A 72,089-nucleotide genomic window follows, 5' to 3' on the forward strand; every position below is an offset into this window, starting at 1 on the left:
CTGGTAATTTCCTGGGATAAATGAAGGGAAGAAATATAACCGAAATTTTAATAAAGATCTTACCAAAAGAGAAGGGGAAGAAAATGAAGCGCGTATAAAATCGACAGAGAGGAAAACTTATTCATTAATAGAAAACCTCTCCTCCGGTATGTGTGTGGGAGGAAAAGCAAACGCTGTTTACACGCACGCAGACTCCCCCAGCGTTTCATTTTCTCGGGTATAAGTAACCATCGTGATCGTTACCTACACTCGTAGCCCGCTATTAACGGTTTAATTAGCATAAGTTTTCATTTGTAGGATTACAGCCCAACGAAGATCTGGTAGCTGGCTGCGAGTGGCGAGTGGTGGGGGAAATCGCTGGCTAAGGAGAGAAAGAACGAACTATCGTTTTTCACCGCGAAACGTGACTTATTTTTGCATTTTCGTGGATTACGCCCGAGCCCCTAGCAATTTGCGGCCGCTATCGCGAGGAATTGGAAAGGTGTTGCACCTTTATCCGTGGTTTGAAGATTGTGTAAAATTGCTTCATGGAAACGTAATTTGGAGAACTGCTGGAATTTCGATATCGTTGACAACAGTTACGTCGGAAACGGAAAATATCGGCGAAAGAAGTCACGTTCGAGACGAGAATATCGGTGAAGGAATTTTCACATTTTTATTATGAAATTTTAACTACTTTCGTGTAAAACGAATTCTATTACGGTGTAACGTTTTTGAATTATTTTCGGTATATACGATTCACAAATACAGAAAGGTGTTTCAGTAGTTCTTAAAGAATTAACGAAAATATAAAAATTGGGATACACATAAATTGGAAATGTTCATCTGTGAAGGAAATTGTTTAGTTGCGAATCGAGAGTAAGAAGTTGACATACTAACATCAATTGATGTCAAAGATTTAAATATCGTTATACACTAGTTGGAGTGTAACTAGATAATCTTGAGAAGAATTGCAGAGAAATTGTAGCGTCGATCAAAGAAACATTAGAAAAATAGAAGATTATAGAAAAGAGTGAAAAGAAATTTCAGACGTGAATGTGGTGCTCGATGAAATAATTTAAAAGACCATGGAGGTCTAAATACGGTACAGTGAATTAACTTTCAGCATAATAAAAGAAACGTATATAACCAACATGAAACGAATGCAGGAAGAATAAAAATATGACCTCTGTCAGAAATAATGAAATAGAAGTCGGAATTATAATACTGTACAATATTAAATCCTTTCTCAATTACACTAACGAGACACAATAATACAATAATTCTGTGCTTCGAAAGTTAACACATGGCGTACAACATACAACAAACGCAAGAGACATCTGCACCAAAAACTCTATTTCTCTAGAAATAGAGTCTATATTACATCTAACCAAAAAAAGTTGAACCGAGCGATTGAATCACTATACGAACATTCTAACCTTTCAATACCAGTCACCAAATTCAAATGTAATTTACCCTGTACCCTCTCGCGAGGGTAATTAAGGGCAAATAAACTCCGTTCGCGTAATTAACAACCAGAGAACTATTAGCCGTAATTTTGTAAATATTTTTCCATCGAAGAATCGTTCGTAACTTTCAACCAGTCTCGCCAAAAGAGAAAGAAAAATAAAAAGAAAAAGAAAAAGAAAAAAGAAAAACCCACGACGCTTCGTTCCCATTTCTTTTAATTACCGGCTAATCTGCAACGTTCCCGGATTTGCATCAGCGAGAAGAACGAACGAAATGGACCGTGCCCTTTTTAATCTAGACTCTTGTTATTCGAGCGACGACAACAAAATGGAACAGCCCGGCAATTTACCGGAAGTAACGAGTCTGTTATTTCGTTAGGTTGTCACTCGTTGCGCCATCGTACCTACGTAAAACTTCTTCCGGTAAGGCTGTCACGTTCAGTAGGTCTAACAGACGTGCCCGTGACACCAAACTCGAATGGATTGGTCCGTGGGTCAGACACCGAAGAGAAACGAGGTGTAGCGAGAGGAGAGGGTGCCTTGTGTGCTCCCCCACTCAAACTATTTATTCCGGCACAAATCGCATTACCAACTTCAACTGCAAAATTGACTTCGCCCAACTTTTACGACGCCTTCGCTCTTACGCCACTTCGACGCCACCCGCACGGTCAGAACTTCAACTTGTACGAGGGTTTACCAAACTCAGTTTAAGAAGAAGAAGAAGAAGAAGAAGAAGAAGAAGAAGAAGAAGAACTGTTTCAACCAGAGAGAGACGCATCTTGCGGGACTTTCTCTCTTACCCTGTCGATATAAAATCGTGCGACGCGGGCTTCCGACGGAATGGCAGTTCGGAAGTTCGAGCCGCTGGGAATAACGAACAGTATCGCCCGTAAATTGCTTTATTTTTTCCCCACTCCTTTTCCATTAACCCTAACGGAGAAAGTGTGGAGAGCGTGTATCTTCCAAGGGCCGAAGTTACGATCCGATCGGCCGAGAATTACGTTAAAGAAATAAAAATCTACTGCGACTACTGGACCCCTGTTGAGACGAGGAAACGACGAGGGAAGGGTATTTTTCGTTAATTTTTTTCTCGTCCTGGAACGAATCAATTTTCAACTATTTTCTCGAGTCTTGTCAAACCGTGAAATCGAGCGGGGCTTGTGCTCGAAACGTGACAACAGTTTGAAATTAGCAGTTTCGAAATTTTTTAGGGAATCGAGACGAGTAGGTTTGAAACGACGAAAGAAAGTCTGGTGTTACGATTGTTGATTGAACTTAGGTACGTTGATCGTCAAACTTCAAAGTTTATGTTTAGTTGTACGAGTTATTTATATTTGTTACGAATTTTTGTTCACATTCCATTTGGATTGTAGGACACCACTTTTCTTCTAGAGTTTCCCCCACTACTTTTGGGAAACAATGGCCTACAGTATCATTAGACAATTTACACTCTTGAGTAGAAAGATTGCACTTAAAATAGAAAAAAGGTAGCTTTTTGTTAAATTTGTGCACATGTTTCGTGTGTAGAATGTTTAAGTTTGTTTATACGCTGAGTATAGTAAGTAATAATACTCGTCACCGGTTATATGAAAATGAATCGAGTTTGCTCAATTGCATAAACCTCGAGGAGAATAGCATTTCTGTTTCGTGGATCTGCCCTCGTGTCAGTCGATGAGAAAAGTGAATGGAATTCACTGGGAGTGAGCGAGATAGAGTAACAGCGAGTGAGTGTCGCATTACCTGCGCAAGGGTCATTTTGGTACTAAGGAAAATTAAAACTTTTATATCTAATATGTGTTCGTAAAAATAATAATTTATTGACTCCTCAATTTTTACGATTGGACAAAGATTTGTATTTTATTTTTTTTATGAAAGTTTACTCCATTCTTTGTCAATAATGTTTTAGTTCCATCATAGTACCAGATTACTCTGTGGAATCATAGTATCGTCGATTATTATTGTGAACAGTTCAGGAAAATTCTCTTTAATAATTTTCTCTTTAATAATTCAGTACAGCTACCTTTCTGAAACTTGAGCTCACAGTTTATGATGACGAAAGGTGAATGTTATTTAATTGTCGAGCATTGTACAGTTTTCATAGAAACCAAGTGTGTTGTAACGTGTGTTCACTGAAATTTGAAAATTTCTCGACAATTAAACAACGTTCACCTTTCGTCATCGTTTCGTTATTTAATATTTCGTTGGGAAGAATAAATTCTGAATGTAAAATATTCTACATTGACACAACAAGTGTCCGTTTTCGAAATTCAATGAAATTTTGAAAAAGATTGTACAACAACTGAACGAGAGGTAGCCTCGCAAACAAACGTTAGTCGTTCTATGGTCATTCGTCACATGGTGAACATTGGCAAAATAGAACCAGTAGAGAAATGGTTTCCGCATTCGTTGAGTGACGTTCAAAGTTTTAAGTTAATGGAGATAATTCTTCGTTACTACCCAGGAACGAACAAAATCGCCTCTTGTGAAAAATGGTTTGTTTACGACACCCGTAAGCGATCAGGAGAAAGTCTCGATAAAGAAAAACGAGCAAAACACATACCAAAACCATCGCTTCGTCCAAAAGGAATAATCGTAACTATAGAATGGACAAATACAGGATTGTACACATCGTTTGAAAATCCTAAATTACTCTTTTTGCATTGAACAATGTATCGAAACATACAGCTTCCATTCAAAAAAAGGTGCAACTACACATTGCAACTGCATGGATGCACATCAATGGATAACAGTGGCACAGAAATTTAGAGCATCGAAAACCATTCAATTTTGCTTTATACATTTATTTTATGCCTCGAACCGTTTCGACGATACAATCCGTTTCATTTCCGTAGAACATTATATATGTATATATACAATATGAATCGTGTAACCTTTTAAAAGTTAACATCTTAGTTACCAACGAAAGTACTGCAGAAACTTTTCATGACAGTTTATTGACGACAAGGAGTGTCTCATTTATAGTTTACAATTTCTTTGTAAGTTTTGAAAATTCTTTTAGTTTTAAACTTTAAGGTTACCTTGAATTGATCCGCTTTCGATCGTTATAAATAAAGGTTAACTTTCCTGTACAATGTCAATTATACTTTTTGAGCGACCCTGAGGCATACTTGACCTTAAAAATTAATTTCGAATACAAAAAAATAACTTCTGACGGTAACGACAGATTTAGATAATAGATCTTTTTCATACATTTGTATGGTCATGATATTTATCCCAAATGATATTTGTAAATAGATATTTTTCTTCTGAAACTATATTAAAGAATGCGTAATTGCAACGACACCAATAACGTCTGAAACTGTGGAAAACAAAGTCTGTAGAGTTCAAACTGAAATTATGTCAGAAACTTTAATTGCAGTTCGCGGAAACATAAGACGAAGGATAGAAAAATGTTTTCAAGTACGAGGAAATCTTTTTGAACATTTGAAGAGGGCTCGTAATTTAGGCCAAAACGTTGAATCTAATTAAGAAGTTCTTTAGAACATTTGTTTGCTCTTAGAACCAACAAGAAAAAAAACTTTTCATCTACTTTTCCATCATTTCGTGCAAAAGGAGAAGAAAGAACACAATCGAGCTTATATTTAACCGCTATGTATATTTTTTGCAATAAAAACAAGCCTGAACTGTCGTTACCGTCATTAATAGCTGTTTATCATATGCGAAACGAAGTTTAAGGTTAAATGCAGCCTAATTATACGAGACATGACCTTCAGAATTAAAAACACATGTCGTTGAATAAAAATAAAATAAGGACTTTATTTTTTTTTTTTTTATATTAAACGATCAGTAAGAGTTTTTACGATACCTTCACTAGTTATCGACTTGGAACAGGTTACGTGACTCGCCTTGCATTTCAAGCACCTTGAAAGACTGAATCTATAATTAACAAGAATGATGTAAAATTGTATTTTATTATTATTTCAAAGTCAAACTTTAATCCATTGTACACCAGAATTCTATTTATGCAACAGTAAGTAAAAAAATGTTGCTCTGACGTTAAAATTTATTTAAATCTCACGTGATTTTTATAGACAAGGAACGTTCATTTAAAATAGAAATTAATATATTAATCGGTAAATTAAGGAAATTGCATCGAAGATAGTGCAACGAGAAATACATTAAACAGGACCAATAGTTTTCTTAAAATAGTATTTCAGTCTTTGCTGCAGGGAATTTTCCTCGTCGAGCGAAAATCTAATAAAGCGGAGAATTTTTATTGTTATGTGTGCGATCTAATGACGAAGAATTTTTATTGGCAGCTTGGACGATTGGAAGTGGACAGTAGGCCGCCCGATCGTTGACATTTATGGCTCCTTGGCATTTATTGTGCCCCTTTTTCTCCGATAGTAAATTATATCGAGTAAATTTCTAAAACTGTCAAACAACTTTGCACGTTATTGGATTGGTTTAATTCACCTTAGAAGTTAACATAAAGTATCGCACGATAAAGTGCCTCTTAAATGGTAATTGGTGGTAATTAATTCAATGTGATGTACAAAGTGAGCTGAAAGTTCTGTTACAAAATTTACTATCGTTTTTATATCAACCTCTTACTCACAGATATATGTAGATGGTTATTTTATTAAAATATATACTTTAGAATAATTGAGAATTATGGAAACAGAATATCATCACCTCTTTAGCAGCTTAACATCGCTTTAAAATTTTTAATTATTCTCAACAAATTCTACATATACTTAAAATCTCATTTATTTGAACTCTGTCTAAGAATCGTACTAGCCAGGATTTCAATAACTTATGTAATCATTTATTACGTTCTATCATAAATGCTTCCATGTTTCCATCGATGTTAAATAAAGTTCTCGATTAATAATTACTACTAATATCGTTTAAAAGTATCGTTGCTTTATTATTCAGATTCTTTTCCAATCCTCACAATGTGTCTCAAATGAAATAGATTGGTTCGCTATTAAATAATATGAACTAATTGGGCTCACATTGAATTTCACCTGCACGAATTTTTCCATTACTTGTCAACTTAAGCCGGAAAGTGCACTGAATGCACTTTCACTTTTAACGAGTAAACGTGTGCGTTCGTAGAAACGTTTCAGGTGTAATACGCTTTGTGAAAGAAGTAATTCATCGATACTTGATTAAATTAAAAACGTGTGTTGTAAGCGCGAATTTTAAACGTGAAAGTTTTATTTTTTTTTTTCTTGAATGATCTACGTTCAGAGTGCGCTGCATATTCATTCGATTTCGCTTAGTTTTAGTCGAAAGAGATGGTGAATATGATAGCACCGTTTGTGACGGGGAACGAGTCTGAATTTACGAAACCGATTAATGGAAGCAAGTTCCATTGAGCGTGTAATACACGCCATGACTTGGATACTCGAAGTTTCGCGCCAAGGGATTGATACGGATAAATCAGGCGCAACCGTGGATGGGGACGTGCACGAAAGGGAAGCAGATAATCTTTAAAATAGGTTACCAATTCAAGGATTAAAGCGTCGTTTGAAATCATTTGAAATTTCCAATTATTCGAATAATTTTGTTCGCTTGTTCACTCGAGACGACTTTCCATTTTCGACAAGTCCTAATAAGCAAGAAATACCAACGATTAATTTTATCGAACCACAAGGCAAATGTATAATGATTTCTTCTTAAATCAATAAACGTGAAAGCATATCGTTATTTGCTTCTTCGTTACTTTTATTTTCAGTCAACTTTCACGAAATTTCACCATCGATGAAATAAATGAAATTATACGATCAAACAAGCTATAATTGTACGATACGTAAATCAATGAGTATTTTCTTCAAATTTCTGACTTTTACTGCTCTGTATCACTTTCTTCAGCTGTTAAACTTTCGGATTATTCAAAAATTAATTAAAGGAATATCTTAAACATTTTCGTACAAAGTGACCAGTGAATTTAGGTCGTGTTATCGAAGATGCCCAAAAAGAAGGACACTTATGGCCGAATATATGTTTTATATGGTCTCTGACGTTGGTGAAGAAAATGAGGTTAAGGTTATCGCGTAAGAACCATATTCGCAGCCTCTCACCGGGAAGTATTATTTTCGATGACAACAGTAAACGACTGACATCAGCCAACCGATCGTTTTTTACCCGATTGAAGTCGCATTGCTGACACAAAGGAACTAATCATTCTTGACTCATTGTAGCAAACACGACACGTCACTGAACTCTTAATCGCAATTTTTTATTTTAATATCGCGCAATAAATTGCACAAGAAAGTACAGAAGGATTATTCTGAGTAACACGATTGAGTTTCGAAGAATTTACGTGATCGAGAACAAATTTCTTTTAAAATAGCTAACAAATTCTATATATACTTAAAAATCTCATTTATTTGAACTCTTTCTAAGAATCGTACTAGCCAGGATTTCAATAACTTATGTAATCATTTGTTACGTAGTCACCTTTACAATATACCAGATCGACATTACTATCGACGTTACTATCGACGTATACTCAAAAAAGTATCACTTCTGAAAATTGATTCGTTACGATAAAAGCGTTAGAAGCTTCCAAAGGTACAATTTTACATTTTTCTAATTTCGAAATGCCGATATTGCTGTACCGACACCCTCGATCCGGACAATTATCGTGCAGTAATTGAAGATCGGTAAATTCGAGAGCACAGGTTACACACAGATACACACACAGTCCACTGATACGATTGAAACTTTTATCTTTTTGCTAATGTATAATAGAACGAAGGCCCAGCTGAAAACGTTTGCCTGTAACTCACGATAAAGCTGGTTAACCATACGTTTGTCTTCTCGTTCGGCTTAATCGTGACTGGCCAGGTGATTTATGATTTCCATTTCTCCTCAGCAAATACAGTTTCGCTGGCCAGACGCGGCAAGGCGTGTAAAGCAATTACGAGTCGAAATCGCGAGGGGCCGGAAAAAAGAGAAAAAAAAAAAATTAGACGCCGCCCGCAATGAGATGTGTAGAGATTATGAGAGTATTGCGTGATCCGACCGTAACGGTCGGAAAACAGTTTCGACGCGCGAATCTTTTCATTACCCGCAACACGTGACACCATCCAACATGGCGTCATTCTGACAGAATACTAAACGACGTGTCGCAAGTGTACTCGTGTCGTATTTTCGACAAGTGTATGACAGTAATTTTTGTCTAATAATACATACTCTGTCTAAAGAGTTTTGGTAAAGAAGAATCTGTTTAGAAAATCAATTTTTTCATCATTTTGAATCGATTTAATCGATTTTCTATTAAATATCTTATCAATTTCTGAAACCAAACTGGTGTTAGAAAAAGTTGAAAATTTAAAGAAAAAATGTGCACATCATTATAAAAGATAATGATGTATTGTAAAAGACAAAAAATCGTTTATTACTCATTTATTGTGAAACACATGAGCATTTACATGGGTTAACATTACTTTTTCTTAAATTATGGAATCATATTCATTCCACGTTGACGTCGTTTTCGAAAATACGACACGAGTATTCGATTTCTCGTTAATCGATTCTGATGTGATTTTAAAGTCGTGCATATATTTGTATGTATGTGTATATTAAAAATGTGATTTCATCTTTTTAGCACAGTGCGTCATTGTGCTTTTACATCAATCTGTTTACGAGAGAGGTTGCAATGTGTTGCACCAAGGTGGATCACACTTGAAAGATTACTTTTGTTGAAATTCATTCGTGAAACATTAATGTTGCCAGCGTCTTGTTATACAGGATGACGAATATGTTTACGGACTTTCAGGATCTGTGATACCAAATCGAGTAAAAAGTGTTTGGTCAAGGTAGGCATAAAAATCAATATTCTCGAAGTTAGGAGCGAGTTTTTGTTCTTTATTCACAAGGGAAGTATGGCGACTAGAAAAGTCGATAAAATTTGAAACTTCGAAACGATGAAAGGATCCCAGGAGTGGAAAAACCCCCGGAAAGAAATTTTCTTTCGTATTATCGTTGATATTTACAAACCGTAAAGGATGCCGGGGAAAAATTCAATTCAAAGTTGTATAGTTTTTGGTATCTCGTGGTACGATAAAAAAGAATTTTCAAAGTTTCAAATTTCTTTCAATTTTCGAGTTATCGAACTTTCCTCGTCGGTTTAACCGGTACTGTACACAGCCTCAAAGTTTACAAACACAAATTCTAAACAGCCAGTATAATTCTTTCAGAAATCAAAGAACAATTTCAGTTGTACATTGTTCCTGGTGTAATTGCAAGATGGATGCTAAAACCACGTTCGCATGGTGTATTGTAACATTTTTGTATCTCGATTGCACTTGGAATATTGTGAATTTAGATCCGATATTTCCGTGCGCAATTAAGCCAGTGATTAAGAGATTGGAACTTAAGACAGGAGAACGAAGACATGAAAAACGTAATTGACTAAGCGGTGTTTCCGCAACCTGCAGATTTTCAACCGGAAAGTTTTAATTTGCGCGCGAAAGACGCCATAATCGAAGGCAAACGTACGTAATAACTTTCGTTGTGTTCGAGAATTTGCACGAAAATAGTTACCGGCTCTGTTTCAGGTGGGCGTGTACTGTTTCCAAATAGCTGATCCAGTTTCTGATCACGCAGTGGCTAATGCGTTCATGACCACATTCCGTGAGCATTCGTTATTGACGTCCCGACGCGCGCACTGCTTACACTTCTGACAATTGGCGTACGTGTTCGTTACAAAGCGAAGAAAAATGCGTAAACAATTTAATACTACGCAGATCGAAAATCACTCGGAGATAATCTTACTAGACGTTTAATTGCTTCCGATATTACCAAAGAGGAGTGCACAATAGAGTAAATAATCCTTGAATAGTGCTGTATAAGCCATGTATAGTTACAATAGGTGGCTAACGATTGGAATCCTTGAATTCTTATTACTTCCTGGTCGAACGAAAGAAGTAGGTTTGTTCTGCTTAGAAGGGATATTCAACAAGTTGAAAATAAATAAATTCGAAACTTTGCAGAATGTAGTTCAAGCGATGCTAATAATGCAACTTTCTTTTATTTCGCCAACGAAACGGTTCCGAGGATAAAAACACTTTCTCAAGGAAATGTGTTATTGTATTATCTTAACTTGTATATTTACAAGTATATTTACTTTGTATTTTCTTTTCCACCTGGTAAAAAAGAATTTTTTTAGAAAATCAATTTTTTCATAATTTTGAATCGATTTAATCGATTTTCTATTAAATATCTTATCAATTTCTGAAACCAAACTGGTGTTAGGAAAAGTTGAAAATTTAAAAAAAAATGTGTACTCTTCTACCAGATTTTCTAAAAGTCATCTTTTTCAAAGTAATCAATTTCTGTTGATTATAATGTTTAGAGTAATTTTTGTCTAATAGTACATACTCTGTCTAAACGGACAAAAAATCATTTATTACTCATTTATTGTGAAACACATGAGCATTTACATGGGTTACCATTATTTTCTTTAAAAGAATCGTATGCGTTGTTACATTTGAGACGACAGAGACTGTGACTGAAATTGGGTGTGGGCATTGAAGGTCATTTCGCCAATTACTGTTGCACTTTTGCTTGGAGGACACGCGTGTCTGTAATTATCGTCTGACAACGAGACTAAGAAGTATTTACATGGGAATATCGTAACGCGTTCACAAATATAATTATACTTTTTCGTGGAATTATTTAATTCAGTGACATTGACAACCGTTTGAAAAAACTCTTAGTTTAGATCACGATATTAACAATTGTTCTTTCATTGTTAATAAATGAGAATCTTACAGTTCAATGAAGGGAAAACAAGGACGAAAATTTTCAATACAGAAGAATGTAGGTAATTAAAAGATTTATTTCTATTAATGAATTAATCATCGAAGTTCAACGACCGCAATAGTACATTTTAAACAATTTATGTCAGGCGTAGAATTTTCTTTTATAGATAGGAGAGAAATATCTTTCAAAAGGTACGAAAATCACTACTTTAACACTAGAACTACCAACGGAGTCAATTTGATTTGTTTCAAACTTCTTTTTGAAGTAACTCAATTATTAACGGTGTATTTGCCTACAATATTCGTGGACAATCATCAAAATGGACAACTAATGTTACTCGTAAATTAATTTCCCCTTTCCCCGTCTAACATCGAAGAAACATATGTAATCTTATAACAAAATGGTGATACGTTCACCATAGATAGTTCTAGTGTCAAACGTAAAGGAAAATTTGCATCTGTTGGGTCGTTAAATATGGATACCATACGTTTGCAAGAATTTAAATAATCGACAAATCTCACCTAATTATCTTCATGAAGACACTTTAGTCGGTTCGTTCCAATACTAATCGGTACACAATAATTTAACGCACATAAAGACACGTTTCCACATACCACCAGACTTTCGTATCGTTCCAGTTTCGCATACCTGCGCACCATATGCGTTAGGTTCTCGCCGACCATATACAGAAATCAGGAAACCGCCCAAAAAAAAATGTCCATTCTCTCGTGGCCCCCACTTAGACCCACACCCTCGAAGAGGATCTTGGAGGGAGAGAGCTCCCTTCACGATGTTTGGACTTTCACTACCGAGACATGCGTTTCGTTTCGTATAGAAAATACTCTCGTATATAAATAATCAATCTGCACCTTACATAATCACCATCGTCGCTCTTATCGGTCGAATGGAAATATTTATCCGAACGATACCAGTTTCGAAAGATACTCTTACGTATAAATAATATATTTCCTTCTTGCGTAATCACAATCATCGTTCTTATTGAATGGAAATATTTATCCGAGCGATACCAGTTTCCAAAGATACCCTTGCATATAAACAACGTACCCGCTTCTTGCATAATCACCATCGTCGGTCTTATCGGTCGAATGGAAATATTTCTCCGAACGATACCAGTTCCACGACACATGGAACGCGATTGCAAGAGCAATACCTGTTCCGTAATTACATCATTCCGGTGTTTAATATATTCATTTCGGTCAGCTGCAGTACGCAAGGTGACGTCCTTGCGTTTGCCTATTATTCAGTGGTGGTAACCATTCGCCACTTGCCGCCAACAAGCCGCGATCTGAACGTTTCCCGATGATCCCAGCTGAATTGTAAAACACATTCGGCCGTTCCGTTAATATCCAGTTCAAGGTGAACCGCACTTTCGAGCCGTATCAACAGGGAAAGTGGGCAGTCTGGGTGGTAGTAATTCTACTGTCAAGAACGTTTCTGCGCTGCTCTGTGAAGCAGTGTTCTTTGAATCGCGAACTCGACCGAAGCCACGTTCCCACGAGTCGCGCGTAGTTCCCGCTCGGATAGACCGTGTGTGGATTCGCATCGTTCACGGGGTTCCTAATCGTTTACATGGTGCTCATCCTAAGTTACGTCCTCGTTCTTGGGTCCCTGCACTGTGCTAGCGCAGGTGGACTCCAAGTCGCTTTTCAATGGAAATACTTGGATTGGGTCTGGCCGAATATTCCACTGACAGGGAAGAACTTCACGTTGGGCAACTCCTTCACGCAGGATGTAGACATCGACAGGACCGGTCGTATCTTCGTGACGAGTCCCCAATGGTTGGACGGGGTACCGATCACGTTGTCACTGGTGACAACTGCCTCGGGGAACGGTGGTCCATTGTTGGTTCCGTACCCCGATTGGACCTGGTTCACACCGTTCAATTGCGACAGCTTGATATCTGTTTATAGGTTGGCGGTAAATATCGCGACGATAAGTGTCATTTTGTGGGAATGTATTCTCGTGTACATTTAGCGATCTGGATTCTTAATGAATTTTAAAGTTTGCAGGATATTCAGTGTTGTAGTTGTTCGTTCAGGTGGTAGATGTTTGGGTAAATGCTTAACACATTGACTGGACGTAAATTTTGAAATTTTTTAGTCAACTGTCGAAGATTTTCTTCTGCATAGAATGAGTGTAATTTTTTTCTTTTCACCGTATGGGTTCTTAAAGAATTTTGAAATTGGTTTGAAATTATGTAGCAGTAAATATTGTATCATTGGTCAACCGAGTGGACAATCTTGAAATTCTTGGTTTAAATTGAAGTAGTTTCTTTTGGGTCATTTTTGTGTGCACATTTCTTCAAATTTTCTAGCTGTTGGTACATTTATTGTTGTATTCCAGTTAGATCGTTGGAAGGAATTTTGTATAATTTTCGTATAGAAGTAAAATTATACGTTTCTTGTATAAAAATTAGTAAACTTTCAAAATGTGAAGGATTAACGTCTTCATTACGAAGTATAATGGAATAGACGAGGTATAACCCGAATGCTGTTGTAGCCTAACCTCAAATTTAATTAACAAGCTTTTAGACCATGATTCATAATAGAGAGATCTATTTTCAGATTTAAAAAACTAATTCTTCACACTTTCTTGGTTAACCAGTTGTTTTTCTTCGAAAAGGTTGATTAGATCTTTACATAATTGTTCATAGTCGTTACTTGAAACATGTAGTTGAAAGTTCTGCTGAAGCAATGGACAACTTTTAATCTCTTCAAGGATATTTACACACACGTTTACTTTTAGATTTTTAATTCTTTAAAATTTTGTAATACGTGAATGGTCCCTAGAATTGTGAATAAATATCTGTAATTAAGTTTTTCAATAGTATAATATGACATTGACACAAAATTGATATACAATATATTCATTTGCATTTTCATACATTTCAAAGAAAGTAATTCCTTCTTGAACAGATTATATCGTAATTAATATAATTGTTTAGACATATATATAACCACATGTCATTTTAGTTTATTACGCAACAAAATTTTCGTAATTTCAAATGATAAAAAATAAAATTTTATAATAGACTGTTCAATTTTTAAGAAAAAGTAACGGTTAATTATTTTTAAAAATAATCAAATAGTCAACATTCAAACTCGCACAATGATCAAGAAAGAACACCCTTAGAAACTATTTTAACTTAAAAATACTACACGATACGAGTAAAACAGAAGTCGAGCTCGAGTCTGTTTCACAAAATTCAAGAAAAACTGAAGCAATTGGTCGTATCGATGAAACGTCGTCTGGAAAAATGATCGAGAACCCTTCGTGTGATTCAGCGCTAAACCAGTCAACGTGTTAAGAACGATGTAAAATCACATTAAGCGTACCAACAAAATCGACTGTCCAGATAGACGAGTGCAATCGTTTGTGGGTCGTGGATACTGGCCGCATCAGCTCGAACGCCGTTTGTCCGACAAAAATATTGATCTTCGATCTTGCGACCGATCGGATGATCCATAAATATGTAATACCGCATGATCAAGTGTTGTACGGGAAGGCAGCATTAGTTACGCCGATCGTCGATGTCGGAAAAACGTGTCTCGATACTTATCTCTACGTGGCGGACGTGGATCAAAATGGGCTACTGATTTACGACTTATATCACGATCACTCGTGGCGGGTAAACAATACACGTGGCAATGCTTTCGGTCCGGACGACGATGCCATGTTCATCACAATCGCCGGCGAAACATTTGATTTAACTGACGGCACCCTCGGAATGTCATTGTCACCGCACGGATTTTTCAACGAAAGGTACTGACATTTATTACACATTTATTTATGCAACTCCTCGAATCGACCGCACAGACATCCGTATATTATTCACGGGAAACAAACCGTTTCCCTGAGCGTCGACTCGACGCTTTTCCATTCGGTACAACCACGTCGAGATAACAAATTCGGAATATTAGTTTCCATTCAGTTACTATTTTCAGTAAATAGTTTTACGAAATCATTTTCAGTAAATAGTTTCAGGGAATTATTTTCAGTAAATAGTTTCAGAAAATCACTTTTAAGTAAATAGTTTCAGGAAATTATTTTCAGTAAGTAGTTTCAGGAAATTATTTTCAGTAAATAGTTTCAGGAAATTATTTTCAGTAAATATTTTCAGGAAATTATTTTCAGTAAATAGTTTCAGGAAATTATTTTCAGTAAATAGTTTCAGGAAATTATTTTCAGTAAATAGTTTCAGGGAATTATTTTCAGTAAATAGTTTCAGGGAATTATTTTCAGTAAATAGTTTCAGAAAATCACTTTTAAGTAAATAGTTTCAGGAAATTATTTTCAGTAAGTAGTTTCAGGAAATTATTTTCAGTAAATAGTTTCAGGAAATTATTTTCAGTAAATATTTTCAGGAAATTATTTTCAGTAAATAGTTTCAGGAAATTATTTTCAGTAAATAGTTTCAGGGAATTATTTTCAGTAAATAGTTTCAGGGAATTATTTTCAGTAAATAGTTTCAGAAAATCACTTTTAAGTAAATAGTTTCAGGAAATTATTTTCAGTAAGTAGTTTCAGGAAATTATTTTCAGTAAATAGTTTCAGGAAATTATTTTCAGTAAATAGTTTCAGGGAATTATTTTCAGTAAATAGTTTCAGAAAATCACTTTTAAGTGAATAGTTTTGGGAAATCATTTTAGTAAATTCATTCGGTAAATATTTCCAAGTGGTTGTGTATCATAGTTTTTTTTTTTTCACAAAAATAGTTTTTCTTTCGTGTTCTGAACAGGTTTCTATTCGTTAGGGGAGAATAATTTAGCGCGGCGATGCGTAATTTTCAGGTACCTTTACTTCAACTCTTTGGCTAGCTATTACCAAAAGTTTACGGACACGATGTCGTTGAAGCGAAGTAAATGCAATGAACCGATTGTGTACCAATCGAATCATAAACGAGCAAGCCAGGCAGGAGTCCAAGCAACTTCTCGGAGGGGCGTGATATTTTTCCAGTTAGTCCAATTAACGGCGGTCGCTTGTTGGAACATCGAGAAGCCATTTACACCGGAGAACGTGGTAATAATTGCTCAGGATGAGTTGACACTACAGTACGTGAGTGGTATCAAAGTAATCACAAATATTCGGGGCGAGGAGGAATTGTGGTTCAACACGAACAGACTCCAAAAGACGATAAACATGACCCTAAAACCTAGCGAGGTAAACTTTCGTTTGATCAGAGGAAAGGTGGACGATATTATTAGGGGTACAAATTGCGAACCTTCGGGAATCAGACAGGCAGCCCCGGATACTTGTTCATGGCACAAGATATAAATCAGGTAAATCGTATCGTCGAAATCAATGTTACCTCAAGAGTTCCTCTACAAACACCTGTACGTAAAACAAAAGGTTTCAACAGGGTTAAACGCATGTTTGATACAATTTATTGAGTGAGCTATCTGTTGATCAGAGATAAGTAAAACTCTACTTTAAATAATAATCACGATGTCTTTATTGCGCACGTATACAGATATGAAAAAGCGTGTGAATTGCATAAAAGACGAGGTGCAGTTAGCACTGTTTTGATACCCAAGCTCGAAAAATAATCTATGAAAATAGTAAGAATAATTTATTTCCAGAATTTGCACACATTATTATCATCGAAATATTTGTAAAACTTTTTATACAATGTACGATAAATTAACACGTATAGTGAAAGATTTTTGTAAATATCGTTTCTTCTCGGTACCTACTATAGAGTGTTTAATTCAAAGTCCTGTGACATTGTCAATTGTTTACATTTCACTGTAATCTTTTCAGTTGAAAACAAAGAAAATCGATAATTGTTTACCTTCAAATTACAGTACACCCCCTAAAGAGGTAGTCTGGTTTATAGATTTCAGATTTAGGCCTCCTTTGCATATTAATTTAAAACAAAAATATTAGACTTACCAATTTTAAAGTTTGTACATATATCTGTATGTACTTCACGCGTTTGTATACATTTCTTCAAGCATTAATGTTCACACTCGAGTTGTGCACTATTGCATCGAAGAACATAAAATTTATTCGATAGTGCCCATGATTTAAACAGTTGTGATTATCCGAATCAAAAAACTAAACAGATTCTTTTTCTGCACGATTGTGGTCATAGTTCGGTTCAGAATTTCGCCCAATAATGATCCAATTTGTGAAACTGTAACTTCGAAGAGAAGTTTAGTTTTTATCAGAAAGTATCCTCTTTATTATACATCAACTATAAAAGTTCCCGTAAAGACAATCCTGATCCACGCGATAGAGGATCGTGTACTTTATACACGTGCAAAGTTTCAAGTCAATCCATTAACTACGTCTTGACCACCAGTTTGAAAAACTAGTTTCGAGAAAAACGTCTTCGAAAGTTTCAACGTATAGTGTTACATCGCACAGAGAGTTCCCTTCAAAGTCCCATAACTCGGTCCATTTCACGAATTCCGACGATCCGGTTATCACCGCGCGTTCTCCGGACCTAGAATTCCCGAAAGGCTCCAAAAAAAAAAAGAAAAAAACGAAATTTTTCCAAATTTCAACCCAGAATATCCCACTCGGAGCTCACCGTTCCCACACAATTCCCGACAACCACCGAGCACTTTCTATAGTCGGAACGAATAACCGCGTTAACGATTCCGATTACCATTGTTTCGTTTTCACTTTTCCCTTTTTTTTCTGTCGAAGACCGTACGGTAACTAAACGTCGAGGACCGGTTCAGTTATCCCCGAGAGGATAAGCCGCAAGAGCAGTTGGGGGGAGAGTTTCTGCGAGCGACAGCCAGCGTGTAGCAATTTAGTTAACCGTTTCATTGCTACCTTTTGAGATGTAACGACGAGGTCTGGCCGTGACAGGGGCGTCACTGGAAGCCCCCAATGTTTCGATGGGGTAGAGTTAGCTCACTGCTGCGGGAACAACGGGGACAGAGAGAGGTGTCGCGAGTCCTGGCAAACTTTTCTGAACAACGAGATCGGTAGAGGCAGGGGCAGGGCCTCGAGATCCGCGGAGACGATATCCTCAAGTTTTATCAGCGTTTTCGGTACCGCAAGGTCGTACCGGAGGTCGAAGGTGGGCGGTTGGGTGGGTGTGGGCCGGTCGAGATAAATGCGCATTCACGAGGAATTGTTCGTGTTACGGCCGCGGCACTCTCGGGATACCAATAGAGCGCGCAATGCCGGGAAATTCGTGTCACCTACTTCTCTTTCTACGGCGCAGTTCGGCGTGTGACTAATGGCGGCATATTCATGGCACAGCTTCGCCTCTCTACGCTCCCCCTCAACACTACCCCCGGTCCCACACCCTTCGCGAAGCTCTGGCAGTTAACCTCAGACAACCCCTTCGTCGTGATAATATACGGCCGCCCTTAAATTTTCGTTCCCCTTCGGTGTCTCCTGCCCCACCCACGCGTCCCCGGCGTCAGCCTATCCAGCCACGTATGGCAGAAAACCTTCCGCGTTGGTCGGTTCACCGTTTGATAACCGATCTAACCCAGTACTCGCAATGCTCGAACGAAGAACGCTGAAAAGTTGACCGCGACTCTTTTTTCTCTTCCGTTCGTGGTTAATTACGTCGACTGTGAAACGATCAAGGGGAGAGAGATCACTCGGAATATGGTAACCCTTGTATCGTAGTTAGGTGTACTCTTATACCTTGTATTTGGTATATCAATGGAATAGATAGAAAAATGAGCTGAATCCTATGTGTAGATAATGGAAATAGAATGAACAGAGTTGGAAAAGTAACTAATTGTAGTTGTATCGTAGTTAGGTGTGATTCGATTCGATACTTACGAATCGAAACTTAGCAAATATTTACGCATCCAATACTTGGAAAACCCTACTAGTAGACTTTTGATTTCATCCACTTTTGATTTTCATTTCTCTTCCGTTTCGATTTTCGGTGGATATTGGTACTCGCGTTTTTTTTTATCTTTTTATTTTCGCCTCTTCTAGATATTATAATTCTCAGCTCCGCTTTCCGAGTACAGGAAGAGAGATTTCACGACCAATTTTTATTTCGTTAATTTTGTCGCGCGAACAATAGTTTAACCACCCTAAGTAGGTGCGAGGGGTTTTAACGAAGTCTTAACCGTTGATCGATTTAATCGAAACAAATAAATTAGGTATACGAACGAAAGATAAGGAAGAATTTACCCTTAATCGTAAAAGAAAGACAAATTAGGTGTTTGGTAGACGGTTGCGTGTTTACTTACGAATCAAGACATAAGAAACACTTGTGGTTTCGTATTTCCAAAGAAACATCAAATATGATCGTGTTCGCCTAAATTCAACGCCCGTGCCCTGCAAAAGTGAGTCTCGGGGACCACCGTCTGGCCCCTCCCAAGTCCCCTACCTGTGATGGAGCTCCCAACGCTGATGACGCGTGAAAAACTTAAAGTCCGTACGAGATAAGGTTATCGAGGGGTTAATAAGTAAGGATATAAAGAGGCAACGATAACAGGCACCCGTAAAAACGCGACACCGCCGTTCAATATTCTTTTTACGCGATTTCGTAAAGTGGGGCTGACTGAGTTACGGCACCCGTTCAATATACCATCGTCATATCGCGGTATTATAAAATATTGCGATCCGAGCGGCGAGACCGCGCAAGAAAGAGAAGAAAAAAGGTGGGGGCGGGGGAGGAGGGGCGGCGGTGGGGGGGCTGATATACCCAGTTGACCGCAAACGATCCACGCGGGAGCACATTTTCACGATCGAACTCGTTACCTTAAGAGCACGACGTAGAATTACTTAAGAGGTGATAGGCGTCAGCGGTAAAGTCCCCGCGCGGTCGATGCGTCCGCGAGCTGCGCGAAGAAAAGGTTCCCCGAATCGTTTTACGAGGGTACTTTTAAAACAGCTTTACGAGAACACCGGCCGGAATTTCGAAATAAATTTGCATCACTTTTACCGCCCCTAATATACATAACTACCACTGTTCGGCACTGATACTCGCGTCCACGCGCCGAGTGCCCGCAATATGATACACACAAACGCCCCTCCGACAGAGAATGGAAAAGGATGCGCTCTTTGGGCCGCGCTCAGAACCAGCGTAACCGGGAAAATAAACTGAATCTCGTGTACGAGGGTGGGGGAAGGTTGAACGAGCACAGTGGGAAAAGTAACGAGTTGTAGTTGTATCGTAGTTAGGTGTGACGTTATATTTGGTATATGACCTTGTATTTGGTATATCAATGGAATAGATAGAAATATGAGCTGAATCCTATGTGTAAATAGTGGAAATAGAATGAACAGAGTGGGGAAAGTAACGAGTTGTAGTTGTATCGTAGTTAGGTGTACTGTTATACCTTGTATTTGGTATATCAATGGAATAGATAGAAAAATGAGCTGAATCCTATGTGTAAATAGAGTGAACAGAATGGGAAAAGTAACGAGTTGTAGTTGTATCGCAGTTAGGTGTGACGATATACCTTGTATTTGGTACATCAGTGGAATAGATAGAAAAATGAGCTGATACCTATATGTGAGTAGTGGAAGAAGACAGAATGGACAAAGTGGAAGAAATAACGGGTGTTTCTACTGTACTGTGATTAGGTATAATTATACTCTATACCTGATGTACCATGCAATGGGTAACAGTAGTCAGAAGAATAAACTAAGTCCCGTGTCTAAGAAATAGAGGAAGATATCATGGGCGGAGTGAGACAAGTAACGGGTGTTTCTATTATAGTTGGGTACACCGTTATATTTTATACCTCGTGTACCGATAAAATAGTTAGCAGTGTAGTCAGAAAAATATGTTAAATTCTATACACAAGGAACGGGGAAAGACAGGATGGGTAGAATAAGAAAAGCGAGACGTGTTTCTATTGTAGTTAAGTACACCATTGTATCCCTGGTGTACCAAAGCAATAGGTACACCCGTTACTTCTTGGTCTCCGCCCCTGGTGTCCCCCTCCACACGTGCGATTCGGTTTATTTTTCCCAGCTACGTTGGCCGTGAATCACCGTTCGTTGCGAGAAACTCGGCAAAACTGTAGCCACTTCTCACGATTCGGGCTAAGTTGGCTGCGCGCGCAGCCTGCTGGTAAGCTACGAACAGGTGTCGTTGTATAAAAATTCAATTACGGTCGGTTAATGAATTCACCGAAGCAAGTACCGTCCCCGAAGAATATTTCCCAATTAAGAGATAAAACGAAAGAGCGACAAAGCGAGTGGGGTCGGGTTCGGGGGACAGGGTACAGGGTACAGTGAAGAGGAGGTGGGGGGGCATTAAATGTATCGTTCGCTGGGAATGAAATTTTAAAGTTTAATCGTGAAATTAACCGCGTATTTCACAGTCACGGCTTTTCCACCGGCCACGGTAAATTACTTGTTTTTCTCCGAATTCTACCGCTCCGCGTGTTTCGAACAAACCCGGTGGGAGGGGTCAGGGTGAGCGGTGGGGGAGGGGGAGGCCACCGTCGCGGTGAAAGCGAACACGGAAAGCCGCGAGGTGAGCCCACGCGTTCGCGCTACCTTCCAGGGAACAGAGCTCACGTGGTATCCGCTCTGCAATTCGAAGGAACGCGGAGTTCCTGGCCGCGATGGAACGTCGGGAGAATTTCGGGCATCTCTCCTGTCTTTATTAAGGCAGCTCATCTATAATTCACCGAGTGGCCTAGACGGGCTGACAGTGCCGGACTCACCAGCCGCATAAACACACGGCATCTCGTGCAGAGGCTCGTGTACACCGGTGTGTGGCATGCATTGCAGTTGTCAGCTCTAGTCAACGTGTAATTTACTATCTTGCCTCGGCTCAATGCAGCTGCACCCGCTGCTCGGAACCTGGACCACCGACCGCCGTCTGCCAGCCAGAACGTCGGCGCTAACGGCTACGGGAACCTGAACATCGGCCGCACTGCTGTTGCCGTATTGCCGTTGTTGCTGTCGCTAGTCGCGATCCAAGTGGGCGATAATGGCCGGCCAGGTACTACTGACCACTCGAAACCAGGTCAGTGGAAGGCCCCCCATAAACTAGCCGCTATATCCTGGTAACCGCTTCGCCATTAGTTCACGGAGATGTTTAAAGAAGCTGGTGTTGTTGTCGCGATAGACTGGCTCGCTGACGTTACGATGAAACGTTTCTGGCGAAGCTTGTTATTAGCGTCCGATTTCGTCACGGTTTCGTCTCCAGGGGTTTTAGAATCCTTCGAAACGAAGCGGAACCGCCTTTGTTGGTAATAATGGGAAGCCAAGAGGTGAGTCGCTCGGTTTTAGAGAATGGATGATTGCAATGCTTCGACGAAGAAATTTTGATCAGTCGTGGTGTGTGAACAATGTATTTCGTGGCTTCGTTTGTATCGATGGTCTTTAAAGGACGAATTTTATGTTTCGATCTTTCTCAGAGGACCTCGTTCGATGTCTTGACACTTTCTTTTTCGTTTCGTGAATAGTCCCATGAGAGAAAATAGAGAAGTGTTTTTAAAATGTAGCCATTCGAATAAAGTCACTGAATTTTGTTCGAATACTGGTAATATTATCTTTCGACAAGTATGAAAATGACAAAACTGAGGAATAATACAAAATATGTTTCTCTAATGGCTTACAATGTGCTTTAGAGATTCTTGGGAAAGACTCTTTTAATATCAGTAGTCGTAGCTCTTCTGATGTTATACGTTCTTGTCGATGTTATGGTACTTTTTAATTTATGAATTAATTTGTGTCTTATTTCTATAGTTGATTATACAGTTCTATTATTTGTTTCGTGCTAATTTGAAATGGCCAGAATTAGTTTTAAACGTTATAGAAGAGTATTTCGTTTGAAGGAGACATAAAAGGATGTACTATGTTCGGATAATTATACATTAGAATAGTAGAGATTTCCAGAGTGAAAAAGGTTCCAGGTATTCTAATAACAAAGATTCGGATGAAGGAAGTTCTGCTGTACTCGTATATAGATAACAGAACAGCAAGTGAACTGTATCCACATTATTGACTGCGGTTAAACTTTGACGTAACTCTGTTACATAATTATACTTCATCATCCAAACTAGATTTGGTTATTTAGTAATGATAATAAGCTACAGAATTTGCGAGCTCGTTAAGATTAACGAAATTTAATTGCAGTAAATCTTGTAAATCTTATTTAATTTTTCTTATTTAATTTTCAGTTCTTATTTAATTTTTTGAGAATTTTAAGGATTACAATCTCAAAAATGTGAAAATGAAAAATTCTGTTTAGATAAAATTGTGTTTGTTGGGTCTGGTAAAACTTATACAAATTTTAACAAATTTTTGGTGCACTAGATGTCAAGTTGAAAGATTAAAATTTGATTTTAAAATACTCAGTATGTGTTTAAGTAATATGTCATATTATAGAGTGTCTGTAAAGGATTAAAGATTCTCTGAAATATAGGTTTGACAACGACTTGATTTAGATTATATACATATATTTATAAAAAAAAGATTTGATATATTGTCAAATAATTAACGAAGCGATGTAATAATTAGATTTGTTTCATTTCAGTAATACAGTATACACGTGCAAGTGACTGTAAAATATGGGGCAATTACTTCGTAATAGTCTGATGCATTCTGTTAGATAGATAAAATTTAAACGAAAGAGTATGCCCATTTAAATTTTAACCGTAAAATATTTTCTAACATAACGCAAGATAAAAGCCGAAATATTCGTTATAAAAGTCCATAAAATCACGATCAAGTGTTTCTTGTTTTTTTTTTGTTTGCTTAAAGGGCATCTTGTCTCGTTTTTTTACCTCGATGTAAATCTCATCAATTTCATGCCAATAACTGGGCAAGCTATTCCATATTTTAATTTAAAAAAGACCTTCTTACGCTGATTTAACATTTTGAAAATTATGACGTGAAAAGAAACTTCTACGTTCGAGGACTTCGAATACATTTATACATTTAATCAATAATCGAGGTACCCAAGTACACGAGTAAAGAAAGCACTAGGTAAATTATAAACAAATTATAGAAACATTTTACAATTATACCGAATACAAAATTCTTCGTTGAAACTGTTTATTTATTAATAACGATCTATGTATCACTACAATATTACATCTTCGCTAGATTTGGTTTCCTTATAGAATTGAGTAACATTTGATTTATGACACGGTACAGCACAAATAATCTATAGAAGTTTTTACGCGGTTTAAATGTAAGGTGTTTTGTTAAAGAAAGTAGGAGTTTTCTTTCACACGGTCTCCACGTTATATAATATAGTATAAGGTTGTGTTTATCGCCTTGTCTCGCACAATCGTCTTTGTTTGAGAGTCAATAGCAGCACGTATATATGCGAAGTACATTGTCGATCCACTTCAACGTTGGATCATATTATAGTTCCAAGTATCTTTTCCCTAAAATTTCTAAAGAGAGTACGTGGCACGTCATAAAAAGGGTCAGGAAAAAGTTTTGAGGAAGTATAGAAACGAAATCATCGCTATATATTCGATTTATTCAAGCAGCATGCTCGGAATACTCGAGTACCTCGGTTATTGATACAAAGATTAAAGAAGCTTCTCTAGGTATTGCAGCAACTTGTCTAACATAACGAGGGAACGTTACTAGAAACCTTCTTATTAACTCCTGATTTCTTCCCAGCAGCTTTTACGCTCACTTAAGAGATACCTGCATAAAGGTAACAGAACAGGAAGTGAACCGTATCTAGATTATTGGCCGCAGTGAAACTTTGACGCAACGAGTTGCTACACAATATAATTCCATTACACAATCACATTTGACAGTTAAATTGGATTTAGGATATTACAAGATGGGAAATTTATGAGCTTGTTATGATGGACGAGTTGCATTAAATAATATACATCTAAGGATATTGTGAAATACCAGTGAGGCAACGCTTCGATTTGAATTATATAACTAAATTTACTTGCAAAAAGATTACAGTGCACTTTATTTAGGTATATTCCAATAAATTTTAATGCCAGTAAAAAAATTCTTAGCGAGGTAAGAGCAATTTTACGAAACAATCGGTGATTGTCTGGTGGCCAACTGCCCATTTCCTTTTATACATACTGAGTGTAATATTATACATATTAATAAATACATCGGTAACGTAACATTATTTCATTGTTGTTACGAGGTAATAGTCGACGTAACCCCACTAGTGCCGGATATAAATAACATTTAAAATACTATCGTTGAATTCAATTGCAGTTATAAATTGTAGTTTGTTATGGGCAGAGTTGAAATATTGAGTGTCTCCGATTTGATTGGCTCCACTTATTACATCATCGACGTAATGTCTATAAAATGTCAAAAGAAATGGCGAAGTGTTGATACAATGAGTGTCTAGTTCCTAGATAACTATGCATGTGTGACAATATTGAATCGAGTGGAACACCTACATGTGTGTATGTGTAAACCTATGATCAATCGGTAGATTTTATTGTTGAAAGGGAAGTATCTAGAGTTCGTGATACGGTGTACGGCGTGTATGAGATCATTAATAGGAATGAATGTCAGTATCTGTTCAGAGCGAGGCTGCAGAATACGTATGACCAGTTGAATAGAAACATATATAAGTGACCAGTGATTTCGTGTCTTAAGAGACAAGCTGATCGATATCGGGTATATATATGGCCTGTTTGAGTTGGGAACTATGTTTTCCGTAGAAATGGAATTTATGTGTGCCCTTGACTATGCTTTTATGCATATGTGTCAGTTCAAGCGTGAGCTGCAGGGAGTATACAAATTTTACTACCGATTTTATTGAAAACTAACCAGAACCTAATATAAAGCAAAATAAACTTAATGTGTATATTTCTTAAGTTCACGCATAGTCTGTAATTTACATTATATGTACGTGTGTGAATGTACTAACTCACCTAACCTCACCAAGTGTTACGAAATTCACAAATGAACCCGAATATAACTTAACCCAGACCAAAGACACTAGTGAAAATATATGTTCTCCGATTTCACTTTTGAATTTTGACATATAACATATATAGTACTAATTTGTGTATGGATCCTAACAAGAATCTAATTTACATGTGTACATTCAATAGTGAGTTCGATTTAGGTTGGATGTCACACTCGTGACATATGTATGGTTCTAATTTGTGCATCCTAACAGAAACCTAACCTAATTTCGATCATTCACTAGTAATTGTATACATTCGCTAAGATCTTAGTAAGAACCTAACCCAAACCTAATCTAAATATATATTGGGTTGTTCGAAAAGTCATTTCGTTTTTGAAAATGGAGAATATATAATTTAATAAAATGTTTATACACTCTAAAAAAAATTGTGCTTCATTTTCACCAAAAAAAACGAAATGACTTTCCGAACAACCCAATACATTCAATAATGAGTTTGATTTAGAAAAGATTTCACATTCGGAACATATTATTTACACTGTTAATCCGTGTGTTCTAAAAGACACCTAACCTAACCACGACCGTTCATTAGTAATTGCATATATTCGTTAAATTATTGATAAGAACCTACCTTAAACCTAATTTAAATATATACACCCAATAGTGAGTTTAATTTAGGAAAGATTTCACCCTCGTGACATATATTCTATACAGTGTTGATCCGTGCGTCTTAACAGAAACCTAACCTAACCCCCGTTGACTAGTAATTGCATACATTCGCTAAATTATTGATAAGAACCTAACCTAAACTCAATCTAAATATATACATCCAATAGTGAGTTTAATTTAGGAAAGATTTCACCCTCGTGACATATATTATATACAGTGTTGATCCGTGCGTCTTAACAGAAACCTAACCTAACCCCCGTTGACTAGTAATTGCATACATTCGCTAAATTATTGATAAGAACCTAACCTAAACTCAATCTAAATATATACATCCAATAGTGAGTTTAATTTAGGAAAGATTTCACCCTCGTGACATATATTATATAATATACAGTGTTGATCCGTGCGTCCTAACAGAAAGCTAACCTAACCTCGACCACTCGCTGGTAACCGTATACATTCGCTAAGCTCACGGTGCATCTGTGACGTGTATCGCACACAGCTGTAATTTGTGCTCTAGTGGGTAGTCGAGTTTATAAATATTAAATACAACATTATTCGTAACAATATTCTCCCGGCGAAGAACAGCGGTTCCGACACCACCGGTTGTTTTCTCCGCTCATGTTTCCGACCTGCCGTCTCTTCAGACTGTTTGTCTATGCAGCATTCCATCCATCTGTTTCTGCGTTGCCGCGTCATTCCATCTCCTTTTCTCTTTTCTTGCACGAGCAGCGGCGCAACGCTCGGTTGAAATGTCGTTTGCTTTGCGAACCGGTCCCTTACATTCGTAACCGTTCGTTATCGTTAGTTCCGCTTGGCGAGACGCGTTCACGGCGTAAACACGTACGTAGCTACATAAGCGCGGAACGTTGCGCCCCGGTGGGGGCGAGAGGAGGAGAGACAGGGGGCTGACAGTGAGTACGAGCGAGGTTTGAGAGCGCATTTCGGAGGAAGGTGTGGCCGTTTCGACTTCTCCCATTCGTTACCTTTGCCGCGAGCGCACGGACGTGCGAGCGCGCCGAGTCATGTTTACGAGCGCAAATAACGCTGCCGCCCGCAACTTTTTGTTGCCGGTTTCCCTTCCGTCTTTTTTTCTTTTTTTTTTTGTTTTCTTCTCTCTCGCGACGCTCGCGGATACACGCGCGCCCCGTCGATGGTGTCACGCTTTGGTAATCGTGCCCTTACGCTCGACACAGGACCGGCTGGGGGTAACGCAAACTAGGGCAATAGTCGCGCCCACGTCACGTGTTTCGAATCTTCCGAATACGAAGAGAAATACACGAAAGCCGAGATTTGGTCTTTCGGATCTGCTCTTCGTTGAAATCAGAAATCACTCCGACGGTTTTACGCAAACTTCAAAGCTGCACCCCGTGTCTATCGGTATGGTTGCTAACGATGCGAAGTAAAAATTTGTTCGTTCTATGTTGTACCTTTACGAGAGTATTGTTAACGAGTCGGTGAGGTCATCTCGGTGAAAATGAGTCGAAATACGATCTTATTTAGAGTATTTTCAATTATACGTTATTTGGAGCTTTTTTCGAAAACCTTTCATTATTTGGAATGAAAAATTGTGCGAGATTGCGTTCAGTCAGAGAGAATCTTGCCATTCGATTAATATTATTGTTTTAAGATTACAAAGAAAAATGTTAAAAGTATTGATTTGCATTCGTATCGACACACCTGTGCTCGGTAAAGCTTTCAAGTTTCAATCGTGATAACCGATTCTCCCTTTATGGTAATCGGTGGTCCCGACTTTTGATTTTAAAAAGTGATAGTACTGTAATAAATAAAATATCAAAATTATTTCTTACGGCCAGTGGAGCTTTGACGCAATCAAGGGGTAACAACATTTTGATGGAGTACTCCGTAAAGGTAATTTCTCACTGCGAGATTGTCAGTAGAAAAGAATTTTGTAAAATAAATAAACTCTAAATACAGAGAAAAATATTTCATTTACGATAATGTTTGTGTTTATTGTAGATATCTTAATTATCTGTATCGTGTATTTTTCACATATTTTTCTAATTCACTTTCTCTTTTCTTTGTACCATCCATAAAATGTGCTAATTTGTCAATCTTTGCTAAGTATCGTATTAAGTTCTATATTGTGACTCACATAAACGAAAATCATGTAACTTGTTACAGACTGCTCAATATATCGTTAAGAAAGAACAATATACTATTGTTCAATATTTGAAAAATCGACAGCACCCTTCGCTCAGTATTTGTATATATTAAAAAATATGTAAAGGTCATTATTAATATAGCTTCTCTATCTCTCTTTCTCTCTCTTTCCCCTCTAGTTACATTAATAAAAGGATTTGAAAGTTTTAACCCGCTATTGAACCGTTTTCTTTAATTTGTATATTATAATAAACACTTTATTCTACATTTTAATTTTTTTTGTTTTGTAAAATTTAAAAAAAAGTATACTCGTAATAGCGTCGAAATTTAACTTGCACAAAGCAGCCAGCAACTCTAGGGCTGGTTCGACAATGGCATTAACGCACACACACATACAGAGACATTGGTTATTTAAACGGTGTCGTTACACAATCGGCTGATATCTGCTGTTGTTTTCACTTTTGTTTACTAGGACATCCAGCGGGCTATACCTGAACATTACCCATTTGATGCCGCGACCTATAAATTTTGTCTACGTATCTGTAGCGTAAATAAATAACCGTATCGATTTATCCGATATTTATTCACGGAATAAATACATACATCGACTTTCGCGCCATTCTGTTTCGAGTGTAGGATTTTTCCAAATTTGTGGAAGTTTTATTCTAACAAATGTTACGAAACGCGCTCGCTGTAAGTTTATCGTGACCGGGATCTTTTTTTAATTTATAGTTAAATTAACATAGTTGCAATAGCGATTCTAGACTTTGATACGGCTCATAAAGTTTCACGAGGTGTATAATTTTACGCGGAATAATTAAACGAATGATAATCGTCTTTTACATTAAACAGTCCATTATCTGCCTCGTGAAGTAGCGGAACAGCTTCTATTTATTTGTTAAAATTTGCACAATGCTGATATTTCTTGTTTTAATTGCTATAAGCTTACTCACTTCTGCATTTCAGTTTAGAACAATGGTATATTAATGTCAGGTTATTTCATAATTTTTTTATTTTAGTTAATTGCTAACCTACGGAGCGATCATCCTCTTGTACGATCTTTTTTACTTCTAAATTAATTATTAATACCTGTTTCATAGAAATCAGGTGATTCTTCATCAGAATGATCAGTTTCAATAATGTTTCTGTGTTTGAAAAAGTAAATGTACAGGATTTATAATAAATCCTATTATAAATTTTGTTATTATACGCAGTAGCTAGTGAGATAAGATCTTTATTACATTCGAAAAACCAATTATACTTATAATGAATTTTCTTTATATTTATTTTTAAGTGAAACATATCAGCTATTTTATGTAAATTAATTGCAGTGACTATTAAAAAACTGAATACAAAGTATTGGTGAATGTTTATTGAGCTTAAACGAGTAGAACGATGTCAGTCTACGCAATTCACAACTAACATTTAGCAACTAAACTTTTTTTATCTAACATATTAAGAGGAAGTGAAGTCTAGATTCCATCTAATACAATTTACAATCCTTCCACGTTTTATACAATACTTCTATTGCTTTGTATATTTCGTCTTATTACATAAACAAAAGTGTACATATTTTATAATCTACATATTTTTGTAGATTAAATCAACGTTTAAGTCTTACGTATGCCTTAATACGTCATTAAAATTATTGTTGGCTGTTGTGTCTCAAGTTTAACTACCCCTTCACAAGAATAATCTAATTCTAATCTATTAAATTTCCTTTAAACCTTGTAACATCTTTAGTTAATTTAAATTCATATAATCAAGTTAGACTAATTGATATGTATATTTAACGGTGGGCACTGCGGTCAAATCCGGCATACGTTTATGATGTTTCGTTTTATGATAAATAGATGTAGATAATACTGGACAAATTTCATAATTTAGTATACAGTGAGTATAGTTTAATAGCAGAGCATAATAGATATTCTAATGATATGGAAATCTTTCTATTTCTATATAGCAACTGTACTCATTGTAATCCTGCTATAACACTGTCTATTCATACTATTCATTGAGCATTAGTGCAAATTATTAACATCTGAATAAAGAGTTTGTTACTTACAAGCATGGTTTATTGATATAAATGTTGTGATCTGACATGTAGGAAGAAGCTTACAGAAAGTTATTACAATCAGTATTAGATACATACTCCATAAAGTTCTTCGTTACTGTTTCCTGGTTTTCTTTGTCTTGTAGACCACGTGTTACACATGATTCATACCAGATACTAATCTTCAATTTGTCGTAATGAACTTCTGCATTTTACGACATCCTGCATTATATTACACTTGAATAATTTTATTCTTCTTTCCGCTACAATTAACAAGAATTCTTCTAGATACCAATTTTCAATTTGCTGCAATTAACTTCTCATTGTAAATCATTGTGCATTACATTACACTTGAATCATTCTATTCCTCCCTCCACTACTTTTAATAAAAGCTTTGTTTGTCGAGAAATGAAATAGATTAGCGTTATATTTCAGTCTTTGCAGGTGCATATGTTACATTCGCGTGTTACAACTAGAATACACCTGCTCACCATATTAACTCTCCAGTAGAAGCATTTCTATTGAAATATAAATAAACCAACGGAGTTTGGCAAACTTCTAATTTGTTTTTCTTTTATTCTTTATACATACAAAAAGAATAAAAGAAACACAAATATATAAATATATTTTCACCGAACTGACCTTTCGTCGATTCAAATTACCTCCAAATATTCCTACTCTTTTCGTACAATTCACAAATTCTGTTATCACAATTAATAATATAAGAAACTAAAAAAATTATTATAGTACATATACACTATCTTTTTGTCCGGGTATATTCTAAAAACCTCCACAATCCGTGCTAAAATCAACACTAAATGAGATCACCTAACGAATGAGGTTGGTTCATTCTTCGTTTATTATTTAATTTTCAAATTCAACCTTCGAACATACCATAAATTATCAACACTCTCGCATCCTCCAAGTAGCTTCACCGTATCCACAAACTATACGTCCCGTGAAGGAGAAACCCATAACCCCGATAAAACGTCTCGCGAATATTCCATTTAAGTTCCTCCAAGCAATAAAGACTCCAGCGGCCAAGGTACAGAGATTGCCACCACGAGATCCGTATTATACAAAAATTTTATACCCAATCACCGCGTATCAATGGATCGGGAACTATCTCGGTTGCGCAGCTTTCGAATATACTTTTAAATAATTCATCAGTTTCGGCGTGAGCCGTTCCCTTTCACGCATTGAGGTGAAACTACCACGTGGAATAAAGAGCCCATGGAGGAAAATCGACGATAGGAGCTACCAGCACGGATTCGCGGAGCTACCGTGCCGTTCGCCAATTTTCGTACATCGATATATCGCGAAAGGAACGATCGCTGCAGGATAGACGTAATGAATAGCTCGGATGGAAATACACCGGGTCAGGTGCAGGTTCCAACGGAAGATAGTCGATGGATGTAGCGGCAGTGGCGACGGGGGTAGGTATGGGTGCAATCAGCGCGATGATAACCAGTATTACCACGTCAACTCAACCCATCTAGCTAGAGATCTTCGTGGCGTAATTCCCCGGGGTTCTATTTGCGAGCAGGAGGACGAGCGTGGATCGTACGACGCGTTACGGATGATGTATTCCGCATTATTTATTTCCAGCGAGTAGCAGCGCCCGTGGCTCGACGCTACAACAAAATAGAAATCATCCGACGTGGAGCTGTACGTTCACACCATTGATTTTTGAGCCGAGCCATCGGCCATCAATCGTGGAAACGCTATGGCGTGATTAATTTTGTCGGGTCCCTCTGCCGCCGAAACTGCGCGAGCGCGTCGCACAATTCCTGTCGATGACAGAATACGTCCCTTGTCAATCGCTACTTCATTGAATATGTTTAATAGCCGCGAGTCATCGGCAATTGATCGAGCGGCTTAGTTTGATGGATTTCTCGCCGAACGTTTCTGTGACGGACGCGCGAAGCTTAGGCGAATATCAGTCCCGGAAAAATTAGACCGACTCTGAAGCGACGACAGGGGCCAAAAGGAACATTCACCAACAGTTGAATTCTTCTTCGTCTCGATTTTACAAAGTTTCGTTAAGTTTTTAGCGTTGTGTTATATTTTCTAACGGTGAAATTTGAGTTGAACTTTCGGGGGTAGTTTCAACTAGTAATGTTATTTTCGAGACTGTTGGAAATACGAGGAATTATTCCGTATATAAAGTACTCGAATCGTTACAATTAATAGTAATAATAATTAACTAGGTTCAGGACGAAGAACGATCAGAAATGTATCTAAAACATTGAGTTTGATCTAAGAATTAAAAATAAGGAAACAGTAGAATAAATGGAAATATTATTCAAAAAGTGAGAATAAACATTATTCGAAAAAATGTAAAAATAATTTCAGGTTTCGAAATTAATGTTTAAAAGGTCATTGTTGGTGTAGTTATGTAACACGATAGAAATTAATAATCGAAGTCTGTCAGAGAAACGATTCTCTCGATAATGTACGACAATTTGTTAAATCGTGAAATTTAGGTACGAGTATTGATTTACGCACGCTAAAAAAAAAAAAAAATAGTACTAGAGTTGAACCTCAGTGGGAATAATTTAGAAAATGCAAACGTTTACATCCCGAGGCATTCGACGACTAACTCCGAACACTTTCCCCTGCAGACATTGGATCATTCATTCAAATGCCTGACCATCCAGGTTTATGGATCCACTGGTTCCAGAAGGATGCAAGTTTCTGCGATTTTACAACCCTGGTGTCCTATTTTATGCCCTTGTCAGTGACGTACTGGCCAACGCTCTTAAAAGTGAATGGGCCAAGATGTCTTCCAATCAACGTAAACAAGTCACAATATTGGCAAGTCTAAAACGTTTGCTCCGCTCACGTATGATAGTCAGTTGTGGTTCACGAGAAAATATAAAAATATCAGGTTGAAAAATAAATAATGAGAAAGCAGTGTGGCAGTTATATAAAAAAATTTCCGGTTCTCTACCGAATATTCTCCATTAATTATTCAGTAACAGATATGGTCCAATATCGAAATTTTAGATCAAAGTGTAAATAAAATTGTACGATTTATGAAAAATAATTTATACAATTAACCTAAAAGGTTACCAATTTAACACAAAATCCTGATTAGTGAGATTATTCGCCGATAAAAGGAAGTTCTACTTTTTGTAATATTACAATTTTTCATATCCTAGACAAATTACACATTCGAGGAAAACATTACTGTCTCAAATACACATTTTTTCCCATTTGTAATATTCGATTTGAGAATTAATTAGAAACCGCGATACCTTGGCTGGTCTGAAAAGCTTATTATCATTTTTAAAGAGGAAATATCACGTCGATTCACAATTACATAAATTTCGCTTCAACGTATCGTCGATTCGCTTATGTTTCGCCATCGTCGTGATGACATTGAATCGAGAGATCGATGTATCGATATCCTATATTCCGATAGGTTGTTTAAAATCAGTTTCTGATCTCGATTCGATGTATCTGTTACGCGATGCGCAGCCCATCGGTTCACTTACGTTTTACTTGGCTGGAATAACATTACGCCCGAAGATCGATGCATCGATACACGGTCGAAGAAACGGTGACTTAGAAACTTACATATCGAGTAAACGCGTTCAAGCTGCATACAAAGCCTGCGACGTCATAACTTTTGTCCCTCTCTTGCACGTTTTCGTTGTCTCTGTACCACCCTTCTACCATCCGAGGGTTCTCTCTCTCTTTGAACGTAATATTTCCGCCTATTCGTTTCCATACATTCGCAATGCCTGCTTGGTGTATACGCGAGTCCATTTTCCGCGTCTCTCGAAAGTAATATGGCCCCTACCCCCGGCACGCACCCTATTTATTTCCGCACGAATGCCGAGAGACGGAAATAATGATTTTAATAATACCTGAAACCTTCCGCAGCGAGAGGATGTTCCTCAATTACATCAAGACCATTGTTTTAAAAAGGACCCGTTCAACACATGAGAACCATTAAATAAAATTTCGCTGCGTCTGCCTATGCGCCAGAACAAAAAGTGCTCCATCCATCGGGACGATCCATTTCCATTTTAACCTCCCAATAGTAAATGCATTTTATTCTCCATTGGAATTTCAGCGATTTGTTTCACCCAAAAGTATTCCAGCCTTGTATTCGAGTATTCAATCGAATTGCTTGTAACGCCATTTGAAATGAGTTTTCCATTTTTTTCTTCTTTTTTTTTTTTTTTTTTTTTTTTTTTTTTTTTACATCACCGTGTATTGATTCCCCGATGGAATTTTGTTTAATTTTTCATCTAACGATACTACGATTTCTGTTACAACGTTACAAATGGTGTTTACATTTGAGGGGGGGATATTTATTCGGTCTAGAGATTGTGTACACCATACTTCTTACGAGTATTCTTGTCGACGATGGTATTCGACGTTGAGGTTAAAATTCTGTGTAAAATTTATTTTTGCTTTCACGGTTAATAAAAATACGTTTGTTGTGCAATCGCCGAGTCTACGGTTGCTTTCTATGCCATTAGTCACACGTTGATGGAAGTTCAGCACATTGCCTATTTCCTCTCAAACTGGTAGCCGTTAGGGTTAAGCAAACATTGCGTTTTCCACTTACTGAGATAGAGCACATGGTGGAATTCCCACGAGCCACTCTTTCACGTCACAAGCCCCGTTTCTTCTTTACCTTTTTTCTTCCTGTTTATTTAACGAAATAATACTCTTATGTGCCCCACATTTATCAGTCGGTTGTTTACTTAATAATATTTACTAACAAGTAAGAATCTTCACCAATCTCTCTTCGATCAATGTGCCTTTGCAGGATGATACAATAAAGATCCCTCTTACTAGACAATTCGTTAATTTTACAAGTATAAATAATTAAAGATATAAGTGGTATAAGAAGTTTATCGTAAAATAAAGATCGCAAGTTCGAATCGTGTGTATTCGTTCATTACTTTTATTTACAAAAACTACTTATACTTTCAAAATGACAAATATCCTGCGAAGGTATCTATAAGGTTGAAAAGAATGTTCTCGTATATGTTTGCATTTACCGAAAATATTCCCTAATAGCAGAAGGTAATCAACGACAAACTGGCCGTTACATTATTAATTAATAACTAAATAAATTCTAATTACAGTCAAGTATATAAATTCTAATTTCCGTGAACTTTGTTCCAAAATTACGTATTAAAAATCAATGGGGCTTGTTCACTTGAAAGCGGGGTAGGTATTCTTATCCCGATTGAATAGGGTACACCGAGATAGAGTGACATAAAGCAACAGTGATATGATGACATAAAGCTCGGTGATAGAAACTTTGCAACACTGAAGTATTTTATTATTTTATACTTTTCCTTATATCCATAACACAATATTATTGATCGATGGATCAAGTTATGCACGTAAAAGAAATTCCATGAACAAATTCGTTCGAAACACACATACTCTTCGAATTTATAAATGAAAAATAACTCGAACAAGGGCATGTTTGTACTCGTTTTTATCAGAAAAATCTCACCAATCCATTGATCCTATCGACATGAAAATGTAACGAAATTTATAATCAACGATTCACCGGTAGCACTGTACAAACACAGAGAGTCAATGGGGGATGTTTTCGAAGATGTGAAACTGATCGTTCGGAAGCGACAATAATCGTATTCGCGTTGAACGGGAGTTCGGTAGTATCGCGTTAATTGCGAGACACCGAGCACTCGACTCTTCTTTTGTCCCGTGGAACGTATCGAGCAACTTCATCTCTGGAAGTCCGCTTGAAAACTAGTTAGACCGGGACCAGTTTTTATTAGCCGTGAGAACAGCATCTATGAAAACCTGCATCGCTTCTGCCCTGTTTTCGAATACGTAGAGATGATGTCTCGGACCGAGGGATATAAGAGGAGAAAGGAGGGGGGGGTGGGGGTGGAAGGGTGGCGGGATTTGAGGTGGGAGAGGAAGTTGCTGGACCATGTCGACTGCTTCCCAAGCCAGCCGAAGTGGACCTATCGACTCGAAACGAGTGTGCTCGACGTTAAAATCCCGGTCGCTGCTCCCGTTTCTCAGGCCCTCCCATCCCCCTCGCCCCCATACCGAGCTCTTTCCACCGTCATCGCTCTCTTGCTTTGCGCCCCCTACCATAGTCACCTCCCCCATGCCACCCTCTATCTGTCTTTCTTCCTAGTCCGTTCATTCGTCCATTCGTTTGTATTGGACGTAAACGATGCAATGGGTGGACATGGTCCAGCAAATCCGAAATCCCCTTTTCCTCGATATAAAGCTTTACCTCTTTTTTCGGCTTTGACCCTCCGTCGAACGCGACTTCGCGCCAATACTTTCTGCGAGCAAACCAGCCAGCACAAGTATCGAGGCTACCAGTGAAATAGACTTGTATTTGAGGAATCTGATGAAAGCTCGGAAATCGAATGCTCGAACGTGATAGAGCGTCCTCGGCGTTGTCGCCTATTGGCAAGTCGGCGACCAACACTTTTCACTTTTCCAGGTATACAACTGTTTATTATTTATGTTGGCAACGGTAGACAGGTGGTTCAGCACACGTAGGAGAACTCGAACGATTCATTCGTTTCGGGGCTCTTTTAGCGGAGTACTTATCCTTCCCCCTGATGTAATATCAGGATAAAATAACGTGGTAGTTTTAATTTTTTAAGGAAATACGTACAAGGAAATTCGTCGAGTAATATTCAGTGGATTGAATGAAACTTTCGTATAAAATATTTTCCAGACAGTTACGAGGCTCTTTGGTATTCGTTGTTTGTCGAAGAGTTGGTATTTATGAACGAAACGTGTACAGTCGAGGAAATAATCGGGAACGAAGTGATGGGTTAACACCGATACGAGGGACCACGTGCTTCGTGAACGCTGCACACCCTCAGTTTACGCCATTCACTCGTTCTTTCGACTTTCCCGCCATTTCGGGACCAGTTTCAAACTCCGTATCTTGGAATATAAAATTACGTTACGATTGTTCTTTTATCAATGATGTATTACTAATGATACATTTCTAACGTCTTTGTTACGAAACTTGAAAGAAAATGTACACGTACTAGAGTAATTATTGAATTGAGTAAGAGCGAGACACAGCTGAGGATTGTTTTCAAACCTAACCTCAAATTCTCTGTAAAAATCCAATTACCATTTCTGTACTTCGTTCAGTTTTCCATGTATCATATTTGCAGGGATTGTATTCGTAAAATAACATAAATGTAACATAAATATTTCATTTTGTACCTTTCTCTGCAAGTATGACTGAATTACGATTCTTCTTAAGTCAATATGTGTATATTGGCTACCAATCAGGGAACTCAGTCATTTGGCTCCTATAAATAAACGTATATTCGTCGCGTACCGATAATTATTGGTACACTGCACGTAACAGTGTTGCAGAATATCGGTTTAAAGTTGAATAGGTACTCTGCTCGGTCAACATTGCTTGATAATTGTGAACGATCCAGGTTACTCGTTGCGTCACCAAAGAAAAGAAAACATGTCCTTCGTTTTGAGCGCGTAACACACAAAAGCATAACGTTACATTGTATGTATAGAAAAAGATGCATTCAACCCAATTCCATTGATCGAGCCAGAAATGGAATAACGGATAATTATGGTATACTTTCCTCGATAAGCCCGAGTGCTTGTATGTTGCTTACAAGCTTCAGTACGAAAAGTCGGTCCGAATCGAAATACAATTCTTTATAATTTTGTTGTAAGAAATCGAGGAACAGACAAACGTACGATTGTCGATATACACCAGCAAACATCTATCAACGTTCGTTACTATGCGAAACTCGTGTATTGTTGATCACTCGTGAGTAATTCGCGAAAAATTTGTAATCAATTGAAACTCGAAAGGAATAAGAAAATACAAGAACGAGAACATTTGTACACGTTCGAAAAATTTAACCGGTGTATACATACGTAGGTGTTCGGTTGAAATCGTGGTATTGGCACAATTGATTTCTTGTGCAAAAATAAGTCGAAAATGTGAAATTATATTTGTTTGTACGAGTCTTCGTTTTCGAGAAAAGTCAATTTTAAATGCTTAAACTTCTATTCTGATTGTTTCAATTATGTATAATTATTAAGTATAATTCAATGATGGTCGTGTTTGGACTCATTTTTATTAGGAACAAACAGTGTCTGTTTAACCTTAGGAGAACTCCTAGGCTATCTACAGTCCCCAAATATTTATTTACAGCCTTCCTCGCTTCCATCGATTGATAATTTTTGCTTAATTTAATCACAACTCTCCTAGCAGCATGCAAACTGTTACATCACATTAACAATTATGACCTGGAAATGTTATCTTATAATGTATCACTAAATGAATTAATGTTCGCAGGTAATAATCGACCATAGCGAACACTACCCTGAAGTAACGTAACACGAAAACGAATTTCGAATTAATTTGATTTTTCTGAACACGTTTTTCGAAAAAGTTTGTCACACGTCCAGTGTGTATACCACATATGTACAACTTCCATTCTTTCGTTATCTATATTCAAACGCAAATATTTTTACAAATAATATTTTCTTCCATAGATGCCACAAATACAACTAATTCTAACTTAATAACATTGAAGTTCAAGAGGGGTCTCGAATACCACCAGAAGTCAAACCCGACAGAAGTCATCCTAGGGTTAAAGTATCGATCGACAAACTAGCTACAGTACGCGCGCGAGAAGATTGCGTTTGACGTTACAGCGATTCCATTCGTCCAATCCGGTGAGGCGCGTACGAGATGGTATAGGCTCGAAACGCAGTCTTCTCGCGCGAGTACAGTACACGCGCGCGTATACAGCGTAGATTCGAAAACAATTATCCGAGACAACAAGAAAGTCCACTATGAAAAAATGTTATCCAACGTTATCGACTTGTTAGTTTTTGCACGAGAAATCGACCCATTTACGGTCGCGTCACGATTTTGGTCTGCCTTTGTATATTCTAAAACGAGTTTAGATAATGGCGGGACGAGATAGTCGATAGGGATAGAGTATGTTCCTCAAGGAAGTGACAATATTATTCTGTTTCAGGGTGTGACGGGCGACCGGCTGGCCGGGGGCGCCGCACACCTCCTCCATCTCTTCTTCTTCTTGCCACGACCACAACACACAATGTAACAACAACCACCACTACTAGAGTCGTCCGCGTGAACCACGTTCTCAATGTACTCGATGTGGTACGTCACCATACCCCTACTCGGTGTCTGTGAAGATATGTCATCCTTATTAAGTTTTAACGTGTTTCACTTTTACGTTATCGTGTCTCACAGTTAGTGCTCCTCAGTGTTTTAATGAGAAACTCGTGTATGACGGCCCGCAGCGACGATACCCAGCCCTCAGTGTTGTTGAGTGCACGTAGAGCGAAGAGTGCACTGCGAACATTAAACTGGGACCATTAAATTAGTTATCATATACGGTGGAATGCTGCCTATGTTTTTATATTGTTTTCCGGTGGTATTTAAAGCGCGGTCATAATTAGTTCTTCCATTATTTGGCATTTACATGCAGGTACCGAAGCAAATTTTCGTTCGGTGTATTCGTTCCTTTAATTAAACTGCACCGTCAAATTTCGGTTACTGTTGCGGCGTATGCACTTTAATTAAGTCCGTACATCGAATTAGTACGGAACTCCTCGAGGCTGTTTCTTTTTTTTTTTTCCTTTTTCATTTTTTTTTTTTTGTTCTTTTTTCAAAAAGATCTCGTTCGAATTTTAACGGCATAGCTATGCATTGGTATCACTGATTGGCATTCCTTAGTTCGTACGATGTTACGATTTGTGGTATAAATTTCACCTGGGAGCAGTGGCATTCTTCGCACACACGTACGTATTTAAAAATCATTCAACATTGTGTATACATTCTATATTCTCTATCCGTACATAATATGTGTATATTATATTGTATATGCGTATACATTGTATATTATATATATTATATATACATTATGCTATGGATATGTTGGATTATGTCTTCACTGTTCGCTGAGTTCCGTTATAATGTGACTTGTGGTTGGTTTAGTTTCGTTGGTTTATCGATGTTCGATGTTGGCTGCTATTGTTGGTTGTTAGGTGTTTAGTGGTCACTCTGTGTTGGTGCTCACCCTATCGACTCTTCCTTGTACCCGCAACCCCGACAACCTGCAACCCCTTTCTCCCACAAACTCGAATCCCGAAACTTGATGTTAGAAGTTACAATGTCAAGCTTGTCTCTTGCCAGGACGAGTCTTATTCGACGACGGAAAGATCCGCAACACTATTAATACATACCAAGCGGACGGTAAGGTTTATATTGGAAAGTTTCTTTTGCAAACAGCATGCTGTTTTTACGTGTACAGAGAAAAGAATCGAGCGAGTCTCGCTCGACGAAGATATTTAATGAAAACGAAATAAAATGTTACATCTAAGTTAATGTTGCTCTTTGCACAGAAAAATATTAATTCCTATCAATTATACCTAGAAAAGCAACCAAAATAATAATTTCAATTATGTCCAGTATAGAATGTGGTTCTTACACTTTTGCCCCTATTGACGATCTTTTTGAATAATTTTTGGCGAGACTTGGGGAAAGTATAAAACACTTTATAAATACATAATACAACGTTCGTTCTTTTCGATAAAAAGTTATCACCGGTTTGAGAAAATATTAGAAACCTTGGTAAATGTTATAATATTTCTCGCAGAGGGTTTCATCCAGATCTGGACAGAGATTATTTGAAATGTAAAATGAAAGGTGACATTTCGAATAACAAATCCCAAGAATGACGTCGTTATTGTTGTTGTACGATGTATTTGACGAATAGATAAGAATGCTCAACGATTTTTTATGCATTATGCGTAGAGGCCTCCTTTACATTTAATTAGAAGGTAGTTCAAACTCAATATCGTTTCTTTCTTCTCGCATGCACGTTTCGTATCTTTACATCGTTTTCACTTTATCAACATTGTTTCAGTTTATGGATGCCGTGCGACCAGGCAGAAATACTTTCTAATTACGATACGGTAGAAATTTTGCTAACTTCTCGTTAACGGCATTAACAATTGAGCAAAATCAATATGCTAACGTATACGCGTAAACGGGCACAATTTATTTCCGTCAATTTGCATGACAAATATCGATACTGCGATCCTTTTTTTAGACTGCTCTCAATAATTGAGTTTGTAGGTAAAGGCTGCCGTCACGCATTTAATGAGCTTGGAAAACGATCGCTGTTTGCAATTGGGCTGGGGGAAAATCTGCGGTCGAAATGCTTGAATTCTTAATGAGATTCGACAGAAAAAAAGAAGCGTTTACGACTCCATGGGTAAAACAAATACACGAGCAAATCGCCCAGAAAAAAAGGAACTTTTAAATTGAACAAATATCTTTCAACGTTGCACCTGCAATTATTTGATTTGCGCATCTGGGGAGCGTAAAAAATACCTCCATAGGTACTAATATTTAGTTTCCAAAGAATATTAAACATGTTGAACTTAAGAACGTGCGTTACTAAATATAAATAACGATTAGAACGGTTACTTTAAAATTATGCCCAAAGAAGATGATAAATTGTCGGTAATAAGAGCAAGGTAACCATCGTTCATTTAAGACGATTATTTTCGACATTTCAACCTCACGTGTAGCAGTTTTCTTCGGGAGAGAAGCAGTGTTTCAAATTTCATTTCTTTAATGTCTTTATTGCACGAAGTTTAAGATATATACGTAGAGTAAACAATTACTTACTGGGAGGGACGAGATACAGAGAAGATAAGTGTACAAAGAGGCAAGGTACAGCAGAGGTGCTGTTTCTAAACCTAATCTCGATATTTACAATACAAATTAAAGGAACGTGGTTGTCGAAAAAGAAAGACATTATAGATTATCATGTACAGGCCAGAAAATAGTAAAATATATAAAATTCACAAGTAAGTATACATAGGTTGACATATATTCTTCTTTCCAACCTTTATACAATTATTTGTAAATTAAATAATAACGTTCCTTCGATTTGCATTATACCTACACGTATTTCTATTTTCCCTGAAGAGATCCACATGTGATGAAATTATAATCAGCAAATTACAATTATCTTTCTCTTGTAACTTAACTCGTAAAAACTCGTTGCTTTCTTCTGACACTGTTGGACGGAGAGCAAAGAATAAAAAATATTTCATTATTGTACCATTTCTATTAGGTTGTTCGGGAAGTCGTTTTCCAAAATGGAGAATATATAATTTAATAAATGTTTATACACTCTAAAACATTGAGTCGTGAACTCTGAATCGTGTTTCATTTTCACCAAAAGAAACGAAACGACTTTCCGAGCAAGCTAATAAAAATAGTACAATAATAAAATATTTTTAATCAGACAAGTATCAATGATACGGAAGATGGGGGGGGAGGGGTAGAAATTGGTAAACGTCGTGAACAATTCCCCGATAAAGACCAGGCGCGACGTCTCTTAAAGCGAATCGTAAATCCCCGTACAGTTTGCTCTATATCACTCACGCGCACTTAGATCTAGTCATGTAAAACCATTATCTCGATCTGCGTTCCAATTCCATTTGAAATGTCGAACGTTTTACTCTATTCAATCCGCTGGCATCGGTGATCGAGGGAAGATGGCGAGAAAAGAAGGACGTCACGCTGTTCAAGAACGTCCTGACTACGACTTACGCGAGGAGGAAGATACGGTTAGTCCGCAGGAGCCATTTACGTGCTGGCAGGAGTTCCTCGCAATTTTTCAGCTAGGCCGCGTGGAATTTCGCAATGGCAATTCGATCCCGTTGCCCATTTGGACAATATTAAAAGGTAATTGGATTTCGACCTGGCTAGTTGTTGCCAATGTGCCCATTCGATTGCTAGGTAGGGGGAGAGGACGTGTGGTATAAGGGGTGTTGAATCGGTAGGAAGAGGAAGGTAGCGGTGAGGGAGCCTGTACGCGCGTTCGCAGACCGGAATAATGGATAGTCGTTAAATTTAATTGGCACATAATTATCGGGAGTCCAGGCACCAAGCAGATCGTTGCACGCCACCAATCGTCGCAATCCCCTGCATTGCCTCGGCTTTAATATCGAGGAGCCTCGAATGCAAAGGGACGATACGTGCCTTCCACTTGTATTTCGCTCTGACAACCCCCCCCCACCCCCCACCCCCTCCTAATTTCCTGTTCCTGTCGGTCCAACTAGTCTGGAATTTTTCTCGTTCGTTTTGGGCGAGGGTACTGTTAAAACCACCGGTAGGGTCACGACACGGTTACAAAATACTCAGTTACTCCTAGATCAGAGTTTCGAGTAGAGTAATTCAGGCTTTCGAGCGACGATTCGCTCGTACCCGGGGTAGGTAGCGATTTGTATCTTTAACCGAGGTCGATGAGAAGTCTATTACTCGAATCGAAGCAGTTCTTTGTTCTTAATTATTCGATCCTCCACGATAGAAGGAATTGTCAAAAAATTTAGCAGGGCATTTTTTATGAAACTCAAGTGACATTTTCTGAGCATAGTCACGTTGGGAAAGCACAATCTGGATACCCTGTTTGTCATTGAAAAAACGTGGGTACACTTCCTTTTTTCAGAGAAAACGTACGCAATAGGAGGAAGTATGGTGTCCTTAGGATTTATAGGAGTAGTAAAATGTAGGAAGTCAATTGGTGAGAATTTAGGTGTCATTTTAGACAGACAGGGACAAGTAGATTTTAAGTTAGAGATTTGGTGTCAATCGAGACACGTTGAGGCAGGCTTATAGTTATAGTACATTGTCGTTTGGGAGAAGTAACGAGATTTTAATTGTTACAGTAATAGTCTTCGAGAGGTCATAGAGTTAAGACAATCTGAGCAGGTATTGCAACAATTGATCACGGATTATGCGTTTGTACACCTTTCAGGGACGAAAATGAAAAATGATGAAAGCGAGTGAGGTATAGATTTGGTGACTGTAGTGTTAAGAAAGAGTAAAGATGACTATCTAACCAAAAGGACAGTATACAATAAAGATTACAGAATTGTGTCACTTAACTATAGATACTGCCCATTTACTAGACAGATTATTAATTATAATTGATATTCAATAATTTGGGCGAACTTATATGCTTATTACAATAGGTTGTATCTTTTTTTACAATATTGGTAGCTCTAACGATTAGAAACCCCGTCATGTCATGGTCTTGAAGAACATAGCATTGAGAAAATGTATCGAGTAAGAAACATTTAAATAATTCATTATTTCCATTCTTCCATTTCACAAATTCTTCGAAAAATGATACACGAAATTATACACACGAAATGATTTTCCTTTATCATTATCCAAAATAAAATCGTCCACATCGAAATGTAATTGGATTACATCCAAAATGTAAGTGCAGATACACTTTCCAATTTGAGATTAAAATACCTTCCAAATTAATCATTTCTCTCACAAATTAACCGATACATTTTTTCTAGGAACTAAAAGTTGCGCCAATTATTCAACTAAAAATTCCACAATTCTAATCAAGCCAGTGTCAAATTGGTGTAAAATTCAGAAAACAATTTGTCCAAGAATCCCGTATTAATCGTTTCGTCTAAAATTCAACAAGACAGATTCAAGCTTTCCATCGTAAAAGCTACTCGATCCAGAACAGCCTGAAAATAGCGATATAAAAACGCACATCTTTCACAGGAACTCCTGGTGGACAAAGAGACCGGACCATGGTCCCCCACTTTGCAACGGGAGCTTGGAAAGTTGTCGCGTTGTATTATACATTCCCTTTTCTTCCACCAGGTTTCTCCTCGTCTCTCTCCTATATACCCTATTCTGATTGCATCTAATACCCGCGACAGATCAGATCGAATCGAGCACCGAGACGTCGCGAAACAGAATTCTCGACCGATATCCACCCCGGCGTTGAATTTATTCCGTGCCGGGGTAACACCACTTTCGTGCTCAATGTATCGTGAAGGAATGTCAAGTTTTTGTTGGGCGTGAAAGAATCTGAATAATGCAACGATCTCGGGCACGGAGCAGCTAGACTGAGAGAAATGCGTCAAGGGAGAACGACACGGGGATGAAAGGAAAAGGGTCTCTGTGTGGAAAAATTCGGGAACATCTTGAGGAATTACGAATCGGGCCACCTCTTACGTGGAGGGGTGGATTGCAACGCGAAACTCGAGCGGAGCCGCGCGATTAAAACGGCCAAATATGTGACCGCCTCGGTAAATTAATTTACGAACCAATTAGGGGAGTCGCGTTTAGATACGGTTATCGATGCTACCGGGTGGTGGCGCTTACGTGTCGCTGCTACAGTGCCCCCCCTCCTCTCACCTCCCCTCTTCCCCCGAAGGGCACAGAGGGGCGCGTACGCGATACCGTAGGTAACTACGATGCTGGGCGCGTACCAATAAATAAGCTCACCGATACCATCTTTCATTTCGATAATTATTATTCGGCACTGGTGTTAATTAATTAAGGACGGGCGGGAGGGCACGGATGCTCCCGCGTCGCGTCGCGTCGCGTCGCGTAGCGTCGCGTCGCCTCGCCGCGCGCGCACTCGGCACGGAGTGCTCGAACAGACGAAACACGCGTGCACACGACCATGATCGCGCCAGGTGATAACTCCTCGGGCTCTCCGGCTAATTACCGGATGAAAGAGCTATCTGGTGACTGCCGTCAAAGCCTCGGCTGAAATCCGGTAAATGCACCTGCCACGTCATTGTGATATTTTAGCACGGACGGGTGTTTGTCGAGTGTCGCGCGGTTTTCGGGTGTATTTCATTTCCATTCCGCGTTTTTCCGTTTTTTCTAAGCGAACGAGAGTCCAACGCGTGGTTACGGATGAGATATCCGGGTTGGGTGACATCGTTGAAAATTAGGGTAGACGTTTTACTATTTAAGCTGCTTTAAGCTTATCGATTTCTTTTCATTTCTTTTTTGTATTATCTAACTGAGAAATCGTTGCGTATGGGAGGGGATGATTTCTTATTGGGACATGAAGAAAAAGATTTGGTGCAGAGTTTTCTTGTTCGGGCTTCGTTTTCTAGGAAATCGAATTTTATAGGGAAAATTTATACCATTCGCGCAAGAGAGACACTTTATCGCGATCTTGGAATGTTTTTATTCGTACTGGTGTTTATAAACATTGTAGATTCTAATATGGTTCATAAATACTTAGGATACATAGTGATACGGAATTGTTTGCCGATCTTGTAATTTTTTATCTGTTTGGTATACGTTACCGCAATTACCCTGATCGAGAACAGGGTAAACGTACCAATGTCACTTTAAACTTATCTCGTGTAACTTTGTTCAATTATTTTACAAGTTATCTACAAATCGTTTCACAACGTTGCTCAACTTACATTTGTGAATTTGTTTTATACATCGAGCACGATGAATCGATTACCAATTAATCGAAAATGTACAACAAAGTCCAATGTCCCTGCTACTGTAACTCGAAAAGTTGTCAGACGAATGAAAATGATCCTTGTATACTATCAACCCAGTTTGCGTAACGTAAAATAAATAATGAAATTATTACCTTCGCTACCTTACGACAATTCTCGTATTTAATACTCACGCTACTCGAATTTTATACGCCCCGTACGTTTTCTACGTTTACCCTCTAATATTTATTTTTGCGTATCGAGCACGAACAAACAAGCACGTCCACGCATCGTTACGTAAAACGAAAGTTCAAATTTCATATTAAAATTGTCTCATTCGCGATTCACCGTACGTTATTCCGTTATTAAATCAAATAATTTCAATTATAGAGACACTGACAGTTATCGAGCCATCTACCTTACACAGAGGCTCGTGAAAAACAGCTGTTCCACATCGGTAACTCGTTTAACCGTATTATTGTGTTATCTGTCTCTGAAAAACAACTATCCCACATGGTTACCACGTTTAACTCGTCGATTGTTATCTTTTTCCATCTTTGCACTTTTGGGGTGGTTGACGAGTATTTCAGCGGGCTCACGATGGCGGAATTAAATGGTTCGTCGACTTTCGTCAAACCGTACACCGTGGAGTAAAGATCGTGTCGTATGGGGTACGAAACTTTGTACCTGGAGATTATAATCGGACTCTTATGATCGTATTTCGGTATTGAGAATTACGGGGCTATCGCGTCACTGTATCTCGCGTGGAATATGGATCCCGTCCGAATCAATGGACGATGGAAAATTCGAGCATTCCCCTTTTTCACGGGATAATAAAATGTTTAAATGATCCCACGCGAATCCGTATGGAATTTCCGTTCTGGGCGAGGCATGCGTGACATCGGCGAGGGGTAAACGTCAGCGTCGCGAAAGCCCGAGCAATTCGGATGAGAGCCAACAGAGAGGAACTGGAATAATTTATTTATTTAATGCATACCTTTTTGGGTCAGAATCGTATTTGGGCGAGAGGACGTTGGCATTTTTCCCGGGCGACAGGAAAAAATAATATCCTCTCTCTTTTCCGCCGCGTCATGCTTCTGTAAATGTATAGGTACTGGACGTCCTGTACAACCGGAGGAGCCAGTTGTCGCGAATAAAGATATAAAAACGCTTACCACGGCTGGTAATAAAGTGTGTATGCACAGAAATATTTTAGTGCTTTTCGAGTGTTTCGAGTTTACCGCGCGATTGGTCGCGGCGTTGCTCGAACATCCAGGAGAATGAATTCTTGCTGAATATGTCGCGGGCACGTTGACTCGCGTGTGTATACCGAACTCTGTGCACGCGAGTAGTTTGATTGTTTCCGCGGTACGCGAAAATGTAAGTTACAAAGGTTGAGAATTTTTTTAGAAATACTTAATACGGTGAAAATTGCTTTTTCTTTTTTTTTTACAGATGGAAGCGTCGTAGAGAGCTAGAGGTGAAATGTGTAGCGAATTTTGGGCACAAAAACGCTAAAGTAGAGTTGTCCCAAGACTTACCTCTTTCGAGATATTTGACTTTGTAATTTTCGAAACGTTGTAAATCTTAAATGTCTTACGATCTCGGAGTTTATTGCAGAGCATGTTGCGATAATTCGTTGCGTAACCATTGGTAAGTTTCGGAACAACTGTACTGTAAGATATTGGTCGTTTTATTTAAAATAATCAATTGTTTCTTTAGCTCTCCTCTACGCCTCCATCTGCAAATAGAAAAATCATTCTTATTGTATTATATATTCTTTTACAGCTTACAAGTTTTGTAATTTACATTTTCGTGTATTGTTCGAAATAACGAAGATGTTCGAGTGTACAGAATTCGCGAGACACATTGTTCTTTTAACCAATTCCTTGATAACTTTTTATTTTTACAATAATCGCGACGAGGAGCCCCAATTCTATTTAATGCTCGAGTTTTGTACTGGACTGTGCATACATATGAACACTCGGTATTGTTAAAATAATTCGTTGCGCGTTTTGTAACGAATGTTTAAGTTAATGGAAATTAGTTTCAGAAATTTGAAACGGAGCGGTGATTTTATTAACATTACTACTAATTGCCACATTAATCGCGCGAATCGATTAAAATGAGACACCCTGGGCGTAAATAAATACTTATACGTATATGTTGCAAACAGGAGATAAACGTTGGTACAATCGTGACAAAATTATTTTAATGGCCGATAAGTGTATTACAGATAATTTTAAATGGACGCAGAACTCAATTCAAAAATAATTTGCTCGCAGATAATTAAAATGCTGCGATAAAATAACGAGTCGGTAATAAGAACAGAAAATTCGGTAATGTAATTTATTTCGAAAATTCATTTCCTGATGACCTTGACCTTAACTTGTGTTGTATAGGACAACCATTCGAATAATCTCCAAGCAGTTTTACCATTCCTTATTTCTCTTTAAAAATTGATCAATTAAAAAAATTTGAAAAATTAACAATTACATAGTTCTATACTTGGATACATTTATCTATTAAAAAACTTTGAATTCCAGCTTGAGTGGCCAGCCGTTTGGCAGCAGCTGAGCTATTAATCTAGCCTAACCTAACCTAATCCACCAATTAAGTTAGATAGGGGTTAAATTATTTTGGAGTGGGAGTGCAGGCAGGGTCTCTTCCCCACCTACTACGCGTTAAACTTTTAAACAAATTATAATTCCCTCTTATACAAATAAAAATACCATTGAAACTAACTACTATATCTCTCACACACTTTCTACTATTACTTTTCCAATAAACAATGAACGACGGCTAGAATCTCTTTTTAGAGATTACTCGGGCTATAAGAAGTGCAAGATTGTCCTTGACAAAGTGCATCAAGGTCAAGATCATCGTAGCCAAATCCCCTAAACTGTACAATTATCAAAAATATCTGTAACTAAGTATTTGTACATTTAAACCGTATATACTCCACCATCGTATCTCTCTTCCTCTGAACGTTCAAAAAGCAACAAATTTCAAAGCTCGAATTGTCACCGTTGTTACTCAAACAATAATCGTCTATTCAACATATACGAACCCGATTTTTACTTATCTCCTCTTACCGATCTCGTTTCCTTCTACGGGCACCATCTCCCCAAATTCATTTCACCTCCCCCTAAACTGTACAATTATCAAAAATATCTGTAACCAAGAATTTGTACAATTAAACCGTATATACTCCACCATCGTATCTCTCTTTCTTTAAACGTTCAAAAAGCAACAAATTTCAAAGCTCGAATTGTCACCGTTGTTACTCAAACAATAATCGTCTATTCAACATATACGAACCCGATTCTTACTTATCTCCTCTTACCGATCTCGTTTCCTTCTACGGGCGCCATCTCCCAAAATTCGTTTCACCTCCCCCCAAGAATCGTTTAATTATTTCGAACGATCCGTCGCGGCGTCCTGGCAGACGCCAGCTTCTCGACTTCGAGTCCCGCGATGTAAATAAACTCGATAACGTGTACGTTCTTGCGGCCAGGGCAGAAATTCAATAACCGATAGATAACCGAGGCACACATCCAACAAGCTAGGCGTATGTGCAATGAAAACGGGGGAAGAGCGGTGGGTGGACGAGGTAGACGCGGAGTGGGAAGAATTACACGAGAAAAAGAGAAAAAAAAAAAACGAGCAAAGGAGGAGTAGCACACGGCTGTGCTCGAGCAGCGCTTCTATTCAATTTAGCCGCACCGTGCCACGGATCCTCGCTCTCTCGCGTATATTTGCCGGGATTTGATTTACGCATAAAATATTCACCTTGGCCAAGATTTCGTTAGAGTTTCAAAGTTCGAGAACGCGCAGCCGCCGCCGCAGCAGCAGTGCAAACAGCCGATGGTGGGGGAAGAAGTAGAAGTAACTCGAGAAACGAAAGTGTACGCAAAGGTTGAATAGAACTGGCGGGAAAAGGGAGGGGAGAAAGAAGTTGGCGAAAGACAGGAACAATGGGGAAAGCAAGGTGACTTCCGCGAACGGATTTCGTGCGGGAGTCTCGAGGTGCCCCGCGGTAGGAAGAAAGTTTCGCGCGGGGGACGGCGAAAAAAGGGGGGTTGAAAGGAGTGGGGGTGGTTAGGGGGGAACGGGAACGAACGAGGGACGCTACGAAGAAATTCCGTGATCACCGCGATACCCCTTTCCCCCTCCTCGTCCCTTTTCTTCCACCCTGACCCTCTTTTTGTCGCCCCTCTCTTTTTTTCTTACCTCTATCGCCTCGGCCTTCCGCGGAATCAAATAAATCAAAGAAAGGCGCGAGAGGAAACTTCCGACAGTCGATATTCGCGATGAGCAGAGACCAAGATAGTCACCTGAAGTTCAGAACGTGCTCGATAACGACTTTCCACGGCTTTACTTCTTTTCAGGGCCCTGGCGATGCGGAGGGAACTAGGGTACGGTGGAACGATTCTTTCGAATTGCGCTGACAACGAAACGAACGACGAAACTAATTATTTTCCAGTGTAGATGTACCGGGGATCGAACGAGATTCTACGTTAAGAAACATGTTTCGTGTAAGAAGGAACTAGGACTTTTTTTTTTTCAAGTATCGATACATCGCTCTCGGATGAGTGATAGGGTAAAGTAAGCTTATCTTCGAATCGCGGAGAAATTTAAAATATTCGTTTTTTCTTTAGTGGAAACGGAAATTTATACGTAGATGGTATGGAAAGTTGAAAACGATGAAAATTTGGGCAAAATATTGACAATGTGAATAGTTATATAATGAAAGATGTACCGAGAGAAATGTTAAATTTGAAGAAAATCTAGAGATAAATGGAAGAGTTCTTTTAATAATAATAGTTGCTAATACGTAACTCATCGTCCTTTTTTTCTGCACTAGTAACATTTTCGAAAGTATTCAGAAATCTATTAAAAAATTGAAAATTGTTTTTCATTGTTTGCAATTTCGAATCGTGTATAGTGAGTGCACTTACAAAGTTTTCTTCCATAAATCTCGTTCCAACAGCAATCTAATGCTATAATTGTTCATATTCTGGTCAATACAAATTGCAATCCAAGTAAAAATCATCCACCGCTAAGTAAAAGTTAAACATCAAAGAAGACATTCAGTTTCAACTATTTGATCATCGATGAAAACAAGAATCGAATTTACAAAGTTCTTCTTCCATAAATCTCGTTCCTACAGCAATCTAACGCCATAATTGTTCATATTCTGGTCAATAAAAATTGCAATCCAAGTAAAAATCATCCACCGCTAAGTAAAAGTTAAACATCAAAGAAGATATTTAGTTTCGACTACTTGATCATCGATGAAAACACGAATCGAACGCGTTAATGAAAATCCCATCCACCAGAACGATAAACAGTTACGAATCGGATGTCTGATAAAAACTGTCCCGTTGTAGATATATCGTGGTCCTGTTCCAAGGTCGTAGATTCGCGGTAAACGCAATTTGCCAGTGTGTCGAGGCGCCGTAGCGGAGCATGCCGATTTCAGAGAGAATACGCCATGAAAGGCGATTTCGGGCTAAATTTAAGGACATACTATTCTCCCGGATCGTTGGCCCGCGTTAAGCATTGTGCGTGGACTTCCTATCCGGGTTGCTTGTATCTGCACTTTCGCTCTCGCGAGGAAGTTTCGCCGGAAGCTCGGAGAATTTATCCACATCGCTACTCCTTCCGTCCGAAAACTTATCCAGGATGGCGGAATATGGGGCAGAGGGGACGCATACACGTGACCATCGCAATATGTTCGATGGCAGGACCGTTAGCTCGCCCTATTGGTTCCGAAGGACCCAAGCTCGAGCTCCTCTCTATTCCATTTATTCCGTATACATAATACATCGTTTTGCGAGCAAGCAGGGCCCCACTTGGATTCCTGTCGAGCATGTAGGTATTCTTATTTCTACGCTCGATTTAACGTACTGCAACGGAGGCAACGTTGCCTAAGCTTATCGTTGCTCTTCCATCATTAATCGTAGTCATCAATCTTAGTCCACGGAACGGAATCATTTGCACAAATCGGTCTCTATTAAAACTTCGGGCTCCCACGTCGCATAGAGAAAAAGCCCTGACCTCGGGCTGGCAAGATTCAACGAGCTGGAATTTTTCTACGAAGTCCAACGCTACAAATGCACTTTTCGCTGGGTGAAAAACCATCGACCGTTCGTATTGCCGAACCGAGGGATCTTTCGTGGAAGGATCTTTCGTTCGTCGGATGGCTGCTTTAATCAATTAAGCTGTCCGGGTCTCTTTTTTACAGGAGTCTCATAACCGTAATAGCTACCTCCTAGATTTTATTAAATATTTTGTACCCGGAGAGTAACCAAGAAGCGTAAGAAACGTTGGATAAAAACCGGTTGGGGTTGAAAGGAGAGCATGGTCGGACAAATGCTAGCACGGATCAACCCACTGAGGCAAGTCATTGCCAGGTTTCTGAAAATTATTACTGTCGGACTTTCTGTCACGTACACGTTCTGTCTAATGAAAGTGCCATTACTCACGCTCCTTCCAGGAGGCTTTCTTCAACATCCGAGCGAGTGTCATTCGATGATATCGATCTACGGGTCGGATAAAAAGAAACTTTACGACAGGATAAATTGCGAATGCAAAGATAAAACAGAAGCGAGCTGCAAGTGCGATAGCTTTAATATATTATTGTTAGGGGAATGGAAATGGATCAATGGGACGGTGTGTTCTTGGTTTTTGCTCGAAATTACACGAACGGTATTTGTAAACGTTTTTTAAAAACCGGAGAATAGTTTCAAGTTTAATAGCATAGGAATTTTTAATCGGGAAAGGATATTCGAAAAAATTTCCTATTTCCAATTTAATATTTACAGTTTGACCCGTTTTTAAACAACTTATCGAACGTTTAATAGTAATCGTAATTAGTGGATGCGGAAAGTATAGAAATTACCGTATAAATGAACTCTTTGTACTTGGTTACGCTACAATTTTTAGTATTTCCGTGAATTTAAATACACACTCCATTTTGTTTCGTTTTAAATCTGTTCACCCGTGACCACTCCCCCATGTTTAATTCATATTTCGTACATCACATATGTTCCACTGTCTTTTGTTCGACCTTTTGTATTATAAATATTCTTCTTTCTAAATTATTTTTCTTCTATCAAATACTGTCAACAATTTCTGTCAGCTATCATTCTTGAAACAATATCGAAATATCGTATTCCAATATTGCGTTCCATGTTGTCTTCTGTTCGACCTTTTGTATCATAAATATTCTCCTTTCGAAACTATTTTTCTTCTGTAAAATACTCTCAACAATTTCTGCCAGCAATCATTTTTACAATAATATTGAAATATTGTATTCCTACTCATTTTCTATTAAAAATTGCGCAAAAAGCAAGATCAGTCTATCGTAATAAATTTTTATTTTCTATTCACTTGCAATATTCCCAATTTCATTATCGTAACTGTATACTTCTTCACGTGCAACTGAATACATATTATACGTTAATTTGTAAATACTTTCTCCGAACATTGATTCAAATTTTGTTCTTTTTACACAAAGTAGTTTTAAAATTCGTGTACAGTTTTGATACATAAAGATGTTCGAATGGTGAAACAATGTAATAAGCTTCGTATAAAAGACCAAATATTTTCGATTTTACTACTTGAATATTGATATATATATATTGATGCTCGTTTTAATAAATAGACAAATTTTTTGACACGATCTCTTAAAAAGAAACCTAACCGGGTTAGTTTAGGCGAACCCAGTAGCCAATTGGACCACCTCTATCGATTCACCTCCTTAGGAAAACGTCGTTTAAACAATGTCGCATAATGGCAGGTTGCACCATCTTCCTAATAGTATCAATTAACAGATTTAACCTACGTAACACGGGTATAAAAAGTTTCTATATCGTGGTACGATAGCGTTCGCAAAATTCGAGGTCTCTCTGATAGCGGTTTGTCATTAACCGATCAAGTTCTATTAAAGTTTTCCATCCAATTACTTATTAAATTTCTACGAAACACGTGGAAGTAATTTGCTGCAAACCAAAGCATGCAATTCACTTTCCCATCGACTCTCGCCATTTAGTATGAAATTAGTTCCACATCGATAAAATTATTCAAATGTTAGGCTCTCAAATATATTATAATAATTTATCCGAGAGTTTAGCATACATGCCACTTTGATGAACGAAATGAATTAGTTTTACGTCGACAAAATTACCCAAAAGCTGGAGTTCCGAATATAATTTACAATCCACAAGCTGGTCCAGGCAACTGTCCCGGATCGTAACTCCGTTATCAGTGAGCAGTTGAAAAAACCCGGTGAAAGGAAGATGGTTCAAAGAGTACTATCGCAGAACTATATTTCTTTTAATAAGTATAATGATGCACACACGTTGAACTTCACCTCGAGTGAATTCAGACGGAATCCATGTCAAAAGGAATCCACTTCCATTAAAAAAATTGCAATCGTTGAATTCACGCGTATCGTCGCGTGTACGAAAAGAATATCCACCGAAAAATGCTACGGTACTCCTCGAACCTTGTAGTTTGAACATCTGTACCCCTTTAGCGATCAGAATATAAAAGTGTCCACGGACGTCGGTACCACCCTATACAAATGTCTCACTTTCCATATTTTTCGTTACGTTCGTTCCCACTGGCAGCGAAGAGGACCCGAAATATCACGGTCGAGAACGTTCGGTGAAATACTCTTCTTACGACTCGAGACCTCCCACGGAGCTCTCCGGGTCTTTGTTTTGGGATTTATCCGCACTTCTCAACCCGAACGCGGGATTCAACGAAAACAGCGGCCCCGTATCTCTCTTTCCTTTTCAAGAATCTTGAACCCTCGACATCGCGGGCGTAGTCGTCGTGAACAGAGGAATGTATATATAAATCCGTGAACCGGTGGTACGCGCGGTAGTCAGCAGGCACCTCTTGACCGGAAGTAAACGACTTCTTTCAATTCGAAAAGCTGCTCTTCCTCGAACGACTACCAGCTACCTACTCTCCCACCGCCGTCACTAACAGAAGTAATACGCGTTTGAATCGGGCTCGCATGAATATGAATGGAATCGCGAGGGGGCTGAAAGAGGGCGCGGGAGGAAAAGAGGGTTTAACTCGATGAAATCCACAGTGCAAGCTGCCAGCCCGCCGTGAGCCAGTCGCTTCTCGTTCAGGTGCTCTATCGAGTATATGTCCCGATAATGCACGCCCCGAAATATAATCCTCGTCGCGGTGGCCGCGCGATGAAAGCTTCGGTTTCGGTGCGGCGAAAATCACGCATAGCTTACCTATCCTGCTATTTTATGCCATAGGAACCAGCTTTGGTCGGCGCGTAGGCAGGACATACGCCGGATCCCTGTGAATGGCTCGGCTGGCGCCGACGCCGCCGCCGCCACCACCGTGCTACGAACGCAGCGCGTAATTACTTTATACGTTTATGGCGACGGGCCTTTCGTTGGGCCCTTTTGTCGGCGCACCGTGTGATTTATCGTGGTAAACCCCCTGCCCCGCCGCCACCGACCGCCCAGGGAATTTCCAAAGCCCGCGCGGTTCTCGTCGCTCGCGCTACCGTTTAACGTCGATGAATTTGTAACCGATCCTTGCGGGGCCGATGTGCCGAATCCACGGGTCACCTGAAACCTAACTGGTTCATTTCTTTATTAGACGAGAATTTAAGCATCGTTTTAGCGGTGAGTGTGCAAGTTTTATGAAAATTTGCACGAATGCTCGACTGATGGAGTTTGGAAACTGTGGTGTGTATCTTTGTCGATGACTTTTCATTTCGACGCGTTGATTGTTACGTTGTGGATCTACGAGTCACCTGAAACGTACTTGGTTAATTTCTTTATTAAAGGAGAATTTAAGCACTGTTTTAGGGTTGAATGTGGGAGTTTTATGAAAATTTGCACGAATGCTTAAATTGATGGAAGTTGGAAACTGTGGTGTGTAGCTTTGTCGATGACTTTTCATTTCGACGCGTTGATTGTTACGTTGTGTACCTATGGGTCACCTGAAACGTACTTCGTTGAGTTCTTTGTTATAAAAGAATTTAAGCATCGTTTTAGCGGTGAATGTGCCAGTTTTATGAAAATTTGCACGAATGCTCGAACTGATGGAGTTTGGAAACTGTGGCATATGCTGAGTTCTTCAATAAGTTTTTTCTGTTGCAAAAAAATACTATGAAACTTCAACTTTGAACAACTGTAAATTTCACATATGTTCATCAAACGGTAGTACCATCTTTAAAAAAATAAAACGACAAATCTAATATTCAGTCAATAATCATTTCTTATCGAACGACAAAACTTATGAAGCAACCTATCACTTTTGTCGATATCTTTTGACTTCGACACGTTGATTGTTAAGTCGTATATGTACAGGTCACACGAACCGTACTTTGTTGAGTTTTTCATTATCGGAGAATTTAAGCACCATTTCAGTATGCATTTTTTGTGAACATTTATAGAAATTGTTCGAATCTGTAGAGTTTGAAAACTGATGTATTCCGTTGTTGCTATATTTCTACTTTAACTCTCTATCAATCGACCCAGCTGTACTTTCTTCTATTTTGACATTCTATCAATTGCCCTATCAGTTCTGAAATAAACAGTTCTCTGTTGAAATTATTCATAACGATGAGACTTCTGCAAACGTGGGTCAAAATAGACCCAAACTTAGTTAACGATAATATAATTTTTTACTATGAAAACTAAAAAATGAATATTTGGAGCGAAATGTTGAACGAAATAAAGGAAATAAATACTGGGACAAATTTTCGTTATGTAGTTTTCGATTGTCGATGAAAGAAAATTGTTAGCCTCGTAGAAATATTTACGTGTATTAAACTTATAATTTACGCGTTGAAGAATAAATTACCCCTCATAGAGCAGCCACTTATTTTATCATATATATATGACTACATAACTCGTAAATTACAAAAGATATAATTGGAAACGTTTTAAATAAAAGATAGTGTCTTTGCAACCCTATATATTAATTGGAAAAAACATTCTAAATTATTTTAAGCAATGAAAAATATTAGCAAAATATTTGTAGATGACATTTTGCTTTTTGCTATAAACCTATGAAAAATCAGGTACACGATACAATTTTTGATTACATTTATATACTTTATAGAAGTGTAAAAATGCAGTTTTATTCCACATTTTTCTACTTTCTTAAATCGTACCAGTACGATTTACGAGCTTATGCTTAATGTATTCCCTGCTATACACCTAGCTTATCGTATAGGTTACGTGACACGTATAGCAAAAATAATCGAATACATAAAATATGCATTAAGGACTCATGAAAATTATGGAGTGTAAAAAAGAACACAAAATTTATTATTGTCCTCACCGTGGATCGAAGTAAAGGAAATTAACACAAATGTGTTATTTAATCATTATTAACGTTTATTCGTTTTCTTTCTATTCTGTATTTATGAAATAATTGTAACGTTAAATGTTATTTAACCATACTTTTTGTTATTTTACGAGTTACAGTTTTGGAAACCAGTCCTGTGTAATACTTTACATTGTGTTGTAACAATAGTTGTGACAAATTGATTTGTTCTTGGTGAAAGTTTCAACGTGCAATAATACGAGTTTGAAAGATCAAGCTGCAACGTTCGATAGTGATCTGCGTTCACGTTAGTGTCCAATAGGAAATATAAAACAAAATGTCGAATGTGACACGATTTTAGCAACTCTTCCCTAATTCCTCGTTTAACTGTTCGCCCCGTTTTTTTCGTTGGTGACACGGTTCACTGAGAAAGAATAGAGAAGTTACACCTCGAGAGTTCTTTTTAGCTCACATGTTCTTCGAGTTCCCGTGGCTTCTCAAGTGTGCTGAATATTCGCACGAAAAATTCGTATGTGGAAGCTGAAAGTTTCGGGTGTACTGAATTTTAAAAGGATCAGAATCTCTGAAACTTTTAATGTTTCACCTCGAGTCTGTTATTGCGATTAGTGTTGCTAGAAAATGGGTTTCACTTTTAGCTTCCACTTATCGAAGTACGTAGCACACTCGAGATTCGAAGAGGAGTTGGATGGATTTCCGATTCAGCGATTAGAATCTTTCGAAAATGGTTATTTCACTAATGGTCAGTATTTCGTAACGATTAATAGAATTACATCGTGAATAACCCTCAGGGACATTCTTTACAAATTTTTGAACTAATTGTTCCTTTCGAGTCAACAAAATCGGTACCATCCCGAGCGAAAACCAGTCTCGCGTGTATAGTTCAACGAGAACAGTGAACGAGATATACTCATACTCCAATTTCAAAATCAAACTTCGTACACATTCCATTGTACCTAGTGAGAATATTACCAACAGATAGACAACTTATTTTCGCGGTTGAAATAAGTACGAACACGAGCTTATTCAACGACACACATACACACAAAATTAAAAAATATTTCGTTTCACGTGTAATTAAAACTGATCCAAACATGGTTACCTTCTTACCCACATTCATCGAGAAATTTTTACCGATCCGTTGACAATAATGCTGAAAAAATGCATAAAAAAATATACTAAATTTTCATTTTCATCATCGAATGAAGTTCGATTGGGTCGCTCGCATTTTTTCCAAGAGTGACCAGTGTGACGATTTCGTTTCGCGCAGTCCGTTGTAAAAAGTTGTCGCTTGAAAGCGGGGATTAGTGTACATCGTTCTTTAAAGCCGTGTAACCGTTAATAGATGCTCACGGCGACTGAGAAAAGGAAAACGAAGAGTGGTATTACTGGAGGAAATGTGTCACGTGACGTTCCGAATAATCGATAAGCATAGTCTGATCGGAAATCCGACATGGCTCGCTACCGAGACAGCTGAATTCGTAGCCTCGCGATTCGCGTTGCTACGACGGTATTAATATTTGATACACATCATTCGGTTTTACTGCCGGCATAAATGCGTCGGATGGGCGCGTGCGTGCACCGTGAATCACCGGAAATGCGATTCGCCCGGGAATCGATGGATGCTGGATACGTAAGCGGTCAAGAGGACTGGTACCGTGAATACATATGCATCATTTTCGTCACTCGAAAACCGTTTTGAACGATCGTTATCCCAAGCATGGCCTGGTAAATGCATTCATACGTGATAGTTCAGTGACGCGTAATAGGATGCGCATATAAAAGAGTCGGTGTTTCAGTAAATACTATGCGTCCGTTCTAGAAAAATTTTACTCGATTTTCGGTGCAACGAATCCCTGCGGATTTTTCACTACTTTTTGCGAAAGTTACAGGAGCGTGTTTCATCGGAGCTTGACGCGGCGAACGATATATTATTTTGCGTTAGAAAGAGTAACGGTCAATTTTAACGAGACGAACTTTGAGTAGAATTTTATCGTCGGTGTGATTCTAAAATTGATCTATTTTTGTACGTTGATTTATTATTGTTCATTTATTTATTTTTTTCTTTCAACGAAAAGAAGATTCATCTTTTATACGAAGAAAGTATTGTTTCTATTTTGTTTCTATGATTATTGGTTCTTCCACGATTCGTAAAAATATACTTATGTTTTTCTCTTTCTATTTTTACTTTCCACGATTCTATTATTTTGTAAGCGAACTTCTATTTATTTCGATTTTCATTCCTCAAGCCGATTCTTTGTGCATTTTTCACGGTTCTTCGGCTCTAAGTTTATCATTTAAATATTACATTACACCTGTAGAATTACATTGGCAATAAATGAATTTTGACCTAACCCAAATATATCTAAAAATCTTAATTCAATAATAATTAATTTGATTGTTATCAAAAATAATTCAATAATAAATAATTCCATAAAAATCTTAAAATAATAAATCTCTTATTCTGTTACCACTCGTAATACGAAAGTTTACTCTAAAAGGAACATTATCGTTACACAAACATACTATTCACACAAACTTTAAATACCATTTTACAACATTTCAAAATTAATATTACGTTTTCTAAATACGGATTGTGTCAATAGTATTGCAAATTTGGTTTTCTCATCATTGTATGCGATATTAAAATCCGCATAACTTTCTATATCACTTCCCCGTGCAGTTTATAAACTAATACAAAGCAGTCATTGGCAATAAAATTGTATCCCCATTCCGTGCACGCGTAAACGTTTCATATTTAACGAAGTCCCCCTTCGAGTACAAAACGCTGCGGGAAAATGATGTAACAGACGTTACAAGCTGCAAGCAATCGTGCTCGATTCAAGTAAATAATTAATTCCTTTTGTTAACCGGGTGTCTGTCGAGAATCAGGAGGCACATGGTTATGATAGCCGGTTTTCATCGGAATTCACCGGTTTTGTGCCACGGTACTTCCTCCGCCGAGTCCCGTCGACCCGTACAATAATTCTGCATCTTTGCATCACTTCCGGTGCTCTGGCTCCGCGACCGAAGTAGCACTTACCAGTCAGATCGATGCTAAATTATGTCATTATTTGTCACAAAGTCTAGGCGTTCTCTTTCGGTAATTACGGCTACCTCCTTCACAATTCGCTCGGTTGGATAAACGATAAAGAGTCACCGTTATTAACGGTCTCGCCCCTTCGTCGGGCTCTCACTCTTTCTTTTCTTCCTTCCCTTTTCTTGTTTTTTTCCCTCTCTCTTTTTTTCTACTCGCCGCTTATTATCCGATAACCTCGCTGGAAAAAGAATAGAAAATGTTCGTTCGGTAATTGTACCAGATGGGGCAACGGATGCTTTCCCCGACGATAATCGACAAAATTCTCGGCACTTGAAACGCGCGTTTCGCGCCGAATAATCGCGAACGATACGATGAAATAATATTATTTTACGAATTTAATCGGGCGCTTCCTTCGCCGGCCGCGCCTTTACAATTGAAATTACGCCGCGCCTTTACAATTAAAATTACGCCACGTATACCTGCCCGCGTCCCGTAAAACAACGCGTGTTCTGAGCTCGTTTAATTTTCGGGTGGCGTTCTTGATGGTTCCCGCAATTATTTTTCGAGTAATGGCTCGCTACCGAAGCCGTTGTTAAAATTCCAACGATTTTTAACGAATCGAACTTCAACGCTCCAAGTTGAAAATAACAAACACAATTTCTTAGGTCTCGTGATGCACGCAACGGGAAATGAACGTTTAATCACCGATTGTTATCAAAAAGCTCTACAAACAGATACATTTGTTTCTTCTCGGATCGTACGTTAAGAGAAAAATAACGGTAATTGATGGACTCGCGGACAGAGGCATTAAAATTTTCAGAGGACAATGCAAAAATGGTAGTAAATATTCTTGGGGAAACGATTGTCCGTTGTACTTAATAGAGGGAGAAGAAAAATCGTTTATTACAAATACGTAACGATAAGAGTAGAGATAATTTAATAAAGAAACAAGATTTTACTCGTCTCAGTGTATACAGTTTCTTTCAAACATGATTTAACAAATTGAACTTTAAATTTGTTTTCCAGTATAAATGACAAGGTAGAAAATAATAGTAACAAAATTATACTACTCTTTACTATGTGTATATTATACAATTTTGTATTAATACAGTTAATAGGAAACACATCCTAACAGTGTAATTATGGCTGTTATACAAATGAAACGTTAGGGCAATTATTTTTACAGAATAATGAATTTTGATTCAAGTTATAAATTGGATGTAAAATATTTTAGAACAATATTTTCAATTTTTGACAAGGCTCCTCGTAGAATTTCAAGATAGAACTCGTTATAATTTTGAATTCTGCATTGTACAAATTTAATACTTTGTCCAGTCGAAGTGACAAATTATCTTGTGTAAATTTTAGCGAAGCTGTATAATTCTTGACATTCGTAGGTGAAGAGGTATAAAGTGTGTGTTTTTAGCGTAATGCTGTCACATCGCTTAGTGTCACGAAAACCATCCTGCATTAAACTATATTTTAATTGACACGATTCCTGTAATTCTCTGTAATAGATATAGTACAAAGAAGAGTAAAATAATTACCTAACCATCAAATTGGTGTCTCTTTAAAATAAGGTCTCTTAAACCCTTTTGTTGCATTTTTTGCATTTTATTATCCGAGTAATGTTAATACGTTACCAAAGAACATTAATTCTTGAGTATACGTTACCAACGTAATGAAACATTTCGCAAATAATGTAAATTATCAAATTAAAATTTGATTCTCTGTAGAAAAATAATATGTAGTAATAATAATATATCATGGTCTTAAGAATCTATGAAACATGTCAAGAAATAAAAACAAAGGAATGAGTAAAATGAAAGACACCTTTGTTTCTATAACGTAGATAGTCGAACAACGTCTATAGAAACGTAATGGTTTTACATTATTAAATTGTTACTTCGTTATATTTAATTAATGTAACAATTGTGTTCTATCGTGTATCAAATTTTTTCTAGTTGCGTGCTGTATTTTTTGTTTCAAATCATTTTAAATACTCTTCTTTTTATCATTGAAAATGACTCCAGAATTGGAGATCGAAAATATTTTGAAGAATTATATCCAAAATCAAGAGATATTTTAATCAACTACATAATCATTAATTGTATCATTCGACAAATAATATTTAAATCTAATACTTTCGTCTTATTTATTTTATCTGCATTATAGTATTCAGGTCACAGGGGGTGACACTGTTGGAAAGCTTATGAGTAGACGAGTTCAACAATAGTGGTCACAGATACCGCAAACGTTTTACTACAGAAATATAGATTAAAATGTATAGAACCGTTATTTCCCCAAGTATATTAATGGGGTTCTTTGTAATAAATTGTTAAAACGTATACACAATGAGAAAAATAAAAAAGAACGATCTTGAAAGAATTTTAAAAATTATTATGTACATGCAAAGATAATGTCTAGTCTAACTCGAACTCAGTATTCGTAAAACGTTCATCACGCTAGCGCAAACTAATTTTCGTTAATTTTATTTCGAGGCCATTGAAATGCGACAAATTTGTTTAATTATTTTTCCGTTGCTAATACGTCGTAACAAAGTGGTTGAAAATAGTCTCGTTCAAATCGGTGAGGAGGTACCAGTTCGACAAGTTCATCCCTATATTTTCTGAATGGGACGTTTGCGGTAACCGGACCACCCTTGTTGGACTCCTCTGCTCATAAGCTTCCCAACGATGTGCCGTACCCCCTAGTGGCCGTTGGCCTAAATACTATAATACGGCCTTTATATCAAACGTTAAATATATTATGATTTTTGAAACCTTAACGTGTGAATAAAATGTTGCGTCCTCGTTCTAGCTTCACAAAATCAGAACCAGTGAATGAACACGTGGCGTAACCTTGAACACAAAATCTCACGAAATAGTTCTGACATAACCTAAAATGTGTGATAATCCATTATTAAGTAACAAGTTGAACAACGTTTATGAAGTTAATTGAACGATGAATAAAATGTAAGCTTATCGAATCATTGTACTTCTACATTTATCATTTATCTATTGCACAATTTATTACGCAATCCATTACGAATTCTAGGTTATGTCACAATTGCTTCGTAAATTCGCTACGTACCCCGTTTGTTATATTACTTAATCTATTTCCCGCGTTGTATTATTTATTGCGTTATATTTTACGTTTAAGCTACCATCACATGTTTATTCAATGATCCTGATTTTCTTCCCAATATAATTTCAAACTAAAAACTACATATGTTAAATACATTATTATCCACCTGGTAAATTTAATCTCAGATACAAGCACGTTACGTCACACTTGAATCGTGCTTAAAAATTTCACTTTCTGTTCCCGATTTCGAGGGAACGATTTTCTCCCTTCTCGTCGATTCTCACCCCCTTCTCTCAGGGGGACTTTTTCCCCAAAAAGAACGTTCAAGGCGTTATGGTTCCGGTCAAAGTTTGACTACAGACGTGGAATAGGTTGCGTAGAGATGAGATACGTCTAGAAGAAGGAAGCACGAGAGATAGAAAGAGTAAGAGAGAGAGATAGAGAGAGATAGAGAGAAGGGTGAGAATTTCGGGGGACGCGGCGAAGTGGATGGGTACGGACTGGTCATGTAAAGCGGAATGAATCTTGCAGCCGCACGTGGCTTGGCCGCGATCCACGCTATTCCAGCCACTCTTCGCGTTGTGTAAGCTTTTTATGTCGGGAATTTAAATTAGATACAAACACTTTCCATTCACAACCATTGAAACTCGCACCGCGCCTACCGAATCACCCCGGAGATACTCCTTTATTTCACGCCACTTTATTCCGCGTCGCTGTTCCGCTCATCTTAGCATTTAAATGAGTATCAGGAGCTGGTATTGCGTAGGATATCGAAGACGCCCTGCTGAATTTTCGAAGGGATTATTTAAAAAGCGTCACGGCTCCGGAACGTGCCAATTTATTCCGCTCCACTATTACGTGTTATACTCTTCTGGCTTGAAAGTGTCAAGGAAACATGCTGTATTATCTATAGCTAATGTAGCTATACGCAATCAGGCATTTAACACGTGCTGTAATTTTTTGCGATACATTCGTTTAAAGTTGAGGATGTTACGCGGTTACTCGAGTATGAGATACGTGTGAAAATATACGTATCATATGTTTCCAATTCATTGGAAAGATTCAAGAATGTAAATTATTAAATAGAAGTCGAACTGTATAGGCTGTTGTATTCCTATTCTTTTTCATAATTTAGAGAAAGAGAAACGTAATACGTATAAAGGATTTAAGAATATAAAATAGAATATTTCCTTGTTTCTCTTTCTTTTTATTTAGATTATATATATTTGTAGAAGAATAAGTTCTGTGCTGGGCTTCGAAGACAAATTTGAAAATTGTCAAGCATTGATAAATACGTTGCTTGAATCGTAAGATCGAAATTTACGACCATACGATTCTATTTTATTCGTCATTAACATTGCAAAGATTTTCAAATAATCTTAAAAATTGATGTTCATCTTCGTATTAATGTAGGTCAGTCTTATAATTTATTAAAACACTTTCGATGCTAGGTTGATATCGAATATCGAACAAAATATCGTTCACCTTTTCGATTCAAATATTAAAGTTTAAATAATAATTGAACAAAGTAAAGTATTCATCGTTTTCTGCCGAAAAATAAATTAAACCATGTCTCGTATTTACAACGAGAATTTGTTTAGAAGACTTTCTTGTACGACCAATAGTTTCCAAAATATTATAGTATTAAAAGGATAAAACTTCGAAGGGTAGTTTAACACCCTAAACTTGAGTTACCGCAGCTGAGGAAAAGTACGTGTCCCCTATTTTTAGCTGCTCTGCAAACCTCTGCACAGTTTCATCAAAATCGTAGGGAGGAGGTATACTGAGTTTTTAGCGTGTACAAACATAACAAAAATATACTAAACTCGTGAAAAATATACGCGAAATAATATATTATTATATTCCCCATATTAGTATACGGCATAAATGTGTAAAATTCATAGTCTAATTATCAGCGATTCAAATAATTGTTGTCTATTCAGAAATTAAACATATGTATGGTAATATTTAATAAATTGGCAGCATCTACACGGCCATGAAAAGATGTATAGAGTTGCCAAAAACTTTCATCTGTTTGGTAATATTTTATTATTTGTTAGTTATCATAGTTTCATTAGATAAGTGTAATAGTACGTATAAATATTTTTTTCTTTATCACTAACTGCTACACAATCATTTATATAATAAATAATAACAATAATTATATATCTTATTCGCGAAACAAATAAATATATTTCGACATCTATCCGATACTTTGATTCAATGCTTAAGAATGGATAATACTTACTAACGAGTATCTCGTTGAATTGGTTCCATCAGTGGTACACGGTTTAATCAGCTGTGAAGACAATAGTATTATACTATTGGAAAATGAAATGTTGAAACCATAGCCACAAATTGAACACCTAATCCCTTCTACTTTTCAGATTCTTGATTATTATTGGCTAAGTCGATCGAGTCTTTTGTCCATCTTTTGTCACAAAGAAAACGACTGATTGAGATCCAACAACAGTAAACAATACCAGTGTAGAATAAACTATACTGTTTAGGATGTCTGATTAATAATTTAAAGTATTCGAGTTCAGAGGACTTGTTTACCGATATTTTCTTTACTGCCTCTTTTATCATCTATCTTGCCTGTATATAATTTATTCCAAGAGTTATTCTTACAATTATTACTAAAAAGTACACTATTAAGTCTTCAAAGAAGAAAATGAAAATAAAACAGGGCCATCGTGTCAATTCGCTCGACTATGTTCTCAAGAAGACTGCTTCGAAGGTTTACGAGGCTACATCTGCTTTCTTTCTTTAAATTTCTTTATTTAAGATTTCTTCATTAAAGGAGACTGTCTTAATAAAAGAATTCTTTTGTTTTTAAAAGTGTAGCGTTACCTGCTATTCTAAACTTTACCGGTTCCGAACGCCAGTCGCTCTTTGTTCATTTAAAAGTGATGTATATTGGAAATACTCTGAATAAAAGAATTACTCTTCATCGTTTAATAACATTTACTGTTGTGTAATAATAACGTTAAAAATTAAAATATCGTTCAATCTGAATCTCTTTATTAATATACACTCGTAATTTAAAGATCCTACATTTGTATCATTCCATACTTTCTAAATTTCTAAATTATCCTTAAATATATAGAAATCCTACTACCAACAATACGTAAAATTATTGTGAGATGTCAGAGACAGACGAACGAATGTCGCGATACGTGTAATTTAAATTAACGTACACCTAACTATAAAAATAATTAAAAAAAGAAGAAAAACACAATAATTGCATAAATACGTAATATTAATTCAATGACACTTTACTTTAATTCCAAGTCAGGAAAAGTAACATGAAACGTAACACCTGCTCTTTCGATTCGTGTTCTCCAAACGTACATCGGTCTAAAACCTAAACAAAAAGAGTATCATCCACCTCGATAAAAAAGTAAAAAAACTCCACGTGTCAGAGCCACTTAAGTAAACCGAAGCTTACCTCGTACTCGTACATTCCTCGCCTTGTATATCTTGCGATCCTTCGATCCTTAATATCCTAACGATGCTCCGATCGTAAAGTAAGAACAACGCATGGAAAACCATCGTTCGATTCTATCCAACCCGTGAGTCTCGTTCAGTTAGCGAGTACAGTTACAACATCTCGTCTCCCAATAGTAGATGTCGTCACCGGCGAGCCCAGTGAACATAAGCAGCAATAAACGTCGGGTCGGTTCATTTGTTCGAGGGAGGCTGGTCAGGAGTCGTGTCGATTCAGTCGATACCGGTCGTATTCAACCCGGCGCGAGATATCGAAGGTGTCTACCGGGAGGTATAGGTTGAGCGGAGACGTGCCAAAATGTGATTGCGGCAACATTGCGTCACCGCCAGTGGTCCCGGGGTATCTTTGGAGGCTCGTCGTTGGAGAGGACGAAGTAGGATTCTCCTCCTTTCGAAAGCGTCGTTAGGGGCCTCTGGCACAAGGCCAATCACATCGACTGGCTACTGTGTATGTTTCGCTCCGACACAACGTTACCTTTCCCCAGCACGGGCACCGCTACCCTTGGGTCTAGTTTCGTCTGGCATAGCACGGCCCGGTATCCAGCACCGTGCACGGCCAGAGGAATCGGGCAAGGGGATTCTCGTTTCTTGTTTGCACCTATCGCTCAACCCACCCACGGAGGAGTATCTTTCTCCCCTGTAAACATCGATATGACCAATATATTGGAATATGACCAGGATATTGTGTACAGTCCGTTCGAGCATCCACGATCGGACCTGACTTCCTACTTTCGGCCAAGAGAAAATTGCCTCGTCATCGCTCGGTGTACTCTGTCTCGGTAAATTTCGAATCGAGCCCCACTGACTAAATAGTAGCTTTAACATAGCCGCGCCGCGGCCGATACTGTGTGCGGGATCTATTAACTCCGGCCGATGTATCGAGATTAATGTAATCGTATCGGGAATGAATCGATAAACATCCGGTACCTCGAGGAATTGGGGACGGCTATATAATATATTGACGCGGGCAAACGTTGCACAATCGAAACGTTCATTTTGTCCAAAGTGGATTTAATGATCGTGCCTTTGTCGGGGAGGTGGGAGAAATTTTATGAAAAATTCATCGGGATTTCGGTGGAACGATCGCGAGGTTTTTCACGTAGAAAAGTATTATAACAATCAGTGTAATTTTTTTGTTAGTGTTTAGGGAAAATTGGTTCGACAGCTGTGGAGAATAATTGATCGATTTTAATGTTACGATGATATTCGAGAGCTCTGTTTGGGAAACACGATTGGAAATATAAAATTGCGATAATGAATAAGAATATATTTGTAAAAATATAGAAATATAGAAGGTTAATAATTTGCTATTTGAGATCATAAAGTCATTGACGAGGATGTTTATAGCACGATGCGGTATTGGTTATTTTGGAAGTAATTTTATTTTATAAAGCATCACAGATGAGCAATATAGGGGAATTATTTCTTAATTGATTTTCAAACATAATTATCTTACTACGTTGTAGTTCGTTAAAAGTAAATGTCGTTAGCGGAAATAATATTTCACTTCTGTGATAATATAAAATGGTATAAAAAGAAGCTGGAATATTGGAATAATAAAATAAAGAAGTAAATAGTGTTAGAGAAAGTAACTAATTTTTTATTTCTATCAAAATTTACTACAGGTACTTCTGATTTATCGTAATATTCATATTTACTAGTTATTTTATGCTACTTTGTATGACCTACGATACAGTAGGATGAGTACATATCAAAAGCAATTAAGAAATAATGATTATTACATTGCTTGTCCATATTATTTAAAATAGAAGTATACTATTCGTACTTAAATTGATCAACACGACATATAACGATATAAAAACCCTGTCAATGAATTTATGAATTTTTACAACAATATTTTAGACCCTGTTAATGTAAAATAATATTTACTCAGATAGTAAATGTTAAGTTTTCATTTCTCCCTTTTTTCTTTTGCTATATTTTTCTTCCTTTTTCCATTCTTTTACCACAGCTATATATTTCTTCTCCAGATCTATGTCCCTGGAAAAAAAACTCTTATATACGTTTATATAGATATATTAATATAATAATGGTAAGTAATTTATATTTATTAATATAAAAACAGTTTCAAATTCGAAACGAAGCATTTCAATATATACGAATAAATATAGTTCAAAATTCGAAACAAAACGTTTCAATATTTTTAGTAATCATAAAAGTAATCGATTCTTTCGCTCTGACGATCACTGTGAGTGAAAATCTAATAAAGTACTATTTTTTTTGGAAACAGCAATATCGAACTCGTTAATTCCGCTGAATCCATTATTTTCTTCGGTGAAACTTCTCGTGCAAATGTTTAATAAATAATTGTACGTCCATCGAATTGTACACACTCAACACCGACAAGAAAAACAAAAAAAAAAGAAGAATTACCCTCTCCAACATTTCAATTTATTCGTCACAGTAGGAATAAACACGACAGAACGTTCATTTAAATTAACAACCGTTCTCATTCGATAATAAAGCGTATCTGAAATACTTATCAATATTAAAACGCGAAGCAGAAACGAGGAAAAATTTCGAACAACGAATAAAAGTTTAACGACTCTCGATTCGTTCGATGAAAACTACATTATACGATTAAATCGTATTTTCGTCCAATGAACGTTCCACAATAAATAGCCCGATGGTTTCTTTATTCGTCGTCTATTGTTCCAATAAAACTCAACCGTGGCACCGTACACGTTTGTCAGCGAAGTAAATGTAAACATCTATTTTACACCTGGACGCGATTCACGGAGGCTTCCAGCGACTCGGTTCGTGGCCCGGGAACGGAGAAAGAGACAAAATGGTCGAACTCGAATTAGAAGCGGAGTTCGAGGGTACAGTAGGAGGGTAGTTAGCATGCTAATCCCAAAGTGGAAACACTTAAATTCATTACACAAACTACTAATTACGAGGATAATGAGGCATCGTTAATCGCCGAAAGAATTACAACTCCATCCGCTTAAAGAGGTTAGCCTCGTGAACGTGGGGACGCGGAATCATCGAACGGGAAGTACATCAGCGGAACACCCGCGCCTGGATCCTACGCGTTCAACACCGAATGGCCCTCTCAGCTCACGTTTTCGGGCCGTGGCCGGAGAATTATATCAAAAAGCGATTTTCATCATTGACATTCAACGAGCGAACGGGGGCCCAAGTTCCACGGTGTAGTCGTGGAAAAGTTTAACGTATTAATTACGGAAAGTTCCAACCGATCCCCGGTTTCTTTTTTCCACGGACGCCTCTGTCCCGTTTTCTCCCTTTTTCTTCCACGGTGTCCTCCATCTTCACCATCGACGAACCGTATCGCATTACTTAATGCCAATGCCGACACGAGCTGCAAGTTTTTAACGAGGTGAAACGTTTGACGCCTGGCAAAAGGACTGACCGAACTATAATAGCTTCCTTTTCAATCCTCCCCTCCCCTACCCCCTCCCTGCAACCTTTAATGGCGTCCGTAACATTTACGACTTTGAATCGTATCAACTGACGATCGATTTTAATCGCTGCGAAATTCGAGCAAATTGTCGTTCTGCGAGACATTTGGGAGACGAGAGGGTCATTTTCGAAATGTCTAATTTACAATGGGTGTAGAAACTGGTAAATCAGTATTTTCTGATAGTTGGAGGTATTGGATACGGTGTATCATTGTTTTTAATATACATTCGATGCGTGCGAGGTGTTTTACATATTTATTTCCATTTACGTAGATATTGTCTATATGTTCTCGCGAGGTAGATTATACGCAAGGTGTTTTCGAACTGGTGGTAAAAGCTGAGGACAGTGAATCTGCATGAAAAAACAAGTCGAGCGTGTAGAGTAACATTTTTTTTCGGACGGTGCTCCATTTTCGGATAAATCGATGTTGAATATTCGTGGAGTACGATTGCATACGATTTCACTCGTGACTACGTCTGAAGGATATTACTGTGCTATTGAAATTGCTGTTTC

The 72,089-nt window shown here is 37.8% G+C and overlaps 1 protein-coding gene across 2 annotated transcripts; it reads left to right on the top strand.

Annotated features, from left to right (window-relative positions):
- Positions 1-12,411: 12,411 nt before the first annotated feature.
- On the top strand, positions 12,412-33,648 carry LOC143155085 (major royal jelly protein 9). 2 transcript variants are annotated; one of them, XM_076327388.1, is made up of 4 exons: positions 12,412-13,127; positions 14,566-14,972; positions 16,001-16,489; positions 33,460-33,648. In XM_076327388.1, exons 1-3 carry the CDS (start codon positions 12,780-12,782, stop codon positions 16,482-16,484), a joined length of 1,239 nt encoding a protein of 412 aa, XP_076183503.1. In that variant the 5' UTR covers positions 12,412-12,779; the 3' UTR covers positions 16,485-16,489; positions 33,460-33,648. The 2 variants fall into 2 exon arrangements, with proteins under 2 accessions (XP_076183503.1, XP_076183502.1); XM_076327387.1 differs by lacking the exon at positions 33,460-33,648 and having other exon boundaries at positions 12,413-13,127; positions 16,001-16,862.
- Positions 33,649-72,089: the final 38,441 nt, after the last annotated feature.

This window comes from Ptiloglossa arizonensis, chromosome 2, assembly GCF_051014685.1.
Source record: "Ptiloglossa arizonensis isolate GNS036 chromosome 2, iyPtiAriz1_principal, whole genome shotgun sequence".
NCBI lineage: Eukaryota > Metazoa > Arthropoda > Insecta > Hymenoptera > Colletidae > Ptiloglossa > Ptiloglossa arizonensis.

Excerpts from the sequence above, each read along its gene's own strand:
- LOC143155085 (XM_076327388.1), top strand. The coding sequence starts at position 12,780 with ATGGTGCTCATCCTAAGTTACGTCCTCGTTCTTGGGTCCCTGCACTGT. Across the intron at positions 13,128-14,565 it reads TATCTGTTTATAGGTTGGCG|ATAGACGAGTGCAATCGTTT; the intron begins GTAAATATCGCG and ends TCGACTGTCCAG. Across the intron at positions 14,973-16,000 it reads CACGGATTTTTCAACGAAAG|GTACCTTTACTTCAACTCTT; the intron begins GTACTGACATTT and ends CGTAATTTTCAG.